Here is a 72,089-nt window from a genome sequence, read left to right as displayed (position 1 = left end):
CAACGTGGAAACACCAGTCCTTCACTTTCCACATTATGGAAAGTCGCAGTCATCTTGTTTCACGGCTCCACAGTCCAGTACTAGTTATTAGCTGCTGGTAAAAAAAATGCTCGCCGGGCTCTGCCGCGCCTCGTCCATTCTGCAGTAGCGCCGCTGCGCGCGCCGTTGAGCAGAAGAAACCACCCGCTGTTGCCTCCGCGGGATACCTTCCCCAGTCGTAAGGGTGGCGGAACTCATGAATGGCCAGTGGTACCTGCGTGTCGCCCCAGGCCGTTGACCTGCTGTAGCGGGCGCGTGGAGTGTACCCCGTCCGACAGTGGAGTGGGGAGTGCCGCGGCTCTGTCGCCTGTCGCCATGGCATCGTCAGCTCGGCCCGCTAGCGGTATGGGCGTTACGACACCCAATCAGTGAGCCTTCCGTGCATCTCGCAACATTACAGACAAAAGGAAATTCTTACATTAAAATTATACACCCTAGTTTTCTACACATACAACATCAACATTTATCTCTTTTCTATAGACAGCCCATACTCGTGCTATTCATTGTACCTGTCGTCCCTCATACAAAACATGAAAGTGTAAAAAAAAAAAAAAAGGAATAATAAACAATCTATACAGCTCATAATTACAATATCAAATAGTAGGCTACTCTAACATCCTATCACAGTGAAAGTATTAGAAACTTTATCCTAAAACTACAATATACAATGTACTTTTGTGCTTGTGACACACTGAAATTAGTATCTCTTTATACATTTTACATTTTATTATATATAACAACATTTCTAGGACATGTATGAACCATCCACATGATGTCAAATCCTGACCTGCCATCGAGGTTCATCCAAATCAAACAATACACAATAATGTTTTAGTTACAGATCGGTAGGATCCCCTTTACAGGAGTGGGCGCATTGATCACACTACTCTACGACTCTCACTCACCAGACATCACATTTTCCTTCTCATTCAATCCATTAATACACTAACAGAATAGGTCTAGAAGTCAGTTAACCTTAACACCACCACACTCACGACAACATACCATACCTTTGCTCCCTTATACTTATAACACCACCACACTCACGACAACATACCATACCTTTGCTCCCTTATACTCAACCACATAACACATGAAGCTGTTCCGGAGATAGCTTTCCAGTCTCCGAATTCGTCCTTTCACTCTGGCACCTCTCTCCATCGGCTTACCTCCGCATTCACTTCATGCTAGATATCAACTTAGAATTGCGACATTTCATCTAAGAAACAAAAATACACAAATTATTCAACCTGCAAAATAACTGTACACATTCTTGGTACCGTTTTGATTAGTTATCCTGGTACCAGGCTTCAACAACAACAACAATAAATATTATTTTTGCCAAATCGCAAATGTTATGCTAAGAATTAGATCTTACACTTATATTACATCTTACGTCAGTGTTCCACAACGTTCCCCATCTGGATCTCATACTCCCTTTATGTCCTTTCACATTGTGCAGTTGTCCTCATCTCTTCATTCGTATTTCGGCTCTCCGTCCGTCCATTACTCCATCATTTCCTGGTCTTCCTTCGCCATTCGCATCAATCTCTATTGCAGCATACACAGGTCTCTCTGTAACATACATCTAAGACATCTCCACATTATTCAATTCTACTCACCTTTATTTACCACTGTTTCATCACGTCGAATCTCTATTTATTAATCACACTGCTTCACGTCGCTTCTTCCCTTACCTATCACCTTTATCCACTACTATTTATCACGTCGCTTCTCTATCTACCATCTTTATTCCCTCATAAATCATCACGTCGTTTCTGCTTGATCCTTATTCATACGACAAAAAATACGTACATACACCACTCTGTCGACTCCTGTTCATGACTCATTTGACCAGTCTATTCCGTCATACTTCCTGACATCCCGCCTGAAAATTCTTATGTTCGATTTGACCCTGCACAACGTTACACACCACAAATAAATACACTGACTATCTACCATAAATTGCCTACTTTAGATCTATCCTTAACTTTTCCATAATTTGATGTTAGAAATGTGATGAAGCCCACGAGACTGTTTTCCCTTGATCGTCTCAATCAGTACAGCATTTTCATGGACAATCCGCCTCGCTCTGAATGGTCCACTATAAAGAATTTGCTAGTTAGGAATCTAAGCTTACATGAAAATTAAATGTATGCAGAGAATATACAAGCTGGGAGAAATGGGACAGCCCAAGTGTTAGAAACTTTGGTGCTAGTAGCCTCTTTCACTAACACCAGAATCCGAACAACCATACACAGCACCTAATTATAACTGTCACCACGACTATGACATACTATAGGTCAGATGGCATCTAATTTAAAAACTTCGATCACATTACTGATGTTACCTGTAACAGCAGTATAAACGTACCCTATTCCATACAGATCACAATGTTTACTTTTACATTACGTGTTAAGTACCTGCAATAGTAAAATCGCAGTAATTATACTGGACTCCTTGGCATTATTACATAACATTTTAGCAACTGGTTTCTTTGAAGAAACAGTTCTTTTACTTTACAGTTCGAAATAAAAATTTGCAAATTTTGCTCTGAGAGACCAGCCTAACAGATGCCATTACTGGTGGTTTATTCTCTGATCAGAAGTATGGTATTTCCACTCCTACATATCAGTAGAGTATGTCCGCTACATAGACAATTTTCAGTGCCAGCTGCATGTGTTTTAAGGCAAGATGCTAAGGGCTGATATGTTGGATTTGTTTCTCCTATCCATCAATCTATTACGACAAGAAAGAAATACCAGGATTCCATGCTCTCCTGTCATTCTGATAGTTTCTGCCGTTCCTGTCCTCGACTCTGTCTGACCTATGAGTCGTGTCTCCGTTCACGATATTGCTCTCATTACCAAGTTCCTGTAATAAGTGCTGAAATGACGCAGAATCGTTCAAGCCTCTGCCTGCTATCACTATATCTCTGCGCAATCTCACTGGCAACTTCGTTATACAGATCCTAATGAACTCCCCAGGTTCGTATGTCACATCCAAATACCTATTTCGTCTCAGGATTTCGTGATAGCACGACACTGGATCTCTTATACCACCTTCGTTACCATTTCGCATCATCAATATGCTTTGCGTAACCTGGTCCTGCTTACTTTGCGACCAGAATTCATTTAAATAGCTACTACAGTCTTTAATAACTTCCTGCATTTTCGCTCTAGCCTCGTCCCTCAAATGGTTACACACAAACTTCATTTTGAGGGGCAGTCCCCATGATGAAGGTAATGAATCTTGAAATTGAGACAGCCTTGGACTATACCCAGTTGGGTTTGCCACCTGCTTTATCCGACACAACTGTTCTTCTGACTCTCTGAATTCGTCTTCCTCTTTCTGCCTATTTTCGCTTTTTGAGTTTATCTCAATCACCCTCTGCAATCTACCTGGTGGTGTGTCACCTTCGCTACTGCCCGCTAATTGCAACTGTGCTAGTTCTTCACTATGTTTCCTACTTATTACTAATTGCGCCTCTTTAAGCTGTAATAGCGATTGTATCTCCCCCTGGTTGGCATAAACCTCTTGCTGCGTACTGTCAGAGCCTGTCTCGCCTCTTATACTGATCTTTTCTACCTCTACACTAATCGTATTCATTCTGACCACTACTTCTTTGATTCGCTCATCCGGCAACATGTCCCTACGTTCTGTAATATCGCTCTCTATTGCACTTATTCGTACCTCCAAATTATTGGCTTTTTCTTTCACAGCATCCTGTACTTGCTTCGACGCACCCAGATTCTTCTCCCCCTCATCTAACCGATTATTAACTGCGGGCAGACGCTCATCGATAACTGTGTGTAGCTTCCTCATTGCCTCTTTATTTCCCTTATCCATAGCCTCCAATCTTTCCTTATTTGCTTCCAATCTCTCCTTAGTCTCCCTATCCATTGCTTCCAATCTCTCCTTAGCCTCCCTATCTCTCTCCTTATTATCTCTATTGATTGCTTCTAATCTTTCGTTAGTTGCTTCAAATCTTTCCTTAGTCTCCCTACTCATCGCTTGTAAAAACTGCAGTATCACATCGTTATTTCCTACTTTCGACGCGCTCACCTCGTTCGCCTGAGAAACCGTAGCTTCGCTAAGGGTAGCTGCACTTTCACCGCACACCTGGCCTAGTCTCGGCTCGCCCGCGTCGTCGGGAAAAGCCCGCGTTTGTGGACAAAGCCCGCCGCATAAAGGATCCCCTTGCAGCGGTCCACTGAACAATACAGCCCCTTCGGAGCGTTTGTCTTTCTCGCTCATTAACCCATGGTCAACAGCTACTTCCTGCTGCACTGCTACGTCCACCCCAGAATCGCTATTCTCCATGGTGGCTACACTTTTCGACTGCGACCTAGTTACTACGGACATTACGCAAAAAAAAAATTATGAAACGATCTTCCAGCCTTGTGCGATATAGCAATTAATTACATAAAATAAAAGATCCTCACCAATCCAGAAAGAATTTGCAAACAGAAAAAATTTTACTTCTTAGCGCTATCACAATACATTCCATAAAAAAAATCTTAACAGCAAACCCTAACAACAAAATATCCTAACAAAAACGATCCTGGCAAAGGAATCCTGGCAACAAATTAAATATCCTGGTAACAAAATTATTGTGGCAAAAAACGGAATCCTGGCAACAAATTAAATATCCTGGTAACAAAATTATCGTGGCAAAAAAAACGGAATCCTGGCAACAAATTAAATATCCTGGTAACAAAATTATCGTGGCAAAAAAACGGGATCCTGGCAGGGTCGAAATTATGAGAGGCACCCACTTGCCTTTCTCATACTGTGGCATCAAGCAGTCAGGCCTGCAAGATGAGTGGTTTGCCAAGCGAGTGGAATCTTCCTTAATTTATCGAGCAACATGAATTCTCGTATCTTACTATTTAGTTACAAATTATCCACCTGTATGAATAATACGCAACGGAAACACGCATCTGACTATCAGTGATTTATAGAACTCTGACTGTACACTACGCACTGGCAATACCACATTTACCTTTTGTCTTTGATTTAACGGCTTTTATATAAATTCGGGACATTACGATAACATACAATTTAATGAAAAAGGCCACCAATCTCTTTCTTTTCACTATTTGATTTATTCCTAAACACACAAATTCTACAACCTACAACAGAATCACATGAGAAATTCCGCCCAGTGGGCATGGCTTTACGTTAGTGAATCTCTATACTATGGTCTCGTAATCTATTTACCGCAACAGTGCACTCCCTGGATCGGATGGTGGATCTTTCATTATACCTCACACTTCGCCTCTCACAATAATCCTCACCAAACTTTCCTCCAGATCGAGCGATACAGAAGGAACAGGCATACCCACAAATCTTTCGAAACTACCTTGCTACTCCCATGCAAAACACACATACCCAAATTACAAGACATACACAACACAACAATATGAAATATTACACAAAGAACGGTTACAACTTCAGCACTTTCCGCTTTCCCACTTCAATCAATATTTATCCCAGTTTCACACGACACTGCCCCACTTTGTAATTTCTACTTTCCTAATGTGAACTCTGGAGATAAACGCACGTCTTCCTGTGCAATGCAAGCCATGTGGCGTTGCTGGAAAAACGGCCGACTCACCTTGATTCTCTCTCAGAGTTTAAATTCAGCGTCACACGGAATGATATTTCTTAAATACTTCAACTTATGATACACACGCTATTTCTTAAATATTTCAGCTTATTGTACACACGCTATTAATTCTTAAATATTTCAGCTTATTGTACACACGCTATTAATTCTTAAATATTTCAGCTTAAGCTCACGGAAGTATCTCAACTTATATCTACACGTGGGCTCTTTGTGACCGTTGGTTTACTACAATCCCCTTAAAATTACCTGCCTCACTTTGTAATTTTCCCCACAAAAGGTCCTGTGAAAGAGAAATTATTAATTCTAACTACTCTTAAATATTCCACATCCATACCATGCCTCCACTCTTTCATTCCGGAGCACAACAAAAAAACAGGTCTTTACAGCAGAAGGTTCAGCGGCAGAGTGCTGAAACATGGCCGTATTCCGATTCTCTCGCACCTCTCTCGAAGTGGGAGAAGCACCCTGCTACCTTATTGGTCAGCCACATTTCAGACGCTCAAAGCTCTGGTAACTTCCATCTCTTTGGTCTCACCAAAGGTAGCCAAAGGATCGACTCAAAGATGATCATATATTCCGATTCACTATCTGTGGTTAGCAGACGACCATACATTCATTCCTTTCACAGATCTCACCAAACTGGATGTAGGGATTTATTTTGAGGGAGTGCACATGTGATCAATTAAATAAATAAATTGTCATTCTTTCCCACACTGGTATCCGGCTTCGCTGTATTAATTGAAATTGAGTTACTTTTACACAAAAAATGTGTTGTTCTGACAAGAATTTCGTACCTATTTTCAATGTTGGGCGGTACTGTACCCTTTCAAAGTCATGGGGCACCTTAATATACTACGGCGTTGGAGTACGAATACTTCCAAAGTATGTGACGTGACTGAGTTCCCTGCTTTCCACTGTCACAATAGCGTAGCGCATGCTACTCAGAGTACCCTCAATGCAAGGGAGTGAAGATCGCAAGCTAGCCGCCTTGCCGGAGAGTACATGGTGTTATCAGTGTAAATTCTTGTCCTGTTCCTATCGCAAATGTTGGGTGGGAGCAATGATTGGTGGCAAGCCTCTCTGATTTTGTCTTCATCGCCTTTGCTCTATACGCGTATATAAGAACAAAGAGGGAATAATAAGAATGGAACACCGAGAACGAAATGAAAAAAAAAGAGGTTCCAAATGGCTCTGAGCACTATGGGATTTAACATGTGAGTTCATCAGTCCCGTATAACTCAGAACTACTTAAACATAACTAACCTAAGGACATCACACACATCTATGCCCTAGGCAGGATTCGAACCTGCGATGGTAGCGGTCGCGCGGTTCCAGACTGTAGCTCCTATAACCGCTCGGCCACACCTGCCGGCTGAACGAAGTGCACGAACTGAAAAAAGTGTGAGACAGGAATTTAGTCTTTCTCCTCTTTTGTCCAAGCTATGCTTCATAGAGGCAATGACGGAAATGAAAGTTCAACAGTAGGGCGAAATTCGGCCTAGAGGAATACCAAAGATAATATTCGCTGATGACATTCTTATTCGCATCCTCATAGCGCGTTGAATGGAATGGACAGTCTAATGAGTACAGAATATGATTTGAGAGTAAATAGAAGAAAGACGAAAGTTATTAGGGTTTGCAAAAATGAAATTACCAATAATCTGAACAGTAAATTTGGTAACCAAGACCTAGATAAACTGAAGGAATTCTGCTGGCTTGGAATCAAAATAACAAATGGCAAAGAAAGCAAGGAAGATATGAAAAGCAGACTGGCATTCCTGGCAAAGAGAAGTCGGCTGGTATCAAAACAAAGCCCTTTAAATGAGGAAGAAATGTATGATAATGTGCGTTGGTGAGCAGAGTTGTATGGTAGCCAATTATGGACTGTGGGACAACCGGAAAAGAAGAGAATAGAAGTGTTTGATATATGGTGCTACAGAAGGACGCAGAATATTAAGTGGACTAATAAGACAAGAAATGAGAAGGTTCTCCACAGAATAGGCGAAGAAAGGAATATAGGGGAAACTCTGACACAAACAGGCAGGATGACAGAACGTGTATTAAAATATTAGGAAGTATCTTCCATGGAAATGGAGAGAACAGTAGGGGGTCATTATTGACGAGAAAGAAAGAGATTGGAAAACATGGAATTAGTGAGGACGCTGGGTGCAACTGCTGCTCTAAGATTAAAACGTCCAACATCAGTTTCAAAGAGAGGCGTTGTGCATCACGACGAGGTTTACTGTTGAGGGAGGAGTATGTGGATCACATCTAACCAGTCACAAGGCTGCTAAAAAAAAGTAGGATGACGCAGTATGTCTAGTCATTCTTCTAGGAGCCTATGTTCTCTGCATTTTAACAGTGAACCACACTACGTTACATAACGCCTCTCATTTCGCATCTGTCACTAGAGTTGAATGAGTATGTCTGTGACGCTTTCAGGTTACTGAAAGTATCCCTGAAGAAAGGCGCTACTAATCTTTGGATCGTCTCTCTCTACGTACCACCTGGTAAGGACCACAAACTGAGGAAGAACAATTAAGTATCAGTTGAACTAGAGTTCTGCAAGCTACGTCCTTCGACTGCTCCCCCTTAGTCTGAAATCTTCCCCCGGATAGTACTGATAGCGGAAGCAGACCAGATCCGAAGAAGATCATCGATTCACAGGTTAATTTACTAAACCTGAAAATATAGTGGACTAGATCATTCAACACTAGTTTTAAAGAGAGGCATTGTGCATCACGATGTGGTCTACTGTTAAAAATTCCCGGAGCGCACAAACCTCGATGGGCCCTTTGATATATTCCTTCCTCCTACATGCTTCTCGCGAAAAGACGATCAGGGTAAGATTAGAGAGATTCGAGCTCACACGGAACGCTACAAACAGTTGTCGTTCCCGCACTCCATTCGTGACAGAAACAGGTGGGGAGGGGTGAGAGCCTAGCGCGAAGTATTCTCCACTAAACGTCGTGAGGTGTCTTGCGGAGTACAGTTTAGGTGTAGATGTAGGGTGCTTAGCCTGCATTGTTGAGCGGTCTGTAGGTGGTTCTCTGTCTTCACAGGGGACAGCTAGCGTCCCCCCTTGTGCTGGTACAAAATATAAAGTGCCTGTTAATCCCACCATCTGGTGGTGACTCGAACACTTGATAATGGAAAAATAAAGGTATTAAAAAGCAATATGAAGTGACTGGATGCAGTTTCAGTACAAATTACCCGCTGTTGAAGAACAGAAGCAATTCACCATCCGAAATAAATATAATAAAACAAAAAGCTCAAGAACTGGCAGACCAAGGATCTTGCAAGCGACTTCTTCCGTGGGTGGATTACATTTTCTCAGTACTTCTTAGGTTGCTTCCACTTGGGCCAACTCAGAAATCCCTCTACAGTATGTTTGTAACGCAAGCAGCAAGCAGAGAAACTCACAATGACCAGATCTCTGCACCTCGTGTGTCTGTTCATGACGTAATATTCATTATTAAAAGCCATTCAAAAGTCAAAATGGAACAAAACATTTTTATTCAAGACAACCAGTTTCAACAGCCTTAGATGTCATCTTCGGGTTTTAAACTTGCTTTTTTTGTTGTATAATATGTTCATTCTACATCTCGTGGAAATCGGGTTTTCTGCAGGATATCAGCTTCTTCCAAACACTATAGTTCGACGTCATTACTTGACGTCTTCATCAGGTGTTCCCTGAGACTGGCTGCTTGAGTAGAGTAGAGTAGAGCTTTGTCGGATAAGACTAACGTCCTCATGTGTTAAGAGCCCCGCAACGCACTCGTTCCTTTGCTCTTGTCGGATATTTGGGGTTTTGGATGGGGCAATTAGCTCGTTTGAGGATATTTTGTGGATATTTAGGGTATGGGTTGATCAGGGAATGGGATGTCTGAAGTCGGCGTCTTCTTGGTTTCCTGTGTCCCAACGCGCCGATGACGTTAAGGCTCGGTGAACGAAAATGACCCCATCAAGAGGTCTGCAACTGCGTTCCCGGCGTCTTGAGGTATATGTCGGACGGTTGTTGACTGCTGTGGAGCAGCCTTCGTCTGAACCTTCTTCGTCTGAGCTTCTTCTTCGGAGACCTGGGCTGAGACCTGGGCTGCCTTTGGCTTGGTGGCTGCCTCAACCTTGTGGGAGGCGGTCAGTTCGAGCAGCCTTTCTAAGTGCTTGGTGATCCACACCGCCAATTTCTTCTTGGGTGGCGGCTGGGCGTAATCTGCCTCCGATTCTGTCGTATCCATTGCCTCTGTGGGCTCCCGCCCCGAGGGGGGGGGGGGGGAAGCAGGTGAGGGGGGGAGGGGGGGCCACAAGGCTTTCGTGGCAGAAGACACTTCAGCCCGCAGCCGCTGGATTTCTCTGTGCGCCGCAGCCAGCTCGTCCCGTAGGGCGGTCCTCTCTGCCGCAAATGCGGCTTTGAGGTCCGCTATTGCCTCTTCTGTGGCCGCACGGAGCTTGTTGTGCGGCACTGCGGCGTCATGGCTGCATCTTGCGGGAGGCGAAGGGACCCCGTGATGATGCTGCTGCTCTGTCCCTTCCGCAGGCGCTGGCCCACGGCCGGGACGTTTCCGTCGTCGCTTCTTCTTCCTCATGTTGCTCCCGCGACCCCAGTTAACGATCTAACTGCAGCCACGAAAGGTCGCGACGTGCTTTCCTCCACAATTTGCGCATTTCGGCGCCACGTCGCGCGGCTTTGTGCAGTCGCGGGTGTCGTGCGCTTCCGCGCACTTCATGCACACCACTTGGTTGCGGCGGCAGTATTTAGACACGTGGCCAGTCTACTGGCAGCGGAAGCACTGCGCATCTCGGCGTGGTTTGCCGCCGCCGAAACCGTGCGCCTCAGTGACGAGACGCTCCATTAACGCGGCCACAATGCGGCGGCCCGGCCTCCCATCTCTTCTGGGCGGCATCTGGGCAGCAACAGCGACGGCAGCAACAGCAGCAAGCGCTCCGCTCTAGTCAGCGTCTCCCCACACAGTGGCGGGCGGGCACCTGGCTGCTTGCTGTTTTTTTTTTTTTCCAGAGGGGACAGAGCGGGCTGTTTTAGGGCTTGCTATTTGCCCTTTTCAGCCATGGGTTTATACATTTTATTTTTAACCAATTTTTACATTTGTCTTGCTACATAGTGCAAGTTTCCTTTTGGTCTTTAACAATTACAAAGATCTTTACATATTTTAACTTTTACTGCGGGATTTTAACAATTTCAATGATATTTTAGCAGTTTTAGTGATATTTTAACAAATATAATGAGATTTGGACAACTACAATAATATTTCAGCAATTTCAGTGGTATTTTAACAATTTGGTTAATATTACATTACATTTTCGTTTTTCATCAGTTTATTTTACAATTCATTTATTCTTAGTCGTAAATAGTTTATAATTACAGATATCTTATAACATGGGCAACTGCTTATTCTACTATACATATGCATTTGTTTTGTATTTCTTATTTAGTGTACAGAGCGAGGGAGGGGGAGTAGAGGGAGTTGGGTTAGGTGTATTTTGGTGGTTCTTTGTGGGCCATGTTCTTGTGTGTTTGGTGGTGTTTGTGTTTTATGCTTGAGTCCTTTCGTCTAGGTGTGGGGGGATGGTGGTGTTTGCTGTTAGTGGTGCTAGGATTGGGGCGAGATCGGGGTACATCTTAGCTGTGTTGTGGGCGATTGTGTGGGTGGTGTTATGTATTTGTATTTGGGTTTCCTTTTTGTTCTGTAGTTGACTGTGATTAGGTCCTCCATGTCCGGTCTTTTCTTTAGGATATGATTTTCGTATCTGGCTCTCATTTTGGCTAATCTGGTTTGTAGTGGTTCCATTCTGGTTGTCTCATATACTTCATTGCTTGGTGTCTGATACGGCAGCCTTGCGATACTTCGCATTAGTCTGCGTTCTGTGCTGTACAGTCTTTTTGCAATCGGTGCATGTATGCCTCCCAGGGGGGCTGCCGCGTACTCTAGAACTGGACGAATGAAGGTTTTGTAGGTGTGTAGTGCCGTTTGAGTGTTGCAGCCATGGATGCGTCCTTGCACTTGTCGTATTAGATTTTGTCTGAGTCGGGTTTTTTTAAGGAGGTACGTCAGGTGGGTTTTCCAGTTGAGATGTTTGTCTAGGTATACTCCGAGGTATCTAGCTGTGTCGTCTAGTTGTAGGGGGCTGTTCCGGAGGGTTAGTCGGATGTCATGTTCGTTCTGTTGTTTCTTTTTTGTTAAGTGTCTGTGTCTGAAGAGGACTGTCTGTGTCTTGGTTGGGTTAGGTCGTATCCTCCATTTTGCCATCCAGGTTCCTAGACGGTGGAGGTATGTGGTCGTTTTTCGTTGCAGTGTCGTTGTGCGTAGTTCCGTACACCAGTAAGCCGTGTCGTCTGCGTATAGTCCCATTTCTTCGTGGGGAGTCGTTACGGTAGGTATGTCAGCAGTGTAAAGTGTGTACAGTAGTGGGGACAAGATGCCACCTTGGGGGACGCCAGCTTGTGGGGTAAAGGCTTCTGACACCTGATTTGCGACGTGAACCCTGCAGGTCCGGTTGGTGATATAGGATTGGATAATCCTGACTACTTTGGTTGGGATGCCGATGCTGATTAGTTTGAACAGCAGGCCCTGGTGCCATAGTTTGTCGAAGGCCCGTTCTATGTCCAGGAACACTGCGAGTGTGCAGTGTCCCTGGTTGAACCCTTTGGTGATGCTGTCTGTCAGTTTAAGGAGGGGGTCATTGGTCGAGTGGTTGTGTCTGAATCCTGCTTGTGTGAGGGGGAGTAGGTTTTTCGTCTCGACATAAGTCCTTATGCGGTCCGTTATTATTCGTTAGTATGTTTTCCCTATCACGTCCAGTAGGGATATCGGTCTGTATGATTTTGGGTCTGTCCTAGGTTTGTCAGGTTTAGGTATCATGATAGTCTTGCTTGTCTTCCAGTTTGTTGGTATTGTCTCATTGTGTAGGCAGTAATTGAAGATAAGGGATAGGATGGGAATTATGACTTGGAGGGGGGCTTTTTGTAGGTGAATACGTCTAATTTCATTCTGTCCGGGGACGGAGTTGCGTCCTGAGAAGATTGCGTTTTCTATTTCTATGTCTGTGATGTCTTTGGTGAGGGCCTGCTGTTCTTCGGTTTCAGTCGTTGGGGCGTTTATCAGGGTTCGTAGTTGTATGTCTACATGTCGTCTGAATATGTCATCAAATCTGTTGTCGTTCGGGAATGAGTATACGTCTTGTAGTGTTTGTTTAACGACTGTTGCTTGCTCTAGGGGGTCTGTTGAAGGTTCATTGTTTACTGTCAGGGTGTTGGCGTGTGTCTGGCGTTGCCCTGTGAGTGTTTTGAAACTCTTCCAGAACTTGCCCCCACTCCTGTAGTCCAGTTTGCTGCATGTGTCGTCCCATTGTCGTTGTCTGTGTTGAGATATTAGTCTTTTAATTCTGGCGTTTATTCTGTTCCATTGTCTTTTTAGGTCTGGATTATCGTCTCGTCTCATCTGTCTCTGTAGTCGTTATTTCTGTCGTATCAGTTCTAGTGCTGCTTCTGGGATGGTGGGTTTCCAGTTTTCTACTACTTTGGTGGGGATTGCTTCCTGGACCGCTTTGGTGATAGCCGTTTCAAGTTTGTTGGTGACCAGATGTAAGTCGTCTTCGTCAGTGATTGTTATGGGAATGGATAGCTCACAGTTGATAGTGTCCTGGTATTTTTCCCAGTCTGCTCTATTGTACTGGCTTATTGTTCTTCTGTGGGGATGGGGTGGAGGGGGGAGGTTGGCGGATGTGGAAAAGAGGATGGGTAGGTGGTCGCTGGTAATGGAGTCTCCGATTCGGGGTAGGTGGAGTGAGTTGTGTAAGTCGGGGCTGTGTAGGATGTGGTCTGGGGCTGAGATACCTTGGTGTCCTATGAAAGTAGGTTCATCTAGTGGGTCGAAGGGTCGGGTCTGTGGTCAGGAGGTCAAATAGTCTGCGTCCGTTTCCATTGTCTACTCTGTCGCCAAGTCAGTGGTGTCTGGCATTAAAGTCTCCTACTAAGATAGATCGAGGAAGTGAAGTAAAGTACTGGATGAACTGGACCTGTAGCGCAGTCCCTGGGGGGTTATACATGAACCCTATTTTGAGTGTTCGCCTGTTGTTGTCTTTTATCTCAATCGCGATGGCTTCCGTGTTGTTAAAAGCAGCTGCTGGAGCGGGTCGCATATTTATGCCTGCCCGGTGCTTGGTGTTCTGTTTGCCGTTCACTAGTCGGTCCGCGCCCGCGAGTCGCGCTATTCTGCCGCTTTAGGTGTTCCGTATTCCGTCCGCGCCCACTCCGGCCGCCTCCAACTGCTGTCGTGGCCTCCTGGTGTTGCCTTCTCGGTCCGCGCCCGTGAGTGGCGCTCCCCTGCCACTCTGGACGTTCCCTGTTCCGTCCGCGCCCGCTCTGGTTCATTCTACACTGACCTCGTGCACAAGATTCAAGTGGATGAAGCTCAGCACATGTTAAAGGTTTGCCATCTCTGAAACATTTAAAAACACGCAGCAACTTGCCCAAAGGCCCATGTCCATACAATGTGCTGAGTTTTATCCACTTGACGTATTGTGCAAAGGGTCAGGGTAAAATGAACATATTTCACGAAAAAAAACCAGCTGTCTTCAACAAAAAATATTTTTTGGGGCTTTTGAATGGTTTTTAACAATTAAAACAGATCGTCCTTGAATGCTCTCGTAATGTGACAATTTAATATTCATTACTTATCCTTTGCAGTGTCGTAAAACAAACCACAAGTGAATACTTTTAAGTGATTTTAAGGATATTATATGAAGTTACAGCTGAAGGATATGAATATTTTTGGCAGTAAATAGCAGATAATATCGCCGAAATAAATTATGAAGTATCTGACTTCACTGATAGACTGAACAATTTATACGACAAGCTTTAAGACTGCAGGGAAAACCTGTATCATTGTTTACTGCTCACTTAGACACTACACTGGTACTGAAGACGCTGCACACAGGATATATACACGGCACCTGACTTGAGAAAACCATCTCGCCATGAAGCAAATACGAAACCCAGTTAGTCGATTTGTGAGAAACGCAAAACTCAGGTATGCTCACTCGCTAACAGAGAATGTTGAGCAAATATCTTCAGAACCCAAATCTATGGACGAAGCCGTAGTTCCTATTGGGGGTCTGATTCAGTATTTCGCTATATATATATATATATATATATATATATATATATATATATATATATATATAAAGGTTTAAAGACGAAAACTATCGATTCCCTGGAAGAAACAATTCTTGATACGGCCGGCCGGTGTGGCCGAGCGGTTCTAGGCGCTACAGTCTGGAACCGCGCGACCGCTACGGTCGCAGGTTCGAATCCTGCCTCGGGCATGGATGTGTGTGATGTCCTTAGGTTGGTTAGGTTTAAGCAGTTCTAAGTTCTAGGGGACTTATGACCACAGCAGTTGAGTCCCATAGTGCTCAGAGCCATTTGAACCATTTGATACCTAGTTCATCATCACCTTACTAATAACTCAGCCTCCAATACCGAGCGGAATGGAGCAGAGATTAGCTCACTGGCCTCACATTCAGGAGGACGACGGTTCAAATCCAAGTCCGGCTATCCAGATTTAGGTTTTCCGTGACTTCCCTAGAACACTCCAGGCAAGTACTGGGATGGTTCCTCTGGAAGGGCACGGCCAATTTCCTTCCGTATCCTTGTGCTCCGACTGTAACAACATCGTTATCGACGGGACGGAAGTGGCTGACGAACTAAAATTAGTTATGAACATTCAAATGGCTTATCTGATTTCTTAACTTCATCAAAATTTCGACACTGCTGGCTTTGACAATGTGCCTGGGAAACTCATAGACCGTTTTTTGTCAAACGTTGTACAAAGCTTCCGCCTATGTCTTACACCCCGCTAACACTGTGTAATGACCAGAGTAAACAGGTTCCGCTTCCTCTTGACCTTAAAAAGAACCTAGTGATCGCAACTCTTAATTATGGTGATGCTATTATTCATGAATTTTCATATGAGACTTCACACCGGATGCAGCTGGTCATGAACAATCGTGTGTGATACATTACTACTGTTCGCTGTTTCGGCCATTGTCACTTACGTTTTCTTTTATTTATGTCAGTCTCACATGTCTGATGCGGCTCGTCACGAATTCTTCTCCTGTGCCAGCCTCTTCATCCCCGAGTAGCACTTGCAACCTACATCCTGAATTGTTGCTGGATGTATTCAAATTTCTGTCTTCCTCTACAGTTTTACCCTCTACAGTTTGTAAGTAGGCTGTTTAGGTTTTTATTTTGGTAACGCCACGCAGTGCTCTGTATGAAAATCGCTGACTGCGCTGTGTGCAGCCTGTGGCTGGTTGGACTCATTGTTGGAATATTTGCTAGTGTAGTGTTGGGCAGCTGGATGTGAATGGCGTGTAGCGTTGGGCAGTTGGAGGTGGGCCGCCAGCAGTGGTGGATGTGGGGAGAGAGATGCCAGAGTTTTGAGAGGTCACTATGAGAGCACGATCTGGACGTGTGACCGTCAGAAAAAGGAAATTAAGGTAAATACACTGTTTGTTCATCAAAATCTTTCGTTTGCTAACTATGCCTATCAGTAGTTAGTGCCTTCAGTATTTAGAATAATTTTATTTAGTTGGCAGTATTGGCGCTCGCTGTATTGCAGTAGTTCGAGTAACGAAGATTTTTTGTGAGGCAAGTGATTCATGAAAGGTATAGGTTATTATTAGTCAGGGCCATTCTTTTGTAGGGATTGTTGAAAGTCAGATTGCGTTGTGCTAAAATATTGTGTGTCAGTTTACTGATGATCAGAACAAGAAAGAGAAAACTGTCAGAGTACGCTGAGTTTTGCTCAGCTGTTTGAAAATCAAATAATGTAAGAGTTTTTCCAGCACTGTCATTATTTACATTCAAAGGAGATGTTTCAAGTTTTCTCTAGTACCAGGTAAGTTCTCTGTTGGTGTCTTAACAGATCTCCTTTCATACTGTGCCTTCTTCTTTTGAATGATTTCCTCGCCGATTTCTGCGGAGAATCTCCTCAGTCCTTACCTTATCAATCCACCTAATTTTCAACATTCTTTTATAGGACCAGTTCTCAAATTCTTTGATTTCCTCATTTTTTTTTTTTTTTTTTTGTTTTCCCACGGTCCAAATTTCGCTACCATACAATGCTGCACTCGAAACGTACATTCTCAGGAATTTCTTCCTCAAATTACGACCTATGTCTGATACTAGTAAGCTATTCTTGGCCAGTAATGGCCTTTTTGCCACTGCTAGTCTGCCTTTTATGTCCTCCTTGCTCTACCTGTTACAGGTTATGTTGCTGCCTTGATAACAGAATTCGATAAGTTCGTCTACATGGCGATCACCAAATTTGATATTAAGTTTTTCGCTGCATTTTTGTTACTTCTAATTACCTTCGTCTTTCTTAGATTTCCTCTCAGTCCACATTCTGTACTTACTAGACTTTTCATTCCATTCACCAACTTCTGTAATTTTTCTTCACCTTCACTGAGCATAGCAGTGTCATCAGCGAATTCTATCATTGATATCGTTGCACCTTAAATTTTAATTCCACTCTTGAATCTCGTTTATTTCCGTCATTGCTTCTTCGATGTATAGATTGAACAGTAGGGGTAAAGACTACATCCCTGTCTTATGACCCTTTTAATCCAAGCACTTCGCTATTGGTCTTCCAATTATTCCCTCTTGCCTATTGTGGATATTGTATGTTACTTGTCTTTCCCTCCAGATTCTCCCTGCTTTTCTCAGAATTGTGAACATCTTGTCTACGAGCAGCTTTTATGCCTAAATGCATATAAGAGTGCAGACTATCATAGACTAAGTCTGTTCTACCTTCTCCTCAATCTTTGTTCTCTAACATGCCTATCGGAACAGCATAAAAGAAATTCCCATCGTCAACATAGCAGAATCCCGGAGAGAACGGAGATTAGTGTTTAACGTCCCTTCGACAGCGAGACCATTGGAACCCAATCTCGTATCAGGAAAGGATAAAGGACAGCTGCAGTGCCCTTTCAGATGAACCACCGCGGCCCAAGCTGCATAGGGAAATCACAGAAAACCTAAAAATCAAAATGGGAGATGCAGGTTTGAACCGTCGTCCTCCCGAATGCGAGTCGAATGTACTAACCACTGCGCCACCCTGCCCGATGGAAAATACCGTCTATACCACTACATAGCACAGTTATCTACAAAAAAATCTTTTTCTTTATCAGGAATCGTGAGTTTGGTACGACCTTCCTAGAAATCTCAGCGCAGTTATGCTGCTTTCCTAAACAAAAACCAAAAATTAATGGTCTACTTTCTGTCAAAATAACTCCTGCTCCAAGTACTTGTTTTTCAACTCACTCTAGTCACACGCTTCTCCGCCGGCCGCTGTGGCTGTGCGGTTCTAGGCGCTTCAGTTTGGAACCGCGTGACCGCAACGGTCGCAGGTTCGAATCCTGTCTCGGGCATGGCTGTGTGTGATGTCCTTAGGTTAGTTAGGTTTAAGTAGTTCTAAGTTCTAGGGGACTAATGACCTCAGAAGTTGAGTCCCATAGTGCTCAGAGCCATTTGAACCATTTTTGATGCCGTAGAGACTAACCCAAGCATCAGCATACGTGCCGCTGCCTCGTACTTAAGAGTGTCTCGTAGCACTATCCATAGATCCCTTTTATATCCAAAGAGTGCAGTTATTGGACACCGGTGACCATCCTGCAGGTGCGCGTTTGGCACAGTGATTTCTGCAACTAAGCTGCCGAGATTTGTATTTCTCAACTTATGGTTGTTCACTGATGAGGCCAGATTCACTAGGCCTGCCGTATTCAGTCACCACAATGAGGATTTGTGGGCACCAGAAAATTCCCACGGTGTGCGACTCGACGCGGCACAACATCACTTCATAGTTAGTGTGTGGAAGGGTTTGATCAGCGACTACTTAGGCAGGTCATACCTTTCACCGTCGCGATTGACCACCGGAAATTTTCATACCTTTCTGCAACGAATTTATCCTGGCTTGTTTGAAGCTGTTCCAGCAAATGTAAGGCGGAACGTGTGGTTCCAACATGATGTGGCTCTTGCTTATTTTGGACTGGCTGTTCGTAGGCATTTGAACGGGTCATTCTCGGATCTATGGGTGGGCCGTGGTGGACCGGTTTCCTGGCCCCCACGTACACCGGATTTGTCGAGCCTTGAGTTCTTTCTTTGGGGAGCCATGAAGTTTCTCTTCTGTCTCGATCCTCTGGAGTCTGAAATAGATCTCGTTGCAAGAATCGTCTGCGCAGCTGCTACAGTCAAAGAAACTCCTGGTGTATTCGAGCGTGTCCGGCAGTCAATGCTCCTTCGGTGTCAGGCTTGCGCGGCGTCTGCTGGTGCAGACTTCGAGCATCTCTTGTAACTTTGAAGTTGTATTCATATCGTAGACAATGTGTACTCACTACTGCAATAAATGTTTCACATGGATCACTCTCTTGTTTCCTTCTTCGAGCTTCGCTACCATTTACCCTTGACGTTTGCTGCCAAGTGTTGCGATGCAATTCTCAAACCTTATAATGTTTCCTATCTCGCTTAGCAGTTTGTCGCACATTTCTGGGACACCCCGCACATGATTTCAAAAGTGCTTAAGTAACCTTTATTATATGTGTTGGTAATTATAATTATCTTCATAACAGTATCTAGCCGGCCGGTGTGGCTGAGCGGTTCTAGGCACTTCAGTCTGGAACCGCGCGACCGCTACGGTCGCAGGTTCCAATCCCGCCTCGGGCATGGATGTGTGTGATGTTCTTAGGTTAGTTAGGTTTAAATAGTTCTAAGTTATAGGGGACTGATGACCTTAGACGTTAAGTCCCATAGTGCTCAGAGCTATTTGAACCATTTTGAACAGTATCTCAGACGCAGGCATAACTGTACCACAAGTACATACGGAAAATAAGATCGTGGTTTTGTAGTAGCCTTTGACGTGTGCACGTTTGCCAGCACAGTTGTTTCCATTTCTCTCAAATGAATGAGTTCCACTGGCGCCATTCAGTGTTGAGTGGTGGATGATTATCTTACAATTGTACTAGACTCATCTTCTCTGGCTGTTGGTAAGAGGCATGAATTCCGTAGAACTTGTTTCAGTTTGTTGAACTGAATAAAAAGGAATACGGTCATCTGTGTTGATCATACTATACTATGACTCTACTGAATCTAAATCCTTTACTTTACAAACTTTGAGGAGGTTCCTTCTGACTTGTGTCGAAGGATTCCGTTTCGTCTGCGCTTGTAATGTATTTTTAAAGTGTTAGGGTTTTAATTTCGCGAAATCCTCTTCAACTTTATCGGGTAGAGAGTCATTTCGTCTATCCTAAAGTCGCTGTAGTGATTTAACACGAAACGAAGTAAATGAGTACTTTATCAAAAGAGAGTGGTTGTTCAATGTGAGAACATTTTGAACGAGGGGATGCAACATAATGGCGTTTCTGTTCGTGGTATTTTCTTAAAAACGTTTTTTCTCTTGTGTCAGAACCATCAAATACTATCCAAACTTTCAGTCAGCGACTACTAATTGTACTATCAGTTCACCTATTGGCAGCAGTGTAGGACGGTATTTTGGACGTCATTTGTAGTAGGAACAGCTAGATATATATATAGAATTTCAACCCAAGGTGAATTTAAGCTATTTCATTAACTAAATACATACTGCACTTGACCTGAACTACTTTGTAAGTCATGGAATTTGGAAACTGCTACCGACTGCTAAATAGGTATAACATGTATGTAATTTTATTTCCCACCACTCTCGTTTTTTTTTTTTTCAGTCTAGACATTTCCTGTTGTAGGCCACTCCTTGTAATTTTTTATGTAACGATGTCCCACAACAATGAAATCTTCAAACAATTGCGATGCCTCTCACACTCCTCTCATCTTCGATAGGGATCTTTCTGTTAAGAGACACGTTTTTAGTTCGCTTGTACTTTATTCGGATATCAATCAAGAAGATTGTTTAAAGCACATATCTTTGCTTCTTTCCCGCCAGACGCCATTCAGCTGTCGTGGAAGAAGTGGCACGAAGAACTTTAAGAGCACTTCGCCCAAGTTTTGTGCGGTTATCGCCACGGGAAGGAAGTGTCTAACAATAGCTCCTGTTTCATTACCAGTTTAATCAAATGACGGGCTTCCATTCATAACTATACATTTCAGAGATTATATTCAAAGAGATTAGATTAGATTAATTATTCGTTCCATAGACCCATAAAAGAGGGAATCCTCCTGTGTGTGGAACATGTCAGATAAACACATTACAAAAATGTAATTAGAAAAACTTGAGTTTCATTGATTTTAATGACCCTCAGTCAATAAACAGTAAAATTATGAACATGAACTAAATTTAAACTTCTAATATTTACAGGTTTAATAATTACATCTGCTTTCATTAAATCCATCATTCAGACATTTGTTAGTTTCTTGGCTATTACAACCAGGTATTTTCAAAATTAAAGTAAATTATTCATTTCAGTGATCCTCAGTTAAGAACAGTCAGATTATGTACAAGATTTAAAATTAAACTCCCACTATTTACAGACTTAAGACTTACATCTGCTTTCCATACATCCATCATTCACACAGGAGGTAGTTACTTGGCTGTTACAACCAAGTATTGTCAAAAATTAAAGTATAATAAATTTTCATTAAAATGGTCTACTGCACTTGTTGAAAAACTCATGGATGGAATAGAAGGAGTTGGCCACCAAAAATTCTTTTAAGTTGTGTTTAAATTGTGCCTTGTTTGAAACTAAACTCTTAATGGTTGTTGGTAACTTATTGAAAATATGTGTTGCTGAATACTGGACTACTTTCTGTATATTTTTCTTATTCCTAGTATTGATACTGTGTTAAGCAATTAGTTGGAAAAAGAGATGTATTATTTACAACAAACTTCATTAAGGAATAAATATACTGAGAAGCTGTGGTTAATACACCCAATTCTTTAAATAGCTTTCGCCATGATGTTCTTCGATTTACACTACTCATTACTCTTATTATATACCTCTGTACTCTAAAAAATTTTTCTCTATTTCTAGAGTTACCCCAAAATATGATACTATATGACATAATGGAGTGAAAATAAGTAAAACATGCCAGTTTTTTTATATTTATATCTCTTACATCTGACATCATTTGCGTTGCAAACACAGACTTGTTTAGGCGCTTTAGCAGTTCATTATTATGTTGCTCCCAAATGAATTTGTTATCAAGTTGTAATCCCAAGAATTTTACACTCTCAACTTCTCCTATTTCCATGTCATCATATTTTATACACAAACCAGAAGGAAATCTCTTGGAAGTTCTTAACTGCATGTAGTGGGTGTTTTCAAAGTTTAATGACAGTGAATTGGCTATGAACCACTTATTAATGTCAGTAAAAATTTGATTAGCTGCCCTTTCTTAATTTATATTTGATTTACTATTTATTGCAATGTTTGTATCATCTGCAAATAAGACAAATTTAGTATCTGGTAATGTAACAGATGACAGGTCATTAATATACACAAGAAACAGTAGTGGACCTACTATGGAACCTTGGGGAACAGCACATGTAATTTCTTCCCAGTCAGATGATGTCTGATTGCCTACTGCTGAAGTGTTATGTACTGACACCCTTTGTTTTCTGTTAGTTTAAATGGTTCAAATGGCTCTGAGTACTATGGGACTTAACATCTGTGGTCATCAGTCCCCTAGAACTTAGAACTACTTAAACCTAGCTAACCTAAGGATATCACACACATCCATGCCCGAGGCAAGATTCGAACCTGCGACCGTAGCAGTCGCGTGGTTCCGGACTGAGCGCCTAGAACTGCTAAACCACCGCGGCCGGCTTTCTGTTAGTAAAATATGACTGAAACCACTTTGCTGCACTACCAGTCACGCCATAATATTTTAGTTTGCTTAAAAGAATGCTGTGATTCACACAGTCAAACGCCTTTGACAGGTCACAGAATATGCCAGTTGCTTGTAATTTGTTGTCCAATGAATTAAGGACATTTTTGCTGTGAGTGTAAATAGCTTTCTCAATATCAGAACCCTTAATAAACCCAAACTGTGACTTTGACTGTACATTATTTTCACTAAGGTGCTTAAGTAGACGCTTGAACACAACCTTTTCAAAGATTTTTGAAAAAACTGGCAAAAGTGAGATCTGTCGGTAATTTGACGGCATTTCTTTCTCCCCTATCTTGTGGAGAGGTATAACTTCAGCATATTTAAGCCAGTCTGGGAATGTTCCTGTGACAAGTAATTGATTACACAAATAACTTAAGATATGACTAAGCTCACATGAACACTCTTTTATTAACTTTGTTGATATGTTATGATAACCACTAGAATGTTTGATTTCAAGGACTTTATGATGGATTCTACTTCTTTGGGCGAAGTAAGTGTCAATTCCATTTTACTGAGATTGCATATGTGCACTGTTCTCAGATATTCCATTGCATTATTTACTGAACCTGACAACCGCATGCTATCAGTAACAGAGACAAAATACTTGTTTAAATGGTTTGCAACACAACATGCGTTTGTTACCAGGGTTTCATTTATTTTTAGAGCTATTTGTTCCTCCTAATTTCTGGTCCTATCTGTCTCTGACTTAACTATATCCCATATTGTTTTCATTTTATTGCTGGATGGTTCAAAATGGTTCAAATGGCTCTGAGCACTATGGGACGTAACATCTGAGGTCATCAGTCCCCTAGAACTTAGAACTACTTAAACCTAATTAACCTAAGGACATCACACACATCCATGCCCGAGGCATGATTCGTACCTGCGACCGTAGCGGTCGCGCAGTTCCAGACTGAAGCACCTAGAACCGCTCGGCCACCCCGGCCGGCTATTGCTGGATGTATTTATCCTCTTCTCATAATGCAGGTGTTTAGATTTCTGGATAACCTTCTTCAGTATTTTGCAGTAATTTTTGTAATGAGCTATAATGCTAGTATCAAAGGTATCCCTACATATCAGATAGTTTCCTTTTTGTCTCACATCATATCTTTACCCTTTGTGTGATCCACAGTTTCTTATTAGACTTCTGCTTAATTTGAGTTACCTCCTGGGAAAAACAGTTTTCAAATAAGGTGCTAACATTATTAATGAATGTTTTATATTTTCCATTTGTGTCTTGGATGCTGTAAACATCCATCCAATTAATTTCTTTGAGCAATCTCCTAAATTTCTCAGTTTTTGACTGTTTTATTGGCCTTCTGTACTCAGTTCTGATAGATATTTTACCCTGACAATTTTCAAAATATAATGTTAGGTGTCGCATGTCATGGTCAGATAGCCTATTTACTACTGGTTTTGTAATGTGGCTTAGTTGCCTAGAATTGTCTATAAATATATTATCAATGGCACTCTTAGAACATTTGTATACCCTAGTTGGAAATTTTACAGTAGAAATTAAACTGAATGACAATGTAACTGATTTCAGTAACTGTTCACTGTCAGTGTTTTTCTGGACATCTACACTCCTGGAAATTGAAATAAGAACACCGTGAATTCATTGTCCCAGGAAGGGGAAACTTTATTGACACATTCCTGGGGTCAGATACATCACATGATCACACTGACAGAACCACAGGCACATAGACACAGGCAACAGAGCATGCACAATGTCGGCACTAGTACAGTGTATATCCACCTTTCACAGCAATGCAGGCTGCTATTCTCCCATGGAGACGATCGTAGAGATGCTGGATGTAGTCCTGTGGAACGGCTTGCCGTGCCATTTCCACCTGGCGCCTCAGTTGGACCAGCGTTCGTGCTGGACGTGCAGACCGCGTGAGACGACGCTTCTTCCAGTCCCAAACATGCTCAATGGGGGACAGATCCGGAGATCTTGCTGGCCAGGGTAGTTGACTTACACCTTCTAGAGCACGTTGGGTGGCAGGGGATACATGCGGACGTGCATTGTCCTGTTGGAACAGCAAGTTCCCTTGCCGGTCTAGGAATGGTAGAACGATGGGTCCGATGACGGTTTGGATGTACCGTGCACTATTCAGTGTCCCCTCGACGATCACCAGTGGTGTAAGGCCAGTGTAGGAGATCGCTCCCCACACCATGATGCCGGGTGTTGGCCCTGTGTGCCTCGGTCGTATGCAGTCCTGATTGTGGCGCTCACCTGCACGGCGCCAAACACGCATACGACCATCATTGGCACGAAGGCAGAAGCGACTCTCATCGCTGAAGACGACACGTCTCCATTCGTCCCTCCATTCACGCCTGTCGCGACACCACTGGAGGCGGGCTGCACGATGTTGGGGCGTGAGCGGAAGACGGCCTAACGGTGTGCGGGACCGTAGCCCAGCTTCATGGAGACGGTTGCGAATGGTCCTCGCCGATACCCCAGGAGCAACAGTGTCCCTAATTTGCTGGGAAGTGGCGGTGCGGTCCCCTACGGCACTGCGTAGGATCCTACGGTCTTGGCGTGCATCCGTGCGTCGCTGCGGTCCGGTCCCAGGTCGACGGGCACGTGCACCTTCCGCCGACCACTGGCGACAACATCGATGTACCGTGGAGACTTCACGTCCCACGTGTTGAGCAATTCGGCGGTACGTCCACCCGGCCTCCCGCATGCCCACTATACGCCCTCGCTCAAAGTCCGTCAACTGCACATACGGTTCACGTCCACGCTGTCGCGGCATGCTACCAGTGTTAAAGACTGCGATGGAGCTCCGTATGCCACGGCAAACTGGCTGACACTGACGGCGGCGTTGCACAAATGCTGCGCAGCTAGCGCCATTCGACGGCCAACACCGCGGTTCCTGGTGTGTCCGCTGTGCCGTGCGTGTGATCATTGCTTGTACAGCCCTCTCGCAGTGTCCGGAGCAAGTATGGTGGGTCTGACACACCGGTGTCAATGTGTTCTTTTTTCCATTTCCAGGAGTGTATATTAAAATCTCCAGCAACCACTAGTTCTTTGTTTTTTAATTTTAGATGAAATAATAATCTTCAAGACCGTTTATAAACAGGTTGATATTTCCTGAAGGTGCTCTGTATATGGCTTCTATTATAAAGGACCTATTATGAAATTCTATCTCTGTTGCACATGCTTCTAAGTGCTGATCTAAGCAAAATTTATTAATGTCAATATTCTTAAATTTAAAACTGTTTTTAACAAATGTGGCAACTCCTCCTTTCTCCATCTTTTGTCTACAGAAGTCTTTTAACATTTGTATTATTAGCTTAGTTCGCACTTCGAGGATAGCCGACTTGATTTCTAACATATCTTTCCAAAGAATTTCGTAAGTATACAGGAGCAAAAGCGTTTACGTATGGAAGAGTGCTTTACACAATGAACAAAACTCAATATTATTCACTACACTAGAGTAAAAGTATGACTCAACTGGTAAATATGTACATTGATGTAGTTCCACTTCACGTGAGAAAACAACATAAAGACATACATGTTTACCATAAATTATGATACTAAATTGCCTTTCATCGTACTTATATTTTCAGCAACGCTATTACAAAATGTTTATCCTCAACCGTTAATTTTTACATCAAATACACGGTGTTATGTACACATGATGTTCCGCATTGTTTGGGACTACGTTTTAGTAAATGCTTCAGTTATATATTTACTGAGGTACACTTTCCTTGTAAAAAGCTCTGAGCTTCACCTTTGTTTCCATTATGATTTACGTCAACTGTTTTTATTGCAGGGTACCTGCTTTTTCATTAGTCCGAGGATTGGATGGCAGCTGTCTTCACTGTTCAATTTTGGGACACGATGGCACAAAAGAAAATGCATTCAAGCAACTATCGATGACATCAGTCGATCTTCTTAAATGTGTTGTAGACATGAGGCAGTTTACTGACTCATCTGGATATCGGTCATGGTGAGTCAGTTATTGAATGACTACATACATTTAGTGTCTGTTAGCTGGTTTTTGCATTCCTTACATGACAGCGCATTTCTCAGGGACAAGCAAATCAGGCAATTGAGGCAAAAATCCTTGAGCGAGGTCATGAGAGAGTCATACAACAAGACAATCTTTAATACGCTGTTATCAGAACCTGGTCACTCCTATGAAAGCTCGCTGTTCTATTGATAAACTCTGGTACTTTTCGTGCTTGTACCAGATCTTCTAACAATTTTTTGTACTATTATTATTAAGAGTGCTAAAATAGTCTTTTCTGTATTCGTATTGCGTATTCTGTGAGATGGAAACTGACTGCATGTCGAGATGTGAGTATACCAGCGAATATTTGCTTCAGCCTATAGACCATATTACGTCGTCCCTTCGCATGCAGCTCGTCGATAGGAAGTACTGTTAGTTCTTTCAATATTGTGGAGGTTAGCGGCCCAACTTTACAAGACACCTTCTTTCAGTTTCAGGCTAACAGTCGCTGCTGTATTATTTTTTACTTAGTGTTTTTTCTACATATAGGTCTACACATTGTAAACTACGGTGAGGTCGATGACGATCAGCAGAGTTCGCTTGGTTTACATTTTCAGTCCTAGGGTTGTGTCGGAATGAAAATTCTATACACTACCTCTGCTTGTAAAATTCTCCGTGTCTTTAAATTACTTCTGTATATGTATAGGTATCGTAAAATTTTACTGCAGGTCAGAAATTTTGGAGGTATCGTAAGTTCATGACTAGGAAGATCTTTGTAGAAAGTGTTTCTTTGTGTGTGACGTACCCGCAGGGTTAAATCAAAAATTGACTATAGGCATCTTCTTAGTTTAACAAAAGGATTTGCTTATATGCTTATATGGACTATGTTGCACTTTTCAGGTGTATAAAGCTCAGCAATGGTCAGTTTTACGCAGAGGTTGCACAAATATATGGGAACACCTCGTAAAATTTTTGCTTTGTGTAGTTGTGAGTGCATTATGTCGGAGCTAAGCGAATTCAAACATGGGCAAATTATTGGTGCACGTACTTCGTGTGCTTGCGCAACTAAGGAGCAGCAGTGTTCAGTATCTGAAGAGGCACCATGTCGAAAATTTGTACCACATTCAGGAAAATTGGAAAGACATCACCCTCCCCCCCCCCCCCCCACACACACACACACAATCACAGCGCGGACGAAAGTGTGACTGGTCGTGATAGACAGTCATTGCAGACAACTGTGACAGAAAATAAGCTGCAAAAGTCACTACAGAATTGAATGTGAGCCTGGCGAAACCCTTCAGCACCAAAACAACACGAAGAGAGCTCTATAAGCTGGAAATTGCAGGGCGAGCTGAAATACCAAAACCACTCTTGAGTCATACAAATGCCCGTAATACGAAACCGCAGTGTCGAAGGTATAAAACCTGGACTGTGGAACAATGGAAGTAAGTCATTTGGTCGAATGATTGACGTTTCGCGTTGTTTCCAACTTCTGGCCGAGTTTACGTCCCACGAGCAAAACATGACGGGTGTTTGGTGGTGATTTGGGCAGCCACATTTCATGGGCGACATGGTTACACTGCAATTTCGTATTACTGCTAAGGACGATGAAACCATTTTGGCTAATCAGGTCCTTCCTAGGTACAATGTTGATCCCACTCTCCCCCTCCCCTCTTCCCCCCTTCATGGAGATGCTGTGTTCCAAGACGACAGGGCTCCTGCTCACACAGTTCGCACTGCATTCGTGAGCGCGAGGATGAGTTGTTGCTGCCTCTCCCCCGGCCACCAAAGGCAGTAGCTCTCAATATTATTGAGCCTTTGCGGTCTACTGCATAGAGGACGGTGCGTGATCGCTGTCATCGTTAACTGAACATGCCACTGTTTCACAGGAAGAAAGTATAAGTTTCCCTTGAAAATCATACATGCCTTCTATTTATCAATTATGAGACGACTGGAAGCTATTTTGAATGCAAACGGTTTATCTACACCGTATCAGGTTTGGCAACACGTTCTGTTATTAGCGTTTCCATAGATTTGTTCACCGCTCGTCTCTCTAACACGTACAAACCGAAAAGTTGAACTCAATTGTCCAAATACAGAGAACAGCTTCCAATCCCACTTTGATATTGGATGATGCCTCAGAATTCCACGCAAGACCACACCTTTTCTTTACTTTGTTCAGTGCTCTATAATTAAACACGGTTGACGACTAAACGTTTCGTGATTAAAATAAATTTGGTTTACAGGCAACACACTGTCTTCTCGGAGACGTGGAATATACTATAAACCATTTAGCAGAGAGAATTCTGGCTAACAGAAGTTCGTGATCTAAAGAGAACACATTGTTGATTGCCTCAATAAAAATATACAGCTTCTAAATGGAATATTCATAACAGCGAAACTTTGTAACCACAGAATCAATTAATTTTTGAAATTATCATCAAAAATAGAGTAAAAGGTTTATTAAAAGAATCACATTTGTCATATCGCGCAGAAACTGAACGCACCTTTCTTTTTCATTGGTATAGAGACACACCTTGAGATGTCGACGCTGATATCTCCTACGATCCTACGACATCGCATTTTGGGGCAACTCTGTGAGTTTACAAACGTTCATAGAGGATAAAAGGACAGTCGAAATTATATGTTGTGCCAGTTTTGAAACTTAGTACAGACCGTTACTCGATTTCTTGTATTTATAACACCCCAAAAGCCGCTTACCCTGTCAAAAATTTGGTATACCTTTTACAAAAGCTGTGACTATGCTATAGCTCTTATAAAAGATACACTGCCTGACAGAAAATGTGAAGCATCCGGAATGAGAGAAGTAAACGAAACTTCACAGGCTGAATGTATATTTGACGTTATTTCAGTGATTTCAATATCGAGTCGAATTTACAAAGAACTTGGCAGAATGGTCCCAATTAACAGTATGACGTTGCACCTCCTCTGACCTAGAAGCATGCCCTGGTTAGTTTGGGAAGCATGTCATAAAGCCCTTCTATATCCTTGTGACCAAAGCTGGGTCACAACTGTTGTAACTACACTCATGCTCATAAATTAAGGATACTTGTAGAATGTGGCGCCACACGACGTGGCAATACACAAAACTGGCGCTCATTGCATGGGCACATAGGGAACACACACGACACCTATCTGTAAATCCACAGTATTGGTGATAAGTTGAAAAAACCGTCCCGAAACACATGTGCTACAAAACGCCACTGTTTCTTGTGCGTATGGGATATGATCACCATGCACACGTACACAGGCCGCACAACTGGTTGGCATACTTTCGATCAGGTGGTCAAGCAGCTGCTGGGGTATAGCCTTCCATTCTTGCACCAGTGCCTGTTGGAGTTCCTGAAGTGTCATAGGGGTTTGAAGACGTGCACCGATACGTCGACCGAGAGTATCCCAGATGTGCTCAATGGGGTTTAGGTCTGGAGAACAGGCAGGGCCCTCCATTCGCCTGATACCTTCTGTTCCTGGGTACTCCTCCACGATGGTAGCTCTGTGGGCCCGTGCGTTATCATCCATCAGGAGGAAGGTGGGACCAACTGAACGTCTGAAAAGGCGGACATACTGGTGCAAAATGACGTCCCGGCACACATGACCTGTTACATGAAGGGGTGTACGTGCACCAAACATACTGCCACCCCACACCATAAAACCACGACCTCCATATAGGTCCCTTTCAAGGACATTAAGGGGTTGGAATCTGCTTCCTGGTTCACGCCAGATGAATATCCGGGGAGAATCACTGTTCAGACTATACCTAGCCTCGTCCGCGAACATAACCTGGGACCACTGTTCCAATGACCATGTACTGTGTTCTTGAGACCAGGCTTTACGGGCTCTCCTATGATGAGGGGTCAGTGGAATGCACCTTGCAGGTCTTCGGATGAATAAACCATGTCTGTTCAGTCGTCTGTAGACTGTCTGTCTGGAGACAACTGTTCCAGTGGCTGCGGTAAGGTCCCGTGTAAGGCTACCTGCAGTACTCCGTGGCCGTCTGCGGGCACTGATGGTGAGATATCGGTCTTCTTGTGGTGTTGTACACTGTGAACTTCCCGTACTGTAGCGTCTGGCCACGTTTCCTGTCTACTGGAATCGTTTCAATAATCTTGAGATCACACTTTGTAGCACACGGAGGGCCCGTGCTACGACCCGCTGTGTTAGACCAGCCTCTAGTCGCCCTACTATTCTGCCCCTCATAACGTCATCATGTGTTCATTGAGCCATTTCCAACACACAGTCACCAATAGCAGGTCTGAAATCGTCTGCACACTTACTCGCTGCACCACACTCTGACATGCACCAACACACCTCTGCGTATGTGGACTGCTGCCAGCGCCACCGTGCGACGGCCGCAGGTCAAATGCACTGCATGGTCATACCCCGAGGTGATTTAAACCCGCAAACCGCCCACCAGAGCGTTGTTTCACTACGTACCAACATTATCCTTAATTTACGAGCATAAGTGTAATAGTTACTATATAGGGTATTAGCACTCAGACAAAGTTTACGTCCAGCAGATCCCACTCATGTTCTACTGGGGAAGATCTTGGCATCTTGCTGGTCGTGGGAGTACCTCAACACCACGCAGACAGTTTATGAAGACACGTACTAACTAGGGACGAGTATTGTCCTGTTGAAAAATGGCACCATGCCACTGTCAAATGAGAGGTAATATATGAGGACACAAGATGTCCACGGCGTACCAGCCACGACCTGAAACCATCCCCAATGGCTCCCCACACCATGACGCCAGGAATAACACCGCTCTGCCCCTCCAATACGTAGAGTGAATGGGACCTCTCTTGAAGTCGCCGCCATACTCGCAAACGCTTATTATCTGGAGCAGCACAGATTGGCTAGTGACAGATGTGTCGCTATTCATAGCAGTGCGTGTTTCACCGTCTCGGCATCAGTACAAACGTAGCATTTGTATTGTAGCACCACCTCTGGCCTGGAAGCATGCACTGGTTAGTTTGGGAAGCATGTCATAAAGCCCTTCTATATTCTCCCGACGCAAGCTGGGTGAAACTGTGTTAAAAGTAGCCTACGGTGATTGTTCTCCTGTCCGACTGCTGGTAGGATCTGACCATTTATAGGGTACGAGATAGAATGTTGAAGGTAATCCATTACTTCTTCTCGGTTGGCAGGAGCAGTTGTAAAAGGGTTACGATGTGCTCCGTACACGACATGGTGATGTTTTCTTGTGGTGCTCAAACGTCGTCTACCAGAACCTTGACGAGGATTGTGCGTGACCTCACATTTCCATGCAGTCCAGCATCGGGTCACCGTATCATCTGAATGACCTACAAACCTCGATATCGAAGCATTCAACAAATCAATAAATGACTGCCTTTAAACTCTGGCAGGCGTTGACAATGCTGTCCCATACGAGTACGCGCCAACTCCGAGTTCTTCACAGTGATTACTCAAAATCTTGCGCTGTTCACGTCCGTTAAGTACCGTACCAGGACTGTTAATCACATCAAATACGAGCAACACTAATGCACTCTCGTGACCGTTATTTGTCAGAGAGAACTGCAACTCTAATCATTTACATGCCCGCCTACGGTGTGTAAGTGTACGTAGCTACACTTACATCCGACCACGTCTTCTGGATTCTTCAATTTGTTGTCATGCCCTGAATTACAAAAGGACCCCAACAGGCACTCAAACATTTTATGTAACGTCTTTGATAAAATATCTTTGACAACGGTATTTTACACTGTAGTACTAGCCTAAGCAACCTCTCGTCGTCGTTGTTGATGGGAGTACTGGAATATTCTATAGAGTTTCGGGTTTGATGCCAGATAACGTCGACTTCTTGTCACGATATTTCGGCTGACAACCAAACAGCCATCTTCAGGTGAATGTTCCGCTCTGCAGATTCTTAGTTCACATCTCTAAATTTATACAAAAAATTGGTGCGAAGACGCAAGTGGAAAGAGAGCCGCCACAGGAGCGCCCTCTCTCCCAATGAGCACTCGCTGAGTTAAGATTCAGATGTAAAAACGAATGAAATTAAATGTAATCAGACGTGTCATCGGCCTTAAAATGTTTTCTTCTTCAAGAAATTAAAAATATCATCGTGCCCCACGCCTTATCCAGTTGAAAAACGCCGTCAGGACTAATAAGATCTTGCGGTAAACGTGTAATAACTGAATCCCGGACGGATCTCGTTGAGGCCAAGATTTCCGTGGCAGAATAACCCTTGGAATGCCCTGTGGAGATACAATGCTCAACTACGGCTAACTTAGTGCGCTGCGAAAGACGCGTGTGACGATCATGTTCAACGCATCTATCACGCACTGTGCGCGTTGCCTGACTAGTGCAGGCTTTGCCACACTGGCAAGGTATTCTGTATATTCTAGGCTTCCGCAATGTCAATCTTTGCCGAACCGAGAAGAGCACAAGTCTTTGCAGGTGCGCGGAAGATCACTTTGACGTGATGTTTTCTTAAGATTCTTCCTCATTTCGACGAAATGTTGCCGACGCACGGGAGGAATGTCCCGAACACTTCCTCTTGGACTTCACCTCTTGATAGCGTGGGTGGTCACGTTTCTTCTTCCTTAAAGCTGTGCTGATCTGATATGGAGAATATCAGTTATCTTTGAACACTTACTGTATGTGATCCAGTTCGTTTGCAAGGCTGTCACCATCAGATACAACATGTGCCCAGCGAACCAACGTGCAGTGATGATGATGATGAGGCTGGAGCTTACGGGAACTCAACAGCGGCGTCATCAGCGCCCTTACACTCATTAAAACAAATGAATTTGACTGAAATTCAGAAAATTGTTCCACACTCATGCAATCGATCGACCACACGTTCACTCTATCTTATATGATCTAAAACAATTAAGGAAGAGTAGTAACTATTGTTGAGATTAAAGCCCAAGTAAAATGACTAAGGAACTAAAAGAAGGGCACTAGCAAGTGTCACTGGCTGACCACTTACGAAGAATACGGGTGAGTTAGTTATCCTGTTGACATATTAAAAACATCTCCCTAAAATCTTAGGTAAAATATTGGACAGTTCACAAAAACTTTAAAACTCGAATCACATTCCATTGAATGTTACTTAGAAGAGAGAGCAGATCCGTCAACAAAGCCGCTGCGGCCCGCTGGTCGGAAAATAAAACGCAGCCCAATAAAGTGGGCGGATAGTGATTTGAATGCCACAAGCACCATATATTGGAGGGTCCTCTCGCCGGAGCAAGAAGCCAAGCGTCGTAGGGCTGTGGCCTATGTGAAGACGAGTAAGGAGGACCTTGTCTGGAAGGACGTACGCCATGGCCGCCTAGTGGGCTTCATTAGACGGAGATTATTGTCTGTCACTTCCTGTAACTCATGTTCCCACCGACGCAAGACTCTGGAGCTCAGCAACGAGATACAGGGGGACGTTGCCAGCCAGACGCCTGCAAATACAGCTCTGTGTGTGTGGGCTTACGGTAAACGGAATGCCCCAATGATCCATGACTTTCCGTCTGACCACGATGTCCAGAAATGGCAGACAGCCGCCCTTCTCCACTTCCATCGATCATTTGATATTCTCTGGGATAGAATGCAGATGCTGCAAAAAGCGTGACGATCGGAGACGGCTGAAGGGTGGAACCTACAGAATACCTTGACGGTGTGGCACAGCCTACATTGGTCAGACAACGCGCACAGTAAGTGAAGGTGCGTTGAGCTTGATCGCCACACTCGCGTTTCGCACCCCACGAAGTCAGACGCAGCGGAGCACTGTACACTACTGGCCATTAAAATTGCTACACCAAGAAGAAATGCAGATGATAAACGGGTGTTCATTGGACGAATATGTTATACTAGAACTGAGATGTGATTACATTTTCACCATATTTTGTTCACTCAGAAGTTCAGAATGAGATTATTTAGCGACTTCGAACAAACTTTAACGTAAAGAAACTTCCTGGCAGATTAAAACCGTGTGCCCGACCGAGATTCGAACTCGGGATCTTTGCCTTTCGCGGGCAAGTGCTCTACCATTTGAGCTACCGAAGCACGACTCACGCCCGATCCTCACAGCTTTACTTCTGCCAATATCTCGTCTCCTACCTTCCAAACATTACAGAAGCTCTCCTGCGAACCTTGCAGAATTAGCACTCCTGAAAGAAAGGATACTGCGGAGACATGGCTTAGCCACAGCCTTTGGATGTTTCCAGAATGGGATTTTCACTCTGCAGCGGAGTGTGCGCTGATATGAAACTTCCTGGCAGATTAAAACTGTGTGCCCGACCGAGACTCGAACTCGGGACCTTTGCCTTTCGCGGGCAAGTGCTCTACCATCTGAGCCACCGAAGCACGACTTACGCCCGGTCCTCACAGCTTTACTTCTGCCAGTATCTCGTCTCCTACCTTCCAAACTTTCTGCAAGTTTCGCAGGAGAGCTTCTGTAAAGTTTGCACGGTAGGAGACGAGGTACTGGCAGAAGTAAATCTGTGAGTACCGGGCGTGAGTCGTGCTTGGGTAGCTCATTTGGAGCCGGCATGGTAGCTCAGCGTGTTTGGTCAGATGGCTGCGTGCTCTCTGTAATTAAAAAAAAACTGAGTCAAGGAACCAATGGTCAGTTTGAACGTATGTCTTGTGACGTCCGCCCCTACCAAACGCAACGAACTATATCGAACAAAAAAAAAAAAAAAAATTGCCGGCACGGTAGCTCAGCGTGTTCGGTCTGAGAGAGCTGGTTGGCCTCTGTAATAAAAAAAACTGAGTGGAAGGATCAACAAACGAACTTGACCGGAAGTCATGTGGCGTCCGCACCGACCAAACACAACGAAAAAAAAGTTGGTAGAGCACTTGCCCGCGAAAGGCAAAGGTCCCGAGTTCGAGTCTCGGTCCGGCACACAGTTTTAATCTGCCAGGAAGTTTCGTTTTAATCCATTAAATTTCAGGCATGCAGCCGCGCAAATAAAATTTCTTCTACTGATATTTCGGCCGCGTATCGTCCGGCCATCTTCAGAGCGAGTCACAATTCTTGTGACTCGCTCTGAAGATGGCCGGACGATACGCGGCCGAAATATCAGTAGAAGAAATTTTATTTGCGCGGCTGCATGCCCGAAATTTAATGGATTATTCATTACGCCGCGAGAGGTTGAAAATGCACATCAAGTTTCGTTTTATTTTATTACTTCTTTCCTACTAACGCTATTCTCAACACATTTTGCAGGCACTGTAGTGTAGCGACGTAAGTTTGTATAAATGATTTTCTTTTGACATATGACCATGTGCAGACTTCGTCACCTACGTCAGTTACAACAAACTTCAAAATTATTTAAATTCTTTTTAAATTGTCTCTGAATGGTTCTTGAACGAAACTGTAAAACATCATCATTTGAGTGGTATGCACAGAATTTCGTCACTCAGTCCAATTTAATTTCGTCACTCAGTCCAATTTGTTCGTGGAAATTTTTTTTTCAATTAAGATGTCGCTTTGTTTCTTCTCAGAAATTATATTAATGAAAGTTATCTGATTTAACAAATATTAGAACCACATTGAATAAACTTTCCAGATTCAAACTCGCGATGAACGTTGTCAAAATTGATAATCAATTCATTCACATAATTCTTCATAAATAAATTCTCGGAACACGTATTTGAACTTCAGCAGTATCCACTAGTTTATTATCTTCCTACATATAGACGTGAACCTGAGCCTTGACAAGATAGGACTGACCATTTACAACATGATTAAACTTTCTATGACATCATTGTTGTACAAAATTACAAAATCTTATTTTTTCAGTTTTTAGAAGCACGACGCAACAACTCGGTTTCAGGATCTTCCGTTGCTCTTTGGCTGTCGACCCGCGACGTATAGTGGCCAGCAATTCTCTCTCTGGTCCCAGCAGTGAAGATGCTGTCTCCGTTCGTTGCGCCGCCCTCTCCGCACATGAAACAAAAAAATAAATACAAAACTTTAGATAATTCACAACAATTACAAAAATACATAAACAAAACACTGAATTAAATTTATATTCACCTGCAAACTGGGCTGACGCTGGTGGATGGGTGACGCTTCAATTTCGCGTCCCACTACAGCAGTATCCACATAAACCACTGAATGTACCTGCAAAATTCTGTTATTGTACGCCACATAGCGCAGGAGACATGATGTCATAAACATTGAAATGGATCAAAAAGTAGCTTTCCTTAAAACGGAGCTGATTTACACATGAGAGCTCGATTCTTTAAAAAAGGGAGTTAGTGAAGGGGAGGAGGTAGCCTTACTGGTATGTAAGAAAAGCCTTGAAAGTCTTACGTAATGATGAATTTCATAATAAAAATTTGTCGTCACAGATCGCAAAGAGACAATACTTCTACTTCTGTCTTCTCAATATTTAAATATTGTAGCAGTTTTATCTTTACTGCTTCAATTCCGACTTTTATCTGCTTCAGACGTACATCACTTACCTTACTTTGCACTCTTCGTCGTTCCTTTCCATCCATTTATATTCGCTTCAAAATCGTATCACTGTTGCCTTCATGGTTCCTCTTCTACTGTCGTCTTCCACTCCTCCTTCCATTTCAAACGAATAGCACTGATATCAGAAGCTTCCTTCTTATTTATTTCTCCGTTTTAAAACCACAATGTCGCAAGAAGTTCGGAAATGATACGTGTCCACTAGGAAGTAACTTATGCAAGTAATTTTTAAGTAGGCTGTTTAGGTTTTTATGTTGGTAACGTCACGTAGCGCTCTGTATGAAAATCACTGGCTGTGCTGCGTACAGTCTGTGGCTGGTTGACATTGTTGGAATATTCGCTATTCTAGTGTTGGGCAGTTGGATGTGAACAGCGTGTGGCGTTGTGCAGTTGGAGGTGAGCCGCCAGCAGTGGTGGATGCGGGGAGAGAAATGGCGGAGTTTTGAGAGCGGACTATATGTACGTGTGCCCGTCAGAAAGAGGAAATTTATAATAGTGGATATCACGAACTAATACATATATACGTTGACTTTTGAACATTATTAAGGTAAATACATTGTTTGTTGTCCAGCAAAATCTTTCATTTGCTAACTATGCCTATCAGCAGTTAGTGCCTTCCGTAGTTAGAATCTTTTATTTATATTGGCGCTCGCTGTATTGCAGTAGTTCGAGTAACGAAGATTTTTGTGAGGTAAGTGATTCATGAAAGGTGTAGGTTATTGTTAGTCAGGGCCATTCTTTTGCGGGGATTATTGAAATTCAGTTTGCGTTGCGCTAAAAATATTGTGTGTCAGTTTATTGATGATCAGAATAAGTAAAGAGAGAAATGTCTGAGTACGTTCAATTTTACTCAGCTGTCTCCGTATCAAATAACGTAGAAGTTTACCAGCACAGTAACTCATAAATTATTTCTAAGGGGACTTTTCATAGGGACGTTTCAAATTGCAGCAGGAACTTGCACATCAGAATAGTCGTTTGGGCAAGTTGAGTTCAGGTACCTGCTATAAGTACTTTCAGAAGTATTTCCAATAGAGTAGCGTTGTGAGTAAGGTGACAGGAAGTTTACAGTGCTGTGCTTAAAAAGAGGAGCACCCGAAAATGTTGTTGAAGTATATTATTGAAGAAAAATTGTGATGAAAAACAAAAAAAATTCAAAAACAAATTGGATGAAGAAACTTATACAGAGACGTTTACATTTATCAAGAAACACTGTCGTTTAACAGTTTCCAACATCTCTTCACTGTTGTGCAATGAAATATTCTACAACAGGGTACAAAAATGTGGCAAGCAAAAACACCAGGATACTCTTCGATATTTACAAACAATATTTATTATTTTTTAACATTACAAAGAATCAGCTAAAATTGAAAGATGTCTGTACTGTCATTCTACTTCATCTTTTGTTCAAACAGATTAATATGGAAAATCATTTCCCACTTCCTTCGTTGATCGTCGCTGTTATATATTTCGGGGTTCCAGTGGCACATTTATTTCGGCTCATATCTCTTTGGGGCATCCTCCTTTTCGACACTGGCTTTGTCGTACCGGGATTGAACCCACAGGTCTTGTGAAAGTTTGGCAAAGACTATCATCAACTGGCAATTTAGGCAAGTAGTTGTAGCAAGTTGTAAGAAACCGTTATACTAACTTGCAGAGTTCACAAAACTTGCGGATGTCGATTTACTAAACCCCCACAACTGTTGAGCACTAATTAATAATGAATGGCGTAGATGAGTTATCATCATTGCACATTATATGCGTACCACACGTATTGCAATGATGTGAATATTATAACAGTAGCAACAGCAGAATACACAAACAAAGATCATTTGAACTTATCTTTTTACAGCATCAGTGTCCAGGGGCAGATACTCCAAAAACGAGGCCCAGGCTTACTGCAAAATGACTGAAATATTTTACTTAGAACTTCACACTATTATAAATTTTGCTGTCACAACCATAAAGTCCACAACTCTTTCCATATAAGCTTGCCAAAACTTTGAAATAGTTACATTAACAGCAATATAGCAATCACTGCTCGAAACAAGTCCGTTAGATTGCCAACACAGTCCGTAATTAACAACTCAGAACAACTGTGTCCGTCACACTTGGTGTCAACATACTATGAAAGACAATAGTATACCGACAAGAGCTGTGAAGAGTGTTATATTGATATTAAAATTTAAAGTGTGGCAATAACTTCTTGGTGCATTGAAAAGTAGAAATTCATGTGTTATTGCAGAACATACTTTGTAATAATATTTGTAATTATTATTTTAAAGAATGCTCTTTAAATATGCTGAAAAAATTAGCAGCAAGTTGTAAAATGAAATTTTATTTCTTTACCGGTTAAAGACACTAAGTGACCTTCTTCAGAAGATTATAACTATCACGTTACTAGCGAGCGCACGCAGGTGTAACCTCCATAGTTACGTAGTCATACGGATCATAGTACGTGTACCAATATCATACAAGGACAAGCAATAACAGGTTTGACTGTACAATAAGTTTAATGGAACGTAAAAATCATAGGATGACTAACCTTTTCGGAGTTACCGTAATTATTCCTTCTGGGTACGTACAAAATTCTCAAATAACTTCAAACTGGCGAAATGAATGCTAATAACTGAAAATATTACAGATAAGAATATAATAATTCCAATCCCAAAGAAATCAGGTGTTGACAGATGTGAAAATTACCGAACTATCAGTTTAATAAGTCACGGTTGCAAAATACTAACGAGATTTCCTTACAGACGAATGGAAAAACTAGTAGAAACCGACCTCGGGGAAGATCATTTTGGATTCCGTAGAAATATCGGAACACGTGAGGCAATACTGACCCTACGACTTATCTTAGAAGATAGATTACGGAAAGGCAAACCTACGTTTCTAGCATTTGTAGACTTAGAGAAAGCTTTTGAAATGTTGATTGGAATACTCTCTTTCAAATTCTAAAGGTGGCAGGGGTAAAATACAGGGAGCGAAAGGCCATTTACAATTTGTACAGAAACCAGATGGCAGTTATAAGAATCGAGGGGTATGAAAGGGAAGCAGTGGTTGGGAAGGGAGTGAGACAGGGTTGTAGCCTCTCCCCAATGTTATTCAATCTGTATGTTGAGCAAGCAGTGAAGGAAACAAAAGAAAAATTCGGAGTAGGTATTAAAATCCATGGAGAAGAAATAAAAACTTTGAGGTTTGCCGATAACATTGTAATTCTGTCAGAGACAGCAAAGGACTTGGAAGAGCAGTTAATCGGAATGGACAGTGTCTTGAAAGGAGGGTATAAGATGAACATCAACAAAAGCAAAGCGTGGATAATGGAATGTAGTCGAATTAAATCGGGTAATGCTGAGGGAATTAGATTAGGAAATGAGACACTTAAAGTAGTAAAGGAGTTTTGCTATTTGGGCAGCAAAATAACTGTGATGGTCGAAGTAGAGAGGATATAAAATGTAGACTGGCAATGGCAAGGAAAGCATTTCTGAAGAAGAGTAATTTGTTAACATCGAGTATAGATTTTAGGGTCAGAAAGTCGTTTCTGAAAGTGTTTGTATGGAGTGTAGCCATGTATGGAAGTGAAACATGGACGATAAATAGTTTGGACAAGAAGAGAATAGAAGCTTTCGAAATGTGGTGCTACACAATAATGCTGAAGACTAGATGGGTAGATCACATAACTAATGAGGAGGTATTGATTAGGATTGGGGAGAAGAGACGTTTGTGGCACAACTTGACTAGAAGAAGGGATCGTTTGATAGGACATGTTCTGAGGCATCAAGGGATCACAAATTTAGTATTGGAGGGCAGCGTGGAGGGTAAAAATCGTAGAGGGAGACCAAGAGATGAATACACTAAGCAGATTCAGAAGGATGTAGGTTGCAGTAGGTACTGGGAGATAAAGAAGCTTGCACAGGACAGAGTAGCATGGAGAGCTACATCAAACCAGTCTCAGGACTGAAGACCACAACAACAACAACAATACAGATAAAACGAGCTGCCGTGCAAAAGTGAGATATGCGCCAATTTACACAAGAGGGCACCGCAATTTCAGTCGACATAAGGGATATCGATGGATGCAGTAGAGATTACAGGGTATCAGAATTGGGTTTCTACAACTTTCTGGACATTTCTTCAAGCCACGCAACTTTCAGAAGTAACTTCTGTAAGCGACATGTGGACGTTTACTTGCTAGTGAAGACACGCCTTAAGCCAGACGGCACAAATACATCGGGCCACTAATGAGGAAAATCTTGGTCCGTCTATTTGCGACCGGGTGCGAAGACGGCGGCAAAAGCGAAACCCGTGTCGTGTCGCCGTGGGCTGTCCAGCGAATCAATAGCGGCGCAATGGCCCCATTCTCGCCTCCCCCTGGCCGCCCCCGCCCCCTGTGCGTGCCCGTGCGTACTTGTGCGTGTGGGCGGCTGGAGGCGCGCCCACCCGCGTGCGTCGCGCCCACTTTGCATCACAACGGCCGCGCCGTGCGCCGAATGGAAAGTCAGCGCCGGTCAGCGTTAACGACGGCCGTTCTTTTGACACGCCGACGCTGCCGTCGTGGGGCTGGCCGTGCTGAGAAGGCGGAAACCGTGCTCTCTGGCAGGGGTAGTCACAGTTCCAAATACTGGGCTTACGAGACGTCCAGAAAATCCTCAACATGTCCATTTCACCTTCTGTTGCGCTTCCGGGCAATATTTAAGAAAAATTATGAGGAACTATACTACAAAAAAATTTTATAGTTGATCGTAGCCGGCCACTGTGGCCGAGCGGTTCTAGGCGCTTCAGACCGGAACCGCGCTGCTGCTACAGTCGCAGGTTCGAATCCTGCCTCGGGCATGGATGTGTGTGATGTCCTTAGGTTAGTTAGGTTTAAGCAGTTCTAAGTATAGGGGACTGATGACCTCAGATGTTAAGTCCCATAGTGCTTAGAGCCATTTGACTTTGAACCAGTAGATCGTAAACAGCCACATATTCATTAGAAAAGATTGAGGTAACTGATCGCAGAACAGAAAAAGAAGCTACAATCGCTTACAAGGCGAACTCGCCACATTTCGCTGTCTGACACAGTCGAATCTTGTCAAGATGAAAGAAGGCTGAAAATAAAGAGACACCATCTTGGCTTAGGTGCCAACACACAGTAGCCTCTGATAAAATGAGGATAAAAGTTTTGGCGCGACTCCATCAGGCTACTCGCGTGCGTTGTTAGCACAGTTGCTAAGAGCACTGTTTCAAAATTTTAAGCCTTGTATTCAAATCCAATCCTCTCTTGTTGTCGCGGAAGTAGGTGACATCAATATTTTATGATATAGTGAAATACAATGGAATTAATGGCAAAGTAAATTCAGATTTCAATTCTTATTACAAATAGATTCTGTGATCACAAATCACACGAATTAATACCCTCTAGAACACCAATACCAACAGTTTATCGTTTCCCGCTTCTTATTAGTACTGCCCGGTAGGAAGTGTATTTTTGGGCAGGGATTATTGTTTTAGATTACATTTTTTCTGCCTTGTGGCCTCCTGCGTTCGGTTTTCCTGTCCCTGTCACCGGTGTAATTATAGACAGTGATCTTTTGACTTCTTATTATTACTGCCTGGGAGGAAGTGTATTTTTTGGCAGGGATTATGGTTCCTGATTTGATTCCTCCTCCTCCTCCCCTGGCTTCGCGTGAGGTCGATGTGATTACTGAATGTGTGGCGTTGTGAGTCTGTTAGTCCGCTTCTAGCCTGAGCATCCTTCGGGAGACAATTGTGGCCGTCCTTACACCTGGTCGGTTAATTATTTCTATCCCAGGACATTGTGGTGGCAGGACATGCTATTAAAGTTGTCAGTTATTGTAAAATGTTAAATAGTTGTATTTTACTGTGACTGTTTTTGGCCACTGTTCAAAAAGGTTAAGTTTGCCATTTGTTGGTGGGTTTTTTAAAATTACGTGGCTTTAAAATTGTTAGTTATTGTGAAAGATGAATGACTGTATCTTTACTTTGATTGTTTTAATCTATTTGGCATCCTTTGAAAATGCTAGTTCTGCCTCCCTTTTAGCGAGCCCTTGTAATTTAATATCTTGTTGTGCCAAAATTTAAAAGAAGTGGCTCCCTACATGTTCGGTAGCGAAATTGTATGCAAATTGGTGTTTTGTTTCATTACTTGGAAAGTTTTAATTTTGTTATTAAATGCTTTATCAAAGTCTGTTTTAAGTAAAATGGCTTGGCTATTAACGGTAAAGTAAAGTTTAATTTCATTACTTGGAAAATTTTGATTTGTTATCAAATGTTTTATCAAAGCCGGTTTTAAATAAAATGGCTTCGCCGTAAACTATAAAGTAAATTGTTTTGAAAAGGCGCTCATGTCTGCTAACTTTTTTGGATCTGTTCCTGGTCAACTGGTAAAGAAATGACTTTTAATGGTTGAAGAAATCAATAAAGAAATTGTAAATAGCAACTCGATAGTAACCAACTAATTTTGGCCCCGTTTCCCAACTGGGGGTTTTCCTTGATTAATCGTAACACGAGTCCATCGAAACGTAAACCAATTAATGGAACGACATTAAGACGTACATGCAACAGCTACAAAATCTGAAAGGTTCACTAAATAAACCTATTATCAGTTTATGGACAAATGGAGGGATTTCTGTACATTATTCACTTGTGGGGAGCGCAAAAGGATCCGTTCTTATACGATGGGCTGTTTGTTGATGGAATCGGTATACCGACATGTTCATTAAATGTAATTACATGAAAGTGTATGCCGTTATGTAAATTCTGCGACATATACTTTTACTGACAGGTGGAAGAATTACATTAGCCGATTACAGAAGAACCCTACTGTCGTTTCACTTGCAAGGGGAAATCACAAGTTTACGCAATGTAATAAAAATACATACCATAATCAATCAGTAGGCTGCAGCATTTGGTGTGTGAGGTTCTTTTCCTAGTGATATTCACACAAAAAAATTGTGGCTGTGGTATATGGCTTCGCTCGTAGTTCGTGGCACCCCGAATTTATATGCGTTGTATGTTTTCACGAAAGCACTGCTTCTCTTGTAGCGTAAAAGTAGAACACAAAGCAAAACTTGAAATATTAGAATTTTCATGCTTTATTTTTCAGTTACTGTTAATTGTATGACATTTGTGAGGATACAATCTATTTCGATACAAGCTTCTTTCGATAGGATTTGAAATACTTATTTTTTAGCCAATAATTCCATTGTATTATACCATGTCACAAGGTATGTTGATGTGAGGTACTTCCGCAATGACAAAAGAGAAACATAACGTAAAACTGGATTTCAACACTGGACGCGAAACTTCTATACTGTGTTTTTAGCTCTCTGTGCTACGAACTCGATGGAACAGTGGTCTGATGACGTCGTGTTGAAACTTCGACTAAGCCAAAATAGGTGCACCTTTATTTTCACCCTCCCTTCACCATGCCAAGTTTCGACTTTATGAGAGAGCAACCTATGGCTGGTTCCCCTTGTTAGTAGTGGAAAGGCATCAGGACCAGGCCTCGTACCAGTAAAATTCTGCAGAGATTATGCGAAAGAACTTGCTCCCCTTCTAGCAACAGTTTATCATAAGTCGTTGGAGCCACGAAGGGTACCTAGCGACTGGCAAAGAGCGAGCACAGTCCCGTTTTCCAGAAGGGTCGTAGGGCAGATGACCGTAGCTATAGGCCTACATCCTTGACATCAGTCTGTTGTAGAATAATGGAACATGTGCTATGCTCAGCAGAGATTTCGCGAAACTAAGCTCGCTCTCCTAGATCCACAGAGCTGTAGACATAGGCGCTCAGGTTCATCCATGTTCCTTGACTTTAGAGAGGATGTGACACCGTCCCGCAACGCCGTTTCGAAAAAAAAGAAAAAAAGAAAAAAAATGAGCTTATCGAGAATCGGACTAGATCTGCGACTGGATTCAAGATTTCCTTGCAGACAAAGCTCAACACGTCGCTCTTAACGGAACAAAATCGGCAGATGTAAATGCAGTTTAAAGAGTACTACAAAAAAAGAGCCATGGGATCCTTACTGTCTACAGTGACCTAGTAGAGATGACATAGCAGAAAATGTCAGAAGTTCCGTAAGGCTGTTCGAGATGATGCACTTGTCTATAAAAAGGTAGCAACGCCAGACAATAGTAATATTTTGCAGAATGGACTGCAGAAGATTCATGAATGGCACAGGGACTGGCACTTGACCCTGAACGAAAATAAATGTAACATACTGCGCATTCTTTGGAGAACAAATCCACTGCTGAAAGAAATAGGAAGCCGCCTGGTAGAATTTTGCACAGAGCATAATTTAATCATCGCTAACACTTGGTTTAAGAATCTTGAAAGAAGGTTTTATACGTGGAGGAGACCTGTAGACACCGGAAGGTTGATTATACAGGGTGGTCCATTGATCGTGACCGGGCCAAGTATCTCACGAAATAAGCGTTCAAACGAAAAAACTACAAACAATGAAAGTTGTTTAGCCTGGAGGGGGAAACCAGATGGGGCTAAGGTTGGCCCGCTAGATAACACTGCCATAGGTCAAACGGATATCAACTGCGTTTTTTAAATAGGAACCCCCATTTTTTATCATATATTCGTATATTACGTAAAGAAATATGAATGTTTTAATTGGACCACTTTTTTCGCTTTGTGATAGATGGCGCTGAAATAGTCATAAACATATGGCTCACAATTTTAGACGAACAGTTGGTAAGAGGTAAGTTTTTTAAATTAAAATACAGAACATAGATACGTTTCAACACTTTATTTCCGTTGTTCCAATGTGATACATGTACCTTTGTGAACTTATCATTTATGAGAACGCATACTGTTACAAATTGATTACCTGTAAATACCACATTAATGCAATAAATGCTCAAAATGATGTCCGTCAACCTCAGTGCATTTGGCAATATGTGTAACGACATTCCTCTCAACAGCGAGTAGTTCGCCTTCCGTAATGTTCGCACATGCATTGACAATGCGCCGACGCATGTTGGCAGGCGTTGTCGGTGGACCACGATAGCAAATATCCTTCAACTTTCCCCACAGAAAGAAATTCGGGGACGTCAGATCCGGTGAACGTGCGGGCCATGGTATGGTGCTTCGAGGACAATCCACCTGTCATGAGATATGCTATTCAATACCGCTTCACCCGCACGCGAGCTATGTGCCGGACATCCATCATGTTGGAAGTACATCGCCATTCTTTCATGCAGTGAAAAATCTTGTAGTAACAACGGTAGAACATTACGTAGGAAACCAGCATACACTGCACCATTTAGATCGCCATCGATAGAATGGGGGCCAATTATCCTTCCTCTCATAATGCCGCACCGTACATTAACCCGGCAAGTTCGCTGATGTTCCACTTGTCGCAGCCATCGTGGATTTTCCGTTGCCCAGTAGTGTATATAATGCCGGTTTACGTAACCGCTGTTGGTGAATGATGCTTCGTCGCTAAATAGAACGCGTGCAAAAAATCTGTCATCGTCCCGTAATTTCTCTTGTGTCAAGTGGCAGAACTGTACACGGCACTTAAAGTCGTCGCCATGCCATTCCTGGTGCATAGAAATATGGTACGGGTGCAATCGAGGTTGATGTAGCATTCTCAACACCGACGTTTTTTATATGCTTGATCCTCGCGCAGTTTGTCTGTTACTGATGTGCGTATTAGCCGCGACAGCAGCTAAAACACCTACTTGGGCATCATCATTGGTTGCAGGTCGTGGTTGACGTTTCACATGTGGCTGAACACTTCCTGTTTCCTTAAATAACGTAACTATCTGGCGAACAGTCCGGACACTTGGATGATATCGTCCAGGATACCGAGCAGCATACATAGCACAAGCTCGTTGGGCATTTTGATCACAATGACCATACGTCAACACGATATCGACCTTTTCCGCAGTTAGTAAACGGTTCATTTTAACACGGGTAATGAATCACGAAGCAAATACCGTCCGCACTGGCGGAATGTTGTGTGATACCATGTACTTATACGTTTGTGACTATTACAGCGTCATCTATCACAAAGCGAAAAAAGTGGTCCAACTAAAACATTCATATTTCCTTACGTAATACACGAATATGTACTAAAAATGGGGTTCCTAAGTAAAAAAACGCAGTTGATATCCGTTTGATCTATGGCAGCGCCATCTAGCGGGCCAACCATAACGCCATCTGGTTTCCCCCTTCAAGCTAGACGAGTTTCGTTCTTTGTAGTTTTTTCGTTTGATGCTTATTTCGTGAAATATTTGGCCCGGTCACTATCAATGGACCACCCTGTATAATGGTAAGACAGAGATTTCGGAACCAGATTTTAAATTGTAAGACATATCCAGGGGCAAATGTGAACTCTGATCACAATTTATACGTTATGAACTGTAAACTGAAACAGAAGAAACTGCAAAAAGATAGGAATTTAAGGAAATATGACTGGATAAACTGACATTACCAGATGTTACAGAGCGCTACAAACGCAGCATTAGGGAACTTTTGACTAGAGCATGGGAAAGGTATATAGTAGAAGAAGATGGGTACCTTGGAGAGACGAAACAGTGAAGGCAGCAGAGGATCGAGTGGGTAAAAAGACGAGGGCTAATAGAAATCCTTGGGTAACATAGGAGTTACTGAATTTAATTGATGAAAGGAGAAAATATAAAAGTGAACAAAAGATGTACCCAAAAGGAAATACAGACGTGTAAAAATAAGAACGACAGGAAATGCAAAATGGCTAATCAGGAATGGCTAGAGGACAAAAATAAGAATTTAGAAGCATACTTCAGTAGGAGAAAGATAGATGCCACCTACAGGAAAATTATAGACATCTTTGGTGAAAAGAGAACCACTTGTATGAATATCAAGAGCGCAAATGCAAAACCAGTCCTAAGCAAAGAAGGAAAAGCAGAAAGGTGGAAGGAGTGCATAGAGGGAGATGTACTTGAAGGCAATATGTTGGAAATGGAAGACGACATAGATGGAGATGGAATGTGAGATACAACACTGCAGGAAGAATTTGACAGAGCTCTGGAAGACCTGAGATGGAACAAGACCCCAGGGATATACAACACTCCGTTAGAATTACTGGGAGAGCCAGCCACGACTAAACTATTCCATCTGGTAAGCAAAATGTATGAGACAGGAGAAATAACCTCAGCTTTCAAAAAGAATATAATAATTTTTATTCCAAAGAATGCAGGTAGAGACAGGTGTGAAAATTACCGAACTATCAGTTCAATAAGTCACGGTTGCAAAATACTAACAAGAATTCTTTACAAGAGAATGTAAAAAACTGGTAGAAGCCGACCTCGGTGAAGATGAGTTTGGATTCAGGAGAAATTTAGGTGCATCCGACGTGATACTGACCCCACAACTTCTCATAGAAGATAGCTTAAGGAACGACAAACCTACTGAAATACTCTCTTTCAAATTCTAAAAATTACAGGGGTAAAATACAGGGAGCGTAAGGCCATTTGCAATTTGTACAGAAACCAGAAGGCAGTTATAGGAATCGAGGGTCATGAAAGGGAAGCAGTGGTTGAGAAGGGAGTGAGACAGGGTTGTAGGCTATCCCCGATGTTATTCAATCTGTATACTGAGCAAGCAGTAAAGGAAACAAAAGAAAAATTTGGAGCAGGAATTAAAGTTTGGGAAGAAGAAATAAAAACTTCGAGGTTCGCTGATGACATTGTAATTCTGTCAGAGATAACAAAGGACTTGGAAGAACAGTTGAGCGGAATGGACAGTATCTTGAAAGGAGAATATAAGATGAACATCGACAAGAAATAAAACGAGGATAATGGAATGTAGTCGAATTAAATAAGGCAATGCTGAGGAGATTAGATCAGGAAATGAGACACTTAAAGTAGTAATTGTGTTCTGAAGAAGAGAAATCTTTTCTGAAGTATTTGTAAGCAGTGTAGCCGTGTATGTAAGTAGAATATGGACAATAAACGGTTTAGACAAAAATAGCTTTCGGAATGTGGTATTTTATATATACAGGGTGTTTCAAAAATGACCGGTATATTTGAAACGGCAATAAAAACTAAACGAGCAGCGATAGAAATACACCGTTTGTTGCAATATGCTTGGGACAACAGTACATTTTCAGGCAGACAAACTTTCGAAATTACAGTAGTTACAATTTTCAACAACAGATGGCGCTGCGGTCTAGGAAACTCTATAGTACGATATTTTCCACATATCCACCATGCGTAGCAATAATATGGCGTAGTCTCTGAATGAAATTACCTGAAACCTTTGACAACGTGTCTGGCGGAATGGCTTCACATGCAGATGAGATGTACTGTTTCAGCTGTTCAATTGTTTCTGGATTCTGGCGGTACACCTTGGCTTTCAAGTGTCCCCACAGAAAGAAGTCACAGGGGTTCATGTCTGGCGAATAGGGAGGCCAATCCACGCCGCCTCCTGTATGTTTCGGATAGCCCAAAGCAATCACACGATCATCGAAATATTCATTCAGGAAATTAAAGACGTCGGCCGTGCGATGTGGCCGGGCACCATCTTGCATAAACCACGAGGTGTTCGCAGTGTCGTCTAAGGCAGTTTGTACCGCCACAAATTCACGAAGAATGTCCAGATAGCGTGATGCAGTAATCGTTTCGGATCTGAAAAATGGGCCAATGATTCCTTTGGAAGAAATGGCGGCCCAGACCAGTACTTTTTGAGGATGCAGGGACGATGGGACTGCAACATGGGGCTTTTCGGTTCCCCATATGCGCCAGTTCTGTTTATTGATGAAGCCGTCCAGGTAAAAATAAGCTTCGTCAGTAAACCAAATGCTGCCCACATGCATATCGCCGTCATCAATCCTGTGCACTATATCGTTAGCGAATGTCTCTCGTGCAGCAATGGTAGCGGCGCTGAGGGGTTGCCGCGTTTGAATTTTGTATGGATAGAGGTGTAAACTCTGGCGCATGAAACGATACGTGGACGTTGGCGTCATTTGGACCGCAGCTGCAACACGGCGAACGGAAACCCGAGGCCACTGTTGGATCACCTGCTGCACTAGCTGCGCGTTGCCCTCTGTGGTTGCCGTACGCGGTCGCCCTACCTTTCCAGCACGTTCATCCATCACGTTCCCAGTCCGTTGAAATTTTTCAAACAGATCCTTTATTGTATCGCTTTTCGGTCCTTTGGTTACATTAAACCTCCGTTGAAAACTTCGTCTTGTTGCAACAACACTGTGTTCAAGCGGTGGAATTCCAACACCAGAAAAATCCTCTGTTCTAAGGAATAAACCATGCTGTCTACAGCACACTTGCACGTTGTGAACAACACACGCTTACAGCAGAAAGACGACGTACAGAATGGCGCAGCCACAGACTGCGTTCTCTTCTATATCTTTCACATCACTTGCAGCGCCATCTGTTGTTGAAAATTGTAAGTACTGTAATTTCGAAAGTTTGTCTGCCTGAAAATGTACTGTCGTCCCAAGCATATTGCAGCAAACGGTGTATTTTTATCGCTGCTCGTTTAGTTTTTATTGCCGTTTCAAATATACCGGTCATTTTTGAAACACCCTGTATATATATATATCAACAATTGTCATCCTGTAGACGGCTATTATTGCTGCCTGCAGCCGTTTGCGCTTCGCACTTAGAAGCTGTCAAATGTGCTGCCAGGTGTCAGTAATTGCCTTAAGTTGTCTCTACCGTGGGAGTGTCTGCAGGTCCCCAGCAATGGAATCGACTTTCAGGAACCATGTATACGATGATGTAGGCTAAGATCCTAGGTATCACACACTGCAGTTATTCACCCTAGTGGACCCTCGTTTTCGAATAAATTGAAAAAAAAATCGAAATTATGTCTAGTGCACAATAACGATAAAAAAATTCCCGTTATGTAGAATGACAGCGTGGTCTAGGGAATAAGATAACAACTATACGTAGGAGGCTGTAGTTTCAAATCTTGCGCGGTGCAGCAGTTTTTTTGAATTTTAAATCTTTATCGATCTGATTTGGATGTAATTTTTTATTTCCATTCCATTCCTTTGTCACATAATTTTAATCATAATATTAATTTTTTTATTTGCTCTCTTTTTTTCTCCCTATCTTTCTTCTTCCATTTGAAACCTTTGTTGATGTGTTTTAATTAGTTTTATTTATTAATTTCTATTTAATCCCTTTTTTATCGTCATGTTTTTCCATCCACGTTATTGCGTTCATTACATCTATTTCTCATTTTTGTTGAATATCGTTTTACTTATAAACCCTTCTCTCGTTTATATCTTTATCTGCATTATTTTTCCCGTAGTGCAGTGGGTATTTGTGTTGTATTATATGTTTGTATGAAGACTACCATGCAAAATAAGAAAAGAAAATTTTCACATCTGCTAGCGAAAAATACATTTTTCAGACCATTGCACAGTCAATATAAATAGATTATTTCGTCTTTTGTTTTTTATGTGATAGATCGAGATTTTTAAATAATTGAATATTAAAATAGATAAAGTTACGTAAATTCATATTCACAAAAATTCAGATTGGATAAAGAATGATATAAAGAAAAAATTAAACAAATGAAAAGGTTCATAGCTGATTAAAATGCTGTGACAAAGGAATAGAAATATAAAATCACATTTAAACCAATTAATTGACTAAAAATAATTATTAAAGTCATTTCGATAGAGATTTAAAAATAAAAACTGTAGTGTAGTTGACGATGTTCTAATCCACAATGTTCCACATGCAAAGCTGTTATCCTAGCGACTACGCCACGGAACCAGTCCACGTCGCATGACGTTTTAACGTTATTGACCATCAAGAGAAATTTAGAAATTTTTGTTTCATCATTTGCTCGCAAACGAGGGCTCACCAGGGTGAATGGCTGCACGGCGTGATACGTGGGACCTTAACCTGCATCACCGTATATTTGGTTTCAAAAACTCTGTCACACTGCTGGAGACCTCTCCTCGTTAGTAATAACTAATAAATGTATTAAAACTTCATGTATGATGCGGTATTTTTCACGTATTTCAGTATTTATGACACTATATCTCCTGATCTATGTGTCATAAACCGACACAGTCACAGGCTTATGTGGACACTGTCTACAATATGTGGTACGAATAGTGCTAGTAGTAACGTAGTAAATTTAAACTTCATGGACAATGCGGCAGTTTTTCACGCACCTTAGTGCTTATGATGTGATATCTCCTGCACTATGTGTAGCAGATTGACATAATTTTGTAGGTGCAATTAGAGGTATATCTAGGTACTGCCTGAGAAATTTATTGGGAATAGAGTTAGCAGCACAGAAATAAAATTAAAATCCGTTTATGATGCGACAGCAGGTGCAATTAGAGGTATATCTAGATACTGAAATATTTATTGAGATTAGAGTTAGCAGCACAGAAATAAATTTTAAATCCGTTTATGATGTGACAGTTTTTCACGTGTGTAATTGTGCACGATGTCGTATCTCCTGAACTAAGATAGGTAGGCGATCACAGCCACAGCGATGTTGCCTCAAAGTAAGGGATATGTGTGCCAAAACTGGCTGAAATCGGTCTAGGAGGATGTGGATGGTCGGTTGGTTGGTTGGGGAAGAAGACCAGACAGCGTGGTCATCGGTCTCATCGGATTAGGGAAGGAAGTCGGCCGTGCCCTTTCAGAGGAACCATCCCGGCATTTGCCTGGAATGATTTAGGGAAATCACGGAAAACCTAAAGCAGGATGGCCGGACGCGGGATTGAACCGTCGTCCTCCCGAATGCGAGTCCAGTGTCTAACCACTGCGCCACCTCGCTCGGTGAGGATGTGGAACTTACATGCTTACACACAACGATTTTTTTAATATGTATCGATTAAGGGTCGCCTAACCATAGGGAAAATGTAGGATATTAGGGATCTCAAAACGTAAGTCAGATCGAGGCTACTTTATCGAATCAAGTGTACAACATACAGTGAATAATGTAGTGCAGCGTTCTGAAAATCAGAGCAAACTAAAATAAACTTCGTGAGATTCTTGTTAAATTGGAAGACTGCAGGAATCAAAAATGAATAAGACTTCTACATCTGGGCAACTCGCAAAAGCAAGGTAAAAGAGACATGAATTTAATATAGATAATTGAGCTTTCGAAATAAATGAAGAGATGAGTTAAATGCGAAATGCTCAGAAGACGGATTACGCTGTTGTCTGAGCAAGGCTTACATTCAAGCGCTGCGAGAGGGCGTCGGTAAGCACCAGACCAGATTTGGGGAGTAAATCCTCTCCACTCCAAGTCCTATCCTGGACTCCGCGCAGTTTTCGAGCTCCACTTGGAAGGGGAGACTGGATGCAGCTGCTAATCTGACGAACGAATTTGTTCCCTTTTCTACGCAAAAAAAGATAAAAGTGGCAGAAACTTCCCACCGATACGTGTAGAAATTCATGATATGAGGTATGACTGTTGAGCACTGCGTCAGCCTCACGCATTTCCGTGAAAACACGAGTAAACACGCCTGAATTTGGTAATCTGTGCATAGAAAATCGTTTACCATACTCTCTATAAGCAGCAGCAGCTATACCATTACAAAACCCGCACATAAATACGGCATTGGTATAATCGCCACGTGTAAATACACTATGTGATTAAAAGTTGAAACACGTACGTGTTCAGTGTATTCAGTACAGCGATGGCGAAGCATGACAGAATCTCTGACCAGAGAGTTATTTATCGTTGCTAGTCTGCGCTTGACTGCGCGAGAGTTCAGTTGCGTGTAGGGAATCGCGAGTGGCAGTTGCGAGTTTGACTCAGTCGGTAGTTGTGTGTGAGGAGTCGGCGGCCGTCGACATGGGTCTCTGGTCACGGTTCTGGACGAGGTATATTGTTAACGAAGGTAATGAAGCAGCATTGCGCTCAGCTAATAACATATGTTAATTGTAATTAATTTGTTCAAGAATTGCCCCAATAATAATTTTTCTACAAAGTAACCTTTTTAAAGAAAGGGATTAATTTCAAGTTAAATAATATTTCCCATGCATTCCCTCCGAGAATTAAAATTAAATACGGGCCAGCATTGCACGGAGCTGTGGCGAAAAATAAGAGCAGATATAGATGCAGTTTACTGAGGTAAGAATTTTGGTTTTTGTGTTCAGGTTTAATTATTGCACAGGGCGGAAGGTCAGCGCAGCTGCCCTTATAAAATTTGTCAGGTTCATCTTAACGTTAATTTTGTGGGGACTTAATATTTTTGCACATTTTTATTATCATTGAGTTTTATTACTGTGGGAAGCTAACACTTGGCTCTATTTGCATTATCATTCAATTCTTTTCATTTCATATTCTCACGCGGAGGTTACAAAGTATCCGGATACCTACTGAAAATGACAAGTTCATGGCACCCTCCATCGGTAATGCTGGAATTCAATATAGTGTTGGCCCACCCTTAGCCTTGATGACAGCTTCCACTCTCGCAGGCATACGTTCAATCAGGTTCTGGAAGGTATCTTGGGGAATGGCAGCCCATTCTTCACGGAGGAGAGATACTGATGTCGGTCGGTGAGACCTGGCGCGAAGTCGACGTTTCAGAAGACCCCAAACGTGTTCTACAGGCTTTAGGTCCGGAATCTGTGCAAGCCAGTCCCTTACAGTGATGTTATCGTCGTGTAACCACTCCGCCACAGGTCGTGATTTATAAACATGTGCTCGATCGTGTTGAAGGACGCAATCGCCATCCCAGAATTGCTCTTCAACAGTGGGAAGCAAGAAGGTGCTTAAAATATCAATGTAGGCCTGTGCTGTGATAGTGACACGCAAAACAACAAGGGGTGCAAGCCCCTCCATGAAAAACACGATCACACCATAACACCAACGCCTCCAAATTTTACTATTGGCACTACACACGCTGGCAGATGACGTTCACCGCGCATTCGCCGTACACACACCCTGCCATCGGATCGCCACATTGTGTACCGTAATTCATCACTCCACACAACGTGTTTCCCCTGTTCAAACGTCTAACGTTTACGCTCCTTACACCAAGCGAGGCGTCGTTTGGCATTTACCGGCATGATGTGTGGCTTATGAGCAGCCGCTCGACCATGAAATCCAAGCTTTCTCACCTATTGCCTAACTGTCATAGTACTTCCAGTAGATCCTGATGCAGTTTGGAATTCCTGTGTTATGGTCTGCATAGATGTCTGCCTATTACACATTACGACTCTCTTCAATTGTCGGTGGTCTCTGTCAGTCAGCAGACGAGGTCGGACTGTACGCTTTTGTGCTGTACGTGTCCCTTCACGTTTCCACTTTATTGTCACATCGGAAACAGTGGACCTAGGGATGTTTAGGAGTGTGGAAATCTCGCGTACAGACGTTTGACACAAGTGACTCCCAATCACCTGACCACGTTCGAGCCGGCCGGTGTGGCTGAGCGGTTCTTGGCGCTTCAGTGTGGAACCGTGTGACCGCAACGGTCGCAGGTTCGAATCCTGCCTCGGGCATGGATGTGTGTGATGTCCTTAGGTTAGTTAGGTTTAAGTAGTTCTAAGTTCTAGGGGACTGATGACGTTCGATGTTAAGTCCCATAGTGTTCAGAGCCATTTGAACCATTTTGAACCACGTTCGAAGTCCGCGAGTTCCGTGGAGCGCCCCATTCTGCTCTCTCACGCTGTCTCACGACTACTGAGGTCGCTGATACGGATTACCCGGCAGTACGTGGCACCGCAATGCACCTAATATGAAAAACGAATGTTTTCATCACATAGTATAGGTGAGTCACTGAAAAATTCAGTTATGCAAACTCAACTAACACCTCAGAACAAAAAGACAGACGATAAATAATCCCTTAGGAAATGGAGTGGCAACGGGCGAAATTAGTATCTCTGTCCCTATGCAAGTAACTTCGTTTTTACCATACGATATGTCAGTTACGATCAGACGTACATGTACTTATGTATGAGATGTTATCTAATTTTGCTCGATATTCGCGGTTTTATTAGTTTTATTCCTTTCACAGTACTATTTATAATCAGTCACATTCGTCCGTTGTGGGACCACTTTTAATTTTACAACACTCTCTGTGCCTCTACATCCTTGACATATTTTTCCGCTTTTGTAATCCAACCAATGTAACCACAACGATGACTACTCGAGCAATTCATATCAGTGTACATTGTGCAGGTTCAATTTTTATGCAGACTGATCGCTATAACTGTGTTTGCCACATGGCTCCTTCTCACGTGGTGTATGAAAGAGGCGGAATACTTACATTATCACACATATTTGGATCCAGATTGCCAGGAACTAAGTTGTTGCATGTCTAAGTTGTGCAGTCGGCCGTAACATTCCATGTAAGTTTGCTTGTGTTTTCGGTTATAGTGTTTCGCTTATTTATTTTTACCTTCACCGTATCTTGTTTGATGACTGCTTTCAGAACGCTTGGTAAGGACATAGGTTCAAACTCTTGTCACAGCTATATACGTAATGATTACTTTCAATATACATTAAAGTTATGGACCCAGAACTGATCAAAATTCTGCAACAATAGTGGAACACGTTATATGGAATGTTTTATTGCAGTTAGTCTATATTACAGACACCTAAAATACTTACTGTTTCTCCCAAAAAAAAAACCTACGTATGTAGATGAAAATAATATATACTACCTGGCACCGTGGATCGGATTCCATGTTACACTCTAGGTGCCCCAATTACTGACTAGTTAAGTCGTTTCGTAAGTGGTGGGTAATATGTTTAGATCTGACCTACTATCATGAATAGTTTGATAAAGTCCTGATCTAGAAAGCTATGTTCTGTTATATGAATATTCATGACCCAATGTTCAATTTGCAAACGTTGTCTGATCACAAGTAAGAAAAGGAATTTATCACAGTAATATAAACCCTTACATAAATCTGCGCAGCGTAAAATGGATCTACATCTACATCTACGGGATTGCTCTGCTATTCACCATAAAATGCCTGGAAAAGGGGCTCAATGAACCAACTTCAAGCTGTCTACCGTTCCGCTCCTGAACGGCGCGCGGGAAAAACGAGCACTTAAATTTTTCTGTGCGAGCCCTGACTTCTCTTGTTTTATCGTGATGATCATTTCTTCCTATGTAGATGGGTGCCAACAGAATGTTGGTGATTGAAGTTTCATGAGAAGATCCCGTCGCTACTATAAACGCCTTTGTTTTAATGACTGTCATTCCAATTCACGTATCATGTCTGTGGCACTATCTCACCTATTTCGCGATAATACAAAACGAGCTGCCCTTTACTGTACTTCTTCGATGTAATCCGTCAGTCCCACCTGATGCGGATCCCACATCGCACAGCAATACTCCAGAATAGACCGGACAGGTGTAGTGTAAGCAGTCTCTTTAGTAAATCTGTTGCACCTTCTAAGTGTTCTGCCAATGAATCGCAGTCTTTGGTTTGCTCTACTCACAACAATATCTATGTGATCGTTCCAATTTAGGTTATCTGTAATCGTAATCCCGAAGTATTTAGTTAAATTTGCACCCTTTCGATTTGTGTGACTTATCGCGTAATCATAATTTAGCGGCTTTCTTTTACTACTTATTTGAATAACTTCACACATTTCTTTATTTATGGTCAATTGCTACTTTTCGCACCATACAGAGATCTTGTCTAAATCATCTTGCAAATTCGTTTTGGTCATCTGATGATTTTACAAGACGGTAAATGACAGCATCATCAGCAAACGATCTAAGAGGGCTACTCAAATTGTCTCCTATGTCATTAACATAGATCAGGAACAACAGAGTCCGACCTCGGTAGTTGAGTGGTCAGCGCCACAGAATGTCAATCCTAAGGGCACGGGTTCGATTTCCGACTGGATCGGAGGTTTTCTCCGCTCAGGGACTGGGTGTTGTGTTGTCTTAATCATCATCATTTCATCCTCATTGACGCGCAAGTTGCCGAAGTGGCGTCAAATGGAAAGACTTGCACCCGGCGAAAGGACTACCCGACGGAAGGCCCTAGTCACACGACATTTATTTATATGGGAATAATAGAGGGCCTATAACACTTCCTTGGAGAACGTCGTATATTACTTCTTTTTTACTCGATGACTTTCCGTCTATTACTACGAACTGTGACATTTCTGACGGGAAATGTCGAATCCAGTCGCACAACTGAGGCGATACTCCGTAGGCACGCAGTTTGATTAGAAAACGCTTGTGAGGAACGGTGTCGAAAGCCTTCCGGAAATCTAAAAATATGGAATGAATTTGACATCCCCTGTCGATAGAACTTATTACTTCATGAGTATAAAGAGCTAGTTGTGTTTCACAAGAACGATATTTTCTAAATCCGTACTGACTATATGTCAATAAATCGTTTTCTTCGACGTATTTTATAATGCTCGAATACAGTATATGCTCCAAAACCCTGCTGCAAATCGACGTTAGTGATATGGGCCTGTAATTCAGCGGATTACTCCTGCTTCCCTTTTTGAGTATTGGTGTGACTTGAGCAATTTTCCAGTCTTTAGGTACGGATCGTTCTGTGAGCGAGCGGTTGTATATAACTGCTAAATATGGAACTATTGTATCAGCATACTCTGAGAGGAACCTGACCGGTATACAGTCTGGACCGGAGGCCTTGGCTTTATTAAGTAATTTAAGCTCATTTGCTACACCGAGGATATATACTCGTACTTCTATGTTCATCATCCTGGCAGTTGTTCTTGATTAGAATTCAGGAATATTTACGTCGTCTTCTTTGATGACGGAGTTTTGGAAAACCGTGTTTAATAATTCTGCTTTAATGGCACTGTCATCAGCGACTTCATCGTTGTTATCGTGCAGTGAAGGTATTGCTTGCGTCTTGCCACTGGTGTGCTTTATGTATGACCAGAATCTCTTCGGGTGTTCTGCTAGATTTCGAGACAGAACTTCGTTGTGGAATTTATTAAAAGTATCTCGCTGTATTTCGAAGTTCTGCAAAACTTTGCCAGTATTGTGGATTTTGCGTTGTTTTGGCATGCTTTTTTGTTGCTCCTGCAACAGCGATCTGACCCGTTTTGTGCACCTTAGGGGATCAGTGCCATCTCTTATTAATTTATGTATATATTTCGCAACTGCTGTCGATACTATCCCTTTGAAATCATTCCACAAGTTTTCTATGCTTACATAGTCAGATCGGAAAGAGAGAAGACTGTCTCATAAAAAGGAGTTAAGAGCATTTTTATCTGCTTTTTTAAATAGATATACTTTGCGCTTCTTTTTGATGGCTGTAGGTGTTACGGTAATCAGCCTAGCAGCAACTGCCTTGTGGTCGCTAATCCCTGCATTCGTCACAACTCTCACTATTTGTCCAGGATTATTTGTTGCAAAGAACTCAAGTATGCTTTCGGAACCATCAACGCTTTGAGTCAGCTCATGAACTAATTTCGAATCCTGCCTCGGGCATGGATGTGTGTCATGTCCTTAGGTTAGTTAGGTTTAAGTAGTTCTAAGTTCTAGGGGACTTATGACCACAGATGTTGAGTCCCATAGTGCTCAGAGCCATTTGAACCATGAACTAATTTTTCAAAATAATATTCTGAGAAATCATAAGAGTATAATTTCTGATGACGTTTTATGCCTGCCACCGGCTTTAAATGTATAATTTTTCCAGCATATCGAGGGTAGATTGAAGTCGCCACCCACTATAATTGTATGAGTGAGGTACCTATTTGAAATGAGACACAAGTTTTCCTTGAACTGTACAGGAACTACATTGTCTGAGTCGGCGGGTCGGTAAAACGGCCTAATTAATATATCACTCTGATCGTCAGGTATAACCACTACCCACACTATTTCGCAGGAACTATCTACTTCAGTTTCACTACAAGGCAAACTACTGCTGACAGCAATGAATACTCCACCACCGACTGTATTTAACCTGTCCTTTATGAGCACTGTTAGATCGTTTGAAAAAATTTCGGTTGAACTTATTTCTGCCTTTAGCCAGCTTTCTGTGCCTATAACTGTTTGAGATTCAGTGCTTTCTATTAGGGCTTGGAGCTCTGGTTCTTTCCCAACACAGTTACGACAATTTACAACTACAATACCGATCGTTTCTGCAACTACCTTACTGTGTTTTACCTGCCCCCTTTTAGACGACGCCCTTTCTGTTGTTCCCTGAGACGCTCGAACATAAAAAAACCGCCCAGTCCCTTTCACACAGCCCCCGCTACCCGTGTAACCGCCTCCTATGTGTAGTATACTCCTGACCTATTAAGCGGAACCCGGAAACCCACCACCCGATGGCGCAAGTCAAGGAATCTGCAGCCTACACGGTCACAGAACCAAATGGTTCAAATGGCTTTGAGCGCTATGAGACTTAACATCTGAGGTCATCAGCCCCCTAGAACTTAGAACTACTTAAACCTAACCAACCTAAGGACACCACACAGATCCATGCCCGAGGCAGTATTCGAACCTGTGACTGTAGCGGTGCGCGGTTCCAGACTCAAGCGCCTAGAACCGCTCGGCCACAACGGCCGGCTGGTCACAGAACCGCCTGAGCCTCTGATTCAGACCCTCCACTCGGCTCTGCACCAGATAGCGGTGCGCGGTTCCAGACTCAAGCACCTAGAACCGCTCGGCCACACCGGCCGGCTGGTCACAGAACCGCCTGAGCCTCTGATTCAGATCCTCCACTCGGCTCTGCACCAGAGGACCTCAGTCGGTTCTATCGACGCTGCTGCAGATGGTGAGTTCCGCCTTAATCTAGGAAGTAAAAGTAGCAGTCTTTACCATTTCCGCTAGCTGTCCGAAACCAGACAGAATCTTCTCCGATCCAAAGCGATACATGTTATTCGTACCAACATGAGTCACCACCTGCAGTTGGCTCCACCCTGGACTCTTCAAGGCATCCGGAAGCACTCTTTCCACATCCGGAATGAATCCCCCCGGTATGCACTGAGAGTGCACACTAGCTTCCTTCCCCTCCTTGGCAGCCATGTTCCTAAGTGGATCCATTATGCACCTAACGTTGGAGTTCCCAACTACCAGCAAACCCACCCTTTATGAATGCCCAAACCTTTCGGACCGAGTAGCTTCCTCTGGAATAGGGTGGACGACTCCATCTATCTTAGAGACATCGTCAGTGACAGATAACACTCTAAACCTGTTCGTCAAACGAATGGGGGAGGCCCTACGATCAGCCCCTCGGAAAGTTTTTTGCTGTCTCCCAGACTTTGGAATGATCTCCCACTCGACCACAGGTGAGGGGTTAACCTCAGTACAGGCGGCCACAGCAGTGGATCGATCAGGGGACATATTGGACGTGCTCGATGTACCTTGCTTCCCCACTTCTGACCCCCCACATTGATGCCCCTTGGTAGCAGCCTCAAGCCGTGTGACAGAAGCCAAATCAGCCTGGAGCTGCGAGCAAAGGGTCGCCAACTCAGCTCGCATCCATACATAGAAATCACAGTTCCTATCCATTACTGCATTCGCTCCTGTTTAAAGCTCGTAAAAATATGTAACAAACGAACTGTGTACTTGGATTATTAGAAGCAGGAATTCTAAGTTCTCTCTCACTAATGGTCTATATGACACTGTGCTGTTCTAACGAAAACAAACAAAAGCCTAAACAATACAAGGGTCGATATCAACGGCGGTACTGTACGCTATGCTGTTATTAAAATTAAAATAAAAATAAAAGGTTGTGCCTAGTAAGCACTCGAACACGCAAGAAATTACAAAAATAATCTAGTAACTACATAGGTATCTGTAAATAAGTCGCTCCTGTTGGAAGCTCGTAAAAATAAATAAAAAAACGAACGGTATACTCGCCTTATTAGCAGCAGGAACAGGAGGTGTCGTAGAGCGCACACAGAGGTGAGAAAAGTCGTGGAATACCTCGTAACATCGTGTCGGACATCCTTCTGCCCGGCGTAGTGCAGCAACTCGACGTGACATGGATTCAACAAGTTGTTGGAAATCCTCTGCAGAAATATTGAGCCACAATGCCACTGTTGCCGCCCATAAGCGCGAAAGTGTTGCCGTTGCAGGATGTTGTGCACGAAGTGATCTGTCGATTATGTCTCAAACATGTCCGACGGCATTCATGTCGCACTATGTGGGTGGCCAGATGATTGGCTCGAATTGTCCAGATTGTTCTTGAAACAAATTGTGAACAATTGTGGCACTGTGATATGGCGCACTGTCATCCATAAAATTTCCATCGTTGTTTGAGAAGATGAAGTCCATGCATGAGTGCAAATGGTTTCCAAACAGCCCAACATAATCATTTCCAGTCAGTGATAATTTCAACCCAGTCCATTCAACGTAAACAGAACCAACAGCGCAATGGAGCCATCACCAGCTTGCATGTCGTCTTTTTGACAATTTGGGTCCATCGCATCCTAGGAACTGCCCTTAGTCGAACTCTACCAACAGCTCTTAGCCACGGCCACGGTTTCCATTTATCTAGGGCCAACCGATATGGTCACGAGCCCAGGAGAGGCACTGCAGGCGATGTCCTACTATTAGCGCAGGCACTCGTGGTGCTCCTCTGTTGCCATATCCCACCAGCGCCGAACTTCGCCGTACTGTCCTAACAGATACGTTCGTGGTACGTCCCACATTGATTTCCGCGGTTATTTCACGTTATGTTGCTTGTGTTTTAATACTGGCGACTCTACACAAACGCAGCTCCTCTGGGTCGTTAAGTGAACACCGTCGGCAACTGCGTTGTCTGTGGTGAGAGGTAACGCCTGAAATTTGGTATTCTCGGCGCACTCTCGACACTGTGGATCTCGGAATATTGAATTACCTGACGATTTTTGAAAGAGAATGTCCCAACCGTCTAGCTCCAACTACCATTCCGCGTTCAAAGTCTGTCAAATCCCACCGTGCGGCCATAATCACGTCGGAAACCTTATCACATGGATCACTTGAATACAGATGACAGTCCTGGCAATACTCTGCAGTTTTATTCCTTGTGTAAGCGATACTAACGCATATCGCTATCCCATGCCTTATTGTCACCTCAGTGTATATTTGAACATTAAACAGTAGGTATTCAGTCAAAAAATGCTACCAAAACCATACAGTATGGATGATTTCTGCTTGTAGTCTGAAGCTGTGAAATGAGAATGGTTCCTCCTGACTGTAATGGGATTCGAAAATGATTTATCGCTACAATATCTTGTCAGACGATCAGACTGTAGTTCAACCACGAAATCTTCTCATACTACTGAGAATGGGGGAAGGCATTAGCACCACTGCTACACAAAATATCTCATCATTATATAATATACACACAGAGAATTCTTCCACAGTAATCTGCATTCCGGAAACCGCATCGAAAATTACCTTTCCGCATCTGGAATTAGTGGCCCAAAGAGCGGAATATATGTTATTAGTGTTGTTAGAAAGCTGTATACAATCGAATTGCTTGGTTATACGTGCACCGAATAATTATCGAAGAGAAACAAAGAGTAGTGCCGGACGAAAGAGACCACTTGAGACATTCGCCGTTGTAGTGGGACCTAGCAAGCCTAGATTTATTTCTGAAGGGGCTCGAGTGGACACTACAACATACAAGCACAAAATATTAGATCTGTTTATTAAACTTTTAACAATATGAAACGCTTAACTTGGAAACAATCCATGTCCACATGGATACCTATGTGTTTGTTACAGTCGCGAAATTCTATAAGTTATCGCTTGATACAATACGGATTGATAGTGTCTTCCCTCAATATACAACTGATTACTAGCTTCTATACACTTCTGAGTTATAATACAGCTGATGTTGGTGGATCTGAAGCATGACGATTCTGTCATCGTACGCGATGAGAGCAGGGTGAGCTGAGCGTCACTGTGCCAATGTGAAAAGTCGTTTGTTGCCACTTCTCTCAACGATTTTGTAATTTCCGATGGATTGCTATCAATCCCTTCTGCCTTATTCAATGTTAACTCTTGCAGAGCTCTTTTAAATTCTTATTCTAATACTGGATCTCCTATAGCTTCTATATCACAAACCATACACAACTGGAAAAGTACTCTTCCAAAGTACTCATCCAGCACCGGCGGCATATTGGAACCTCTTGAGGGCGCCTTTACATCGACGTCTCTCATTCGTTGTTGTATCAGTCAGTGACTGTTCTTAACTGTGGATCCGTCGTGGCGCACCAACTTTGACGTGGGATGTCTCTGTTTGCAAAGCGCCACGAATAGGCTTCCAATAAAGGATGATAAGATGGTGTCACCCAAAACGTGCATCGATCTCACATGTAACAATAATGAATGGTGTAGGGAGTGCAAAAATAACTAGTTGTAATGACGAATTCAGATTATATTAACTTCAAATAAATCAAACATAGAACGTAAACCGCATGGGGTTCTCAATAACCGTGTCATGAATTTAGCTTCTAGTAAATCGAAGAATCATACGTTGAGTATACAAATCTTCCAGCAAAGCGGGATACTATTTAAAGCACAGAAGGCGACAATAAGAGTGCATAAAGCGTCGGATTGAATCAGTACGACTCGATCTCGTTAGCAGCATCGTTATAATGCTTCGGTCCTGAATACCTTATCACATTATAAGTCATTACAAATTCTGAAGGCGGAATGATGGCAAAATAACTGTGCAAATATTTATATCACACGACTGAAATGTTCTGAAAGTTTCCTGAGAACAACCAAGGCATAATAACTGAATTCTCGCCAAAATCTCCAACACTGCTGTAGCGTGTTTAATCTTTAGAGAGCTTCTCGGACCTTAGCTAAACAGTCAAGAGAGAGGGGTCGCCTGGGTCACTTGACCATCTGTATTTGATCTTTGTACATCCATATTTAAAGTGGATGAAGGTGGGACACAGCTGGTGTAATTTTTGTTAAAAATGAAATTCCTCCAGCTGTACTTAAGATTTTATATTTGCTTCGCTAGTAGTTTCGACGTTGCGTCAACGCCATCTTCAGGCCCGCACACTTTGAATTACTGCCCGCCATCCACGTGGAGCACGTGTTGGTCTCACTGCGAACTTCTAGACTGAGCCACACACAACTGATTTCATCATAGTGTACGGGCCTGAAGATGGCGTTGACACAACGTCGAAACTAGTAGCGAAGTAAATAAATATAAAACCTTAATTAGAGCTGGAGGAATTTACTTTTAATAAAAATTATACCAGCTGTGTCCCACCTTCATACAGTTGAAATATGGATGTTTGAAGATCAAATACAGATGGTGAAGTGACTCAAGCGACCCCTTTCTCGTGGCTGTTTAGCTAAGGTCCGAGAAGCTCACTAAAGATTAAATAGGTTACAGCAACGCCTCAAAGAGAGAACTCAAAGAATTTCCACGACTAATCGATAATGGTTATCGCCCGTCTTTGCTGAATATTACAATGCCTATTTCGCGATTTAGAGAATAGGAAAACTTGTAAGATGGCAAGAACTATGCCTCTTACATGAAGTCATTAAAGATCACCTAACTCACGTTGAGCGAACAGTAGGGCTGAACAAAAAATGACTGACAGGCACAATGCATCTTGTAGAGGTTATAGTATGAACGTATTGGAATAATTAATGTTGGGTCATGTTTTTAAAGTAATTCACATGACATGAAAACTTTGTGGAAACGCGTCGATTTCCTGGAGGCTAGTTTATCCCAGGGAAGTATTCGAGTGACTGTGGCCGGCAGGGGAGCGGCGAAGGGAAGCGACAATAGGCAGCTTAGGGCAGCTCAAGCTCTGAGAAAGCGGTAATGGGGCGCGGGCTCCAGCTGCCTTAAGATGAGTGACAGTGAGTGGGTGGTTGACCCCATGCTGGTGTACTGGGAAGCAGACGGAGAACTTGTATGCCTGTTGATAAATGTCTGTCATCCCGTTTTCAGTGAAACATGCCAGAAAGCCGTGCAAAGCTACGGTGGAGCGGTCAACAGGGGTCAAAATATTCGTGATCGTGACTACAGCAACTTCACACTGAATTCATGGTCCGTAGAGTCTGAAGTAAATCAGGTGAAGAGCGACGGAATGAAGTACACCGGCCTCCGATGGGAACGTAGGACCAAGGAATCTGAAGTACTCTCCTGGGAGTCAGAATTCTTGAAAACTTGGTGTTTGTGCAGACGCTAATCTTGATGGGTGGCCTGGGAGGAGCTGAATAACAGAAGTTGAGGGGAAGGGAAATTTTGTGGGAATTTGTTCACTTCCCAGAGCAGGCGTTGGTCAGCGCTGGGAAGCGACGCATAATTAACGTGACTTGCGCTGCAATTGGCGTAAGTGATTTTGCTGGAAGGGAAACTGAGGCGAAGAGCGGACTGGGAGAAGTCCCCGTAGTAGTCTACCCTTCCCAGCTTGCCTAGAGTGCGGATGTGGCGTTCTTTACTCAGCTTGCCTGGGAAAGAGTGAGCATCTCTACAGTTTAGGACCTAGCAAATGGAACGATTGAGCTCGGAGATTGCAAGTTTTAGTTCAGCTATGTACTGAGCAAGATAGCTAGGAGTGAATAAACGAGTGCAGCCTTGCAGCGCCACGAGGTCGGCCGACGTCTGCACAACGCCGCCGCTCCGCCACGCTGTATTCGGTGATATTGCGCCCTCTCCGGCCACTGATTAATTTGTTGGATCATGTGGGGAAAGTTTCCACGAGGGTTTCATGGGCTGTGTATTGCAGAATTCTTCTCGCACTTCGCATTACGGCTGTGTCAGTCGATAGGAATTACTTTTGAGTTATCACGCTTTACTCCACGCAAACGCAATTTATTACCACTGCCTGTTAGGAGAGTCATATCATGTGATGATTGAAGGTCGTGAGTTAAAAATAAATCTGTGCTAATCGATTGCCTCTGTTTTCAATCAAGTAGTTGAAATCCCAAGTCACTTTCTTAAATAATTTTATGTTCAACATCTGCATCTGGTGTTCAATAGCTGAATATAACATCAATGTGCACCCCTTTTAATTAAAAGGGATCAATTCTGAATCAATTAAAGGTAACACAACCACCGCAGTTCAATCAGGAGTCACAGGGCCTTATTACTTTCTTTGCGTTATCCGACATTGCGGCAGTTTTGCACTGTTGATCTGTTAGTCAATTACCTGGGGTGAACCCACACCAAAACCAGATAAGTGACGGGTGGGGTGTTACAAACTGTGGGTGGTAGTGAAAGTGCAGTTTAACGCAGTTTTCAAGTTCTAAAATCAAGCAAGGCAAGGACGTGGAGCTCGGCAATAGCACTGCGGTGTTGAAGCCGACTGTGGGGACGAGGAGAGCCTAAGCTGTAGGAACGCCAGCTGTGCGGGCCGGTTACCCGATCTGTAGGAGCGGTTCCGCGGAAGGTGCGCCGCGGCCGGGCTCCCAGCCTCACGTAGCGGCCACTCCACGGCCATCAGCGGCCGTGAGCTTCAGGGAAGCGGCTAATTGTGGCCCACGCGCGATCGCGGGCCGGAACATCGCCATTCGCCACCGTCGTTTACCAAAAGCAAGTACTAATTTATTCGAGGGCGGCGCGGAGCGCATCCTCGCGGCGTTTTTGCCCTGCGCGGCGCTCCCGGCTAACAAGCAAGCGGCCGGCGGGTACGTGTCCGGGACTCCCGCGGCGGGCGCGCCCCAACAAAAGGCGGCCGCAGCGACAACGGGCGAATCCCCGGCGGCAAAAAGCGCGCGCCGTGTAAGCGCCCAGCCGGCCGTGTAATCAGGCAATTAAGCCGTGCCGCGCTTTATTTGCAGTCTCAGGCCTCGGCGGGCCGCGTTTTTACCGGCGCTGTTTGTTCAGCGTCATAACGAATGGTAATTCTGCTGGCCGTTTCACAGAAACAAGCCTGCCCACATCGGTCCCGTTTTTACGCTCGGATAAACTGAGTGGGCGGTGGGAGCTGGTGGCGTATCCAGAATGGAGCCTCTCAATAGCTCTTCACACCGTTCTACCGCAATGGAAACCAGGGAGATCAGATGCTTCACTCATCTCCTGAAATACACTAGCTACTCATCTTGTGGTGCAGTTCTTCTTGTTGTCTCCGTGCTTGCTAACAAAAGCCCGTACCGAGCTACTGAGCGTCTCTCCTGCAGTCTTCCACTGGAGTTTATCTATCATCTCCGTAACGCTTTCGCAATTACTAAATGATCCTGTAACGAAGCGCGCTGCTCTCCGTTGGATCTTCTCTATCTCTTCTATCAACCCTATCTGGTACGGATCCCACACTGCTGAGCAGTATTCAAGCAGTTGGCGAACAAGCGTACTTTAACCTACTTCCTTTGTTTTCGGATTGCCTTTCCTTAGGATTCTTCCAATGAATCTCAGTCTGGCATCTGCTTTACCGACGATCAACTTTATATGATCATTCCATTTTAAATCACTCCTAATGCGTACTCCCAGATAATGTATGGAATTAACTGCTTCCAGTTGCTGACCTGCTATTTTGTAGCTAAATGATAAGGGATCTATCTTTCTGTGTATTCGCAGCACATTACACTTGTCTACATTGAGATTCATTTGCCATTCCCTGCACCATGCGTCAATTCGCTGCAGATCCTCCTGCATTTTATTACAATTTTCCATTGTTACAACCTCTCGATACACCACAGCATCATCTGCAAAAAGCCTCAGTGAACTTCCGAAGTCATCCACAAGGTCATTTATGTATATTGTGAATAGCAACGGTCCTACGACACGTCCCTGCGGCACACCTGAAATCACTCTTACTTCGGAAGACTTCTCTCCATTGAGAATGACAGGCTGCGTTCTGTTATCTAGGAACTCTTCAATCCAATCACACAATTGGTCTGATAGTCCATATGCTCTTACTTTGTTCATTAAACGACTGTGGGGAACTGTATCGAACGCCTTACGGAAGTCAAGAAACACGGCATCTACCTGTGGACCCGCGTCTGTGGCCCTCTGAGCCTCGTGGACGAATAGCGCGAGCTGGGTTTCACACGACCGTCTTTTTCGAAACCCATGCTGATTCCTACAGAATAAATTCCTAGTCTCCAGAAAAGTCATCATACTCGAACATAATACGTGCTCCAAAATTCTATAACTGATCGACGTTAGAGATATAGGTCTATAGTTCTGAACATCTGTTCGACGCCCCTTCTTCAAGACGGGAATGACCTGTGCCCTTTTCCAACCCTTTGGAACGCTACGCTCTTCTAGAGACCTACGGTACACCGCTGCAGGAAGGGGAGCAAGTTTCTTCGCGTACTCTGTGTAAAATCGAACTTGTATCCCATCAGGTCCAGCGGCCTTTCCTCTTTTGAGCGATTTAAATTGTTTCTCTATCCCTCTGTCGTGTATTTTGATATCTACCATTTTGTCATCTGTGCGACAATCTATAGAAGGAACTACAGTGCAGTCTTCCTCTGTGAAACAGCTTTGGAAAAAGACATTTAGTATTTCGGCCTTTAGTCTGTCATCCTCTGTTTCAGTACCATTTTGGTCACAGAGTGTCTGGACATTTTGTTTTGATCCACCTACCGCTTTGACATAATACCAAAATTTCTTAGGATTTTCTGCCAAGTCAGTACATAGAACTTTACTTTCGAATTCATTGAACTCCTCTCGCATAGCCCTCCTCACCCTACATTTCCCTTCGCGTAATTTTTGTATGTCTGCAAGGCTTTGGCTATGTTTATGTTTGCTGTGAAGTTCCCTTTGCTTCCGCAGCAGTTTTCTAACTCGGTTGTTGTACCATGGAGGCTCTTTTCCATCTCTTACGATCTTGCTTGGCACATACTCATCTAACGCATATTGTACGATGGTTTTGAAATTTGTCCACTGATCCTCAACAGTATCTGTACTTGAGACAAAACTTTTGTGTTGAGCCGTCAGGTATTCTGTAATCTGCTTTTTGTCACTTTTGCTAAACAGAAAAATCTTCCTACCTTTTTTAATATTTCTATTTACGGCTGAAATCATCGATGCAGTAACCGCTTTATGATCGCTGATTCCGTGTTCTGTGTTAGCTGTTTCAAATAGTTCGGGTCTGTTTGTCACCAGAAGGTCTAATGTGTTATCGCCACGAGTCGGTTCTCTGTTTCACTGCTCAAGGTAGTTTTCAGATAAAGCACTTAAAAAAATTTCACTGGATTTTTTGTCCCTGCCACCCGTTATGAACGTTTGAGTCTCCCAGTCTATATCCGGCAAATTAAAATCTCCACCCAGAACTATAACATGGTGGGGAAATCTACTCGAAATATTTTCCAAATTATCCTTCAGGTGCTCAGCCACAACAGCTGCTGAGCCAGGGGGCCTATAGAGACATCCAATTACCATGTCTGAGCCTGCTTTAACCGTGACCTTCACCCAAATTATTTCACATTTCGGATCTCCGTCAATTTCCTTCCATACTATTGCACTTCTTATCGCTATAAACACGCCTCCCCCTTCACTGTGCAGCCTGTCTCTGCGGTATACATTCCAATCTGAGTTTAGGATTTCATTACTTTTTACGTCTGGTTTCAGCCAACTTTCTGTCCCTAGTACAATATGGGCATTGTGACCGTTTATTAATGTGAGCAGTTCTGGAACCTTTCTATAGACGCTCCTGCAGTTTACTATTAGCACATTAATATTGTTATTCCCTGTTGCATTTTGCCTACTCCTACCTTGCCTACTCCTACGTTGCCGCGTCTCAGGAGGCGTCTTGTCGGGCCTAGGGAGGGAATTCTCTAGCCTAAAAAACCCACATGTGCACTCCTATGATCCTTCCGCAGAAAAACTGTAAGGTGGCTATAATTTCGTACCTTACAAGTACTCATCCACATACTTTGCCGTGATCTACAAACACAATTAGGTATCATGAGACAGATTGTACATAGCATATATGAATATATAAAGGAGACTGACATTGTCACGTACGTATTGTAAGTAATTGTTAACACTTATTGCATGAAAGGTGACGGAGTGGCTTTATTATAAAAACGACGTAAAGAATGATTGCCTGTGCTAGTAGAGGTTGGGAACGCCAGTGGAGATGAAACGGTAGGCAGAACTCTAGCTCTGGGTTGAAGGCCCGCACAGGTGTTGGTCCTGCTTAAACACAGGAAGTAGACGTCTTGGCACATGAGCTCTGGAGCACAATAGGGTGATGGCCGGCCGCCGGAAGGATAACCGGATAATACTTCCGAACGCTGAAAATCTTGGACGTAGGTGAGAGGAACGAAGAAGCGGCACCTCGGAAACCACGCAGGCTGGGTTATTTCCAAGGATTTTTACTCAGAAGCGTACCATTGTACGAGTATAGGTTTTTCCTCGCAAAGTTTCCGCGCTGGACGACAAAAGACTAAAATATGGTTGGTCGGCGTTCGGAAGAATCTGTAGAGAGGGAGAATATTCCGTGGTTTCGAGAATATGATTCGTTTTCGGAATTACGATGGTAGGGAGCCAAGCCTTGCTGGGAAGCCAGCGATGGAGAGAAGTGGTCTTCCGTTGTGTGCGCCCGTGTGTGACGGACGCTCGATGTCAGCTTTGTCGATACAGACGAATTTGCTGTCCTTGCTCTCAAGAGAGTTTATATTTAGAACAGTCAGGAAATGTACTGTTGCAGACCTATACGATTCAGAACTTCGGCTCCGGGTTGGAAGTCGTCATTGAGTACTCATCGTTCAGTAATTGAGAGCACTTCCTCTGCCTATACTTACGTTGAGACGTTATCTGAACTCCGTCCTTGCGGCTGGGAGTTCGCGTTTCTCGTCTGTAGAACACAGAGAGGAGTAGACAATATTAGATTATATTAGTCAGAGGACCGCCTTCTGCCGTACTAGTGCTTGAAAGAGTTTATTTGTGGCTGGAGTTCTTCTATCGGCGCAGACGAGCACGAGAACCAACACTTCGATCCACCAGACGCAGTACATACGGTGATATCGCAAATTGCTTCGGCTTATTAGGGCTAAAAAGCTAAACAGCTGTGATCACGTTAGTTTATTTCCACTGAGGTTTCACACCACCGTAGATCATCTTTGAAAATAGTGTCTTCTAGTGTTTGGTACGTACATGATGTCAGTCATTGCGCGTTTCTGATATTAGATCGCGCAGTCATAATAAGGGACAGAGTTGGGCAATTGATCAGTAATTTTACTTAGGAAATGTAAACTTTGTAATATTAAGTTTTTTTAAATGTGTAATAAATATATAAAGAGGAACAACGTTTATTAGTAGGATTAATGACTTCATCATTCATTT

Source organism: Schistocerca piceifrons, chromosome 6 (assembly GCF_021461385.2).
Source record: "Schistocerca piceifrons isolate TAMUIC-IGC-003096 chromosome 6, iqSchPice1.1, whole genome shotgun sequence".
In the NCBI taxonomy this organism is placed as follows: Eukaryota; Metazoa; Arthropoda; class Insecta; order Orthoptera; family Acrididae; genus Schistocerca; species Schistocerca piceifrons.
This window is presented reverse-complemented; position numbering follows the sequence as displayed.